The 72,089-nt window shown below is 39.4% G+C and overlaps 1 protein-coding gene across 1 annotated transcript; it reads right to left on the bottom strand.

Moving 5' to 3' along the window:
* Nucleotides 1-15,706: 15,706 nt before the first annotated feature.
* On the bottom strand, nucleotides 15,707-66,947 carry LOC126236456 (transmembrane protein 115-like). The gene is made up of 3 exons (XM_049945775.1): nucleotides 66,181-66,947; nucleotides 21,631-21,804; nucleotides 15,707-16,857 (listed from the first exon to the last, which is right to left on the bottom strand). The coding sequence occupies exons 1-3, from the start codon at nucleotides 66,903-66,905 to the stop codon at nucleotides 16,605-16,607; spliced, it is 1,152 nt and encodes a 383-aa protein (XP_049801732.1). The 5' UTR covers nucleotides 66,906-66,947; the 3' UTR covers nucleotides 15,707-16,604.
* Between the last annotated feature and the right edge of the window lie 5,142 nt (nucleotides 66,948-72,089).

Below are 72,089 nucleotides of genomic sequence, written 5' to 3'. Positions count from 1 at the left end.
AGATTTCTCGAGGGCGTAGGGGAATTGATTTCATTAAGTCGTCGACAGTGTAGCGTGATGGTTTACTTCCCACCATACGTTTTCTATATTCGTCCAAAGGTCGCTTGCATTTGTAGGGACACATGGCAATGACCTTGTTACCTCTGCCCACACATTCTCTACCTGGTTGATGTTCGGTGATCGTGGAACAACCGGCAACAGCTTTATCCTCTCTTGGCCCTGAAACCAATCTCGCACTGCTCTACTATGATGGATGGGTCTCTGCTCCTGTAAATAAACTGTTAGCTCGTTAGTTCATATATTTATATTTAAATAACGTATTTGTAATAAGCACATTGGATTATTATTTTCCACAGTGTTTACGAATTCAGGCCCTGTCATAGGTAAGTGATCTGGATTCAACAGTCCAATTAAGAATGTGGTTCACCCAGTCTATCGTATGATGAGAGTCGTAGTCGGATATCCACATCAAGACTGACTGACTGAATCCGATGAGGACGATCTTGTATCGAAATGAAATTACAGAAATCGGATAATTTGAACATCTGTATTGCAACAGTGCTGCGCACATAAATTCCTATGATGGAGTAACAGCTAGCAACTGTCTAAGAAAAAATGAGAAATATGTCTACTAGCAGCAATGTAACGTAATTATAACCCATATTTATGTGATGTAAATACTGAATCGAACAATACACATCTATTTCAGTGGAGGGAAGATACTCCATATCAGATTTGCTGATGACATAATAATAATAATAATCCCGTGTGGCGGATAGGGGGTACCCCCCCCATACGGGTGGTACCGAGGAAATCAAATACTTGGGGTGAACCAAATACTAACACAATCCTGAACGGCTACTCAATCCGTTGAACCCAAAATCCAGACACATCTGAGTGAAAATCACCGCTACTCTGGTCACCGTCTGTTAGCTCAATGAGCGTGGCTGAAAATATTTGCTTCCAAAGACTTCAACACCCTCTGGTCCTGTCCGGTCCTGGTATCACCCAGGCCAAACCAATGAAACACAAGAAAACATGAACTATGCAAGCAAAGGTAACTTTACCCCAGGTGGTACACAACCTGGCCACCGATAGGCACCAGTTGGATTTTCGCACTCTGGGGAGTCCAGGTTAGCACGGCAGAGAATATCGAAGATCTCTGGTAAATTTCCCTACAAGCAGAAAACATTCATTTGAAAACTAAACATCGATACATTGATCCAAACAAGAAACCTAAATAATCTCACAAAAGAAATCGTCCGCCAAAAAATTCTCATCCTTGCTCTTCAAGAACCACGATTAATTGACAATTAAAACTTGCATTACGGAAACCATGGCATCTTCAAGAGCAAAATACAACAAAAGGTAGCGAAAGGCGTACCAATCTTCAGAATTGCATTTCTCGAACACAGATCTGTCATCAACTCTGTCAAAGAAATCGTATCCATCAACAATCGACTTATGACTATGCTCATTCAGAGCCCCTATAAAAGATATACACTCGAAAATACTGTGAGCAAAATTCACCAAGATGACGTGAAAATACTAATGGGAGACTTCAACTCCCTATTTGGGACAGAAAAAACCCTTAGAAAAATCATTGGTACAAATTCAACACACCGGAACGCTTAGACCAACGGCACACGTCTGACTGACATTTGCCAACAATTCAACCACAAAAGAATGTCTTCCCACTTTAGGAAGTAGCCTGTTCCCAAGAAACATGTTTGGCTACCAGGTGCAAACTGCTTTCGTTCGCCTTTCGACACTCGCTGAAAGCCAGATTTTTAATTCTTTTGTAGCAGAGCTACAAGCAGGCAGATACAAACATAATAAGGGAATCGTAAGACAACGCTCGAGCAAAATGCGCCTTGCTACTTTCAGTAATCCTTAGTGTCAGAGCGAAAACCTTAAGGTACTGCCAAATTCATAATGGCGACATATTTTATGTTGTTGTGAATACATAATTTTATCTATGAAATGCCACATTTTCATAATAATTGCGAATGATACAGGAAATGAAGTAAATACAGATCTTTTCGAAGTCAAAAGTCGGTAATGTCCTACTAATTCGTGTTAAAATAGGCTCAATCGTCTTACAGATACTTAATGCTTTATTAAGATAGTCTGCCGTCGTGATGTTTCTGTAGTAAGCTGAATTTAATTGGTATTAGTACAGTGAATATCTTAATTGGATTTTCCATTAGTTTACTAAACGCAACAGTAATCATCAAAGAGAAATTAATCAGCAAAAGAATTTTCTTTCACGATATCTAAAACGATCTGACAATGCTAAAGTTGTTTACAAATTCTACGCCAGTAGAAACCTACTGGTTCCAACGATATCATTATACCAGAGTAGTTTTAAGAGTATTTTCGTGTAGAAATGAATTGCGTTGACGGTTGATCGATCCAGAGCGGGAAAGGTAAAACTTTACGAATATATGACGAGAGGGACAAGTGCTTGAGAGAGGACTTCTCTATCAATACAAGTCCCTGAGAGACGACTTTAATTTCAATCTCCTGGATAGTTTTGTTTCTCAAATCAAGAAGTGCGTTATCATGCAGTAGCACATGTGATGTAGTTGTGTTGCTCGATTTTCTTACGCTGAGACCGATAGGTGTCTCAGTTGTTGGCAACAAATTCCAGCTGTGTTGTACACAGCCCTTGGGGTAGAATTCGTAGCCCAAAACACACTTTTGGAGCTATCAGATGTAAAATATTATGTTCACACTACTCTTTGCTCGAGTTTATGTCTTTTGGAGGGGCTCAGCCTTTCATTTCTTCTTAGGAAGTTAACGATAAAGACATCATAACACGTCACCAGTAAGACTACTGCATGCGAATGCTCTATGAGCGACCTGATGTCGTTCAATAATAGTCACTCCGTTGATTTTTGTTGTTTCGAATTAGAGCATGCAGTACTCCTACACCAGAGTTCTGAACTTTGCCTGTTGAATGCAAATGTCGCATTATGGTAAAATGGTAATCTATCACATATATCAGTAGTCGAGACTTCCTTAATGTGGAAAATCATTCATGTCAGAACGATCTTTGTTGAAACAAGAATATCTTTTTCTGGCGTACTTTTCCCAAAAGCACTCGCTCCACACACAATTAAAATCTTTCTAGCTGCCTCCTCTGCATTCACCCCTCTGTTATACCAAAAGTAGACGTTGTGTTGCAGATGTTACACCTATTTCCACTTGCGACTCAATTTTACAATGCTTAACTGTAGTTCGTGATTTTCAAGTTTGCAAAATCCATTGCTTAACTGCCAGATAATAACTAGAACTTCAAATTCGAAAATGACAGTTGAGACACACACTGACAGCGTCGCGACGCGTTCACCTGGGCGGCGCCGGATTTCAGGCGGCGGGTGAGGTCTGCCCGGTGGCGCTGCAGCGCGAGGAAACGCTCGAGCGTAAGCTGTTATGATCGCGGCGCAGCCACGAGCTGCCCTGCGGAATTGTTTCTGGAATACTTGTTATTGCTGGTGGGTAGAATGTTAAGCGAATTATCTTCGATGTTCAGTCAGACTCATAACTTTAGACTGACTGTGGTTAAAAAAAAAAAAAAATACAGTTGGATGCGAACAGGGGACTATAAGTTCAGAACGCAGGACGCTTGCCACTAGACCACGGGCTCACATACTCCGACGACGTCTCGGAAGTAGATAACACTTCCTCCTGACATTTCCGCATCTTACAGTGTTGCCAGTTTGTGCAGATTGCCGGACTTTGAGTTGTCAGGGGCGGTCAGTTTTATTGGCCACCTTAAGTGAATGACTCGGACTTAGTCTCTGTGGCGGCCGGCCGGCGGTCAGTTTTATTGTCTAAGACTGTACATATGATATACTATGGGACTATCATTTTACAATAAGCAACATGTGACTATTTGTGCCACGACTTCATTTGGCTTCCCATTGCAGTGAAAACAATCCACAGAAAAATTCACAAAATCTAGTACAGTAATTATCACAGTATATTTTTTGTCAACCTTACAGAGAATATGGGAGGCCATGTAGTATCACAATGCCTGAATAATCACAAAGCCTGTGCATAAAATGTTAAAAATCAGGTATGAAAATTCTGCTCATCAAATGACTTTATACATAAATAAGGAACAAATACATTTTGTGCCACTCTTATATGCAAAAATGAATTTAAATTTGATCTGACTGTCACTGTAAATGTCCAGCCTTAATTCGCATCAAAGCCAAATGCAGATTTCAGCACACTAGAATTCCAGCCAGGCACAAGCCTTTCATCAGAACGGTAACGGTGATGGGTTAAATTGCTCTACAAAACTTTAATGTCTGTGGGTGCAGGAAAGGAACTGGCAGATGTAGATAATGGTCTTGTGGATGTGGATAGCAATTTTCTTATCTGCACTAACCTCTGCTTATAAAACGCTCATAGCTCATTGTCAGTTAAAAACATAAAACAAATTTCTTCGCTTGTACGATTGCACACTCATACAAATTCTCCTTTCAGCAGCTATAAGTGACCCACAAAATATTACATCATTCAGATGGAAAAATTGGTAGTTACTTCTACCTATATACACTAACATTTTGCATATTGTTGTTGTTGTTGTGGTCTTCAGTCCTGAGACTGGTTTCATGCAGCTCTCCATGCTACTCTATCCTGTGCAAGCTTCTTCATCTCCCAGTACCTACTGCAACCTACATCCTTCTGAATCTGCTTAGTGTATTCATCTCTTGGTTTCCCTTTACGATTTTTACCCTCCACGCTGCCCTCCAATGCTAAATTTGTGATCCCTTGATGTCTCAGAACATGTCCTACCAACCGATCCCTTCTTCTCATCAAGTTGTGCCACAAACTTCTCTTCTCCCCAATCCTATTCAATACCTCCTCATTAGTTACGTGATCTACCCACCTTATCTTCAGCATTTTTCTGTAGCACCACATTTCGAAAGCTTCTATTCTCTTCCTGTCCACACTAATTATCGTCCATGTATCACTTCCAAACATGGCTACACTCCATACAAATACTTTCAGAAACGACTTCCTGACACTTAAATCTATACTCGATGTTAACAAATTTCTCTCTTCAGAAACGATTTCCTTCCCAATTGCCAGTCTACATTTTATATCCTCTCTACTTCGACCATCATCAGTTATTTTGCTCCCTAAATAGCAAAACTCCTTTACTACTTTAAGTGTCTCATTTCCTAATCTAATTCCCTCAGCATCACCCAATTTAATTTGACTACATTCCATTATCCTCGTTTTGCTTTTGTTGATGTTCATCTTAAATCCTCCTTTCAAGACACTGTCCATTCCGTTCAACTGCTCTTCCAAGTCTTTTGCTGTCTCTGACAGAATTACAATGTCGTCGGCAAACCTCAAAGTTTTTACTTCTTCTCCATGAGTTTTAATGCCTACTCCGAATTTTTCTTTTATTTCCTTTACTGCTTGCTCAATATACAGATTGAATAACATCGGGGAGAGGCTACAGCCCTGTCTCACTCCTTTCCCAACCACTGCTTCCATTTCATGCCCCTCGACTCTTACAACTGCCATCTGGTTTCTGTACAAATTGTAAATAGCCTTACGCTCCCTGTATTTTACCCCTGCCACCTTCAGAATTTGAAAGAGAGTATTCCAGTTAACATTGTCAAAAGCTTTCTCTAAGTCTACAGATGCAAGAAACGTAGCTTTGCCTTTCCTTAATTCTCTTCTAAGATAAGTCGTAAGGTTAGCATTGCCTCACGTGTTCCAACATTTCTACGGAATCCAAACTGATCTTCCGAGAGGTCCGCTTCTACCAGTTTTTCCATTCATCTGTAAAGAATTCGCGTTAGTATTTTGCAGCTGTGACTTATTAAACTGATAGTTCGGTAATTTTCACATCTGTCAACACCTGCTTTCTTTGGGATTGGAATTATTATATTCTTCTTGAAGTCTGAGGGTATTTCGCCTGTCTCATACATCTTGCTCACCAGATGGTAGAGTTTTGTCAGGACTAGCTCTCCCAAGGCCATCAGTAGTTCTAATGGAATGTTGTCTACTCCTGGGGCCTTGTTTCGACTCAGGTCTTTCAGTGCTCGGTCAAACTCTTCACGCAGTATCTCATCTCCCATTTCATCTTCATTTACATCCTCTTCCATTTCCATAATATTGTCCTCAAGTACTTCGCCCTTGTAAAAACCCCCAATATACTCCTTCCACCTTTCTGCCTTCCCTTCTTTGCTTAGAACTGGGTTGCCATCTGAGCTCTTGATATTCATACAAGTGGTTCTCTTCTCTCCAAAGGTCTCTTTAATTTTCCTGTAGGCAGTATCTATCTTACCCCTAGTGAGACAAGCCTCTACATCCTTACATTTGTCCTCTAGCCATCCCTGCTTAGCCATTTTGCACTTCCTGACGATTTCATTTGCATATTAACCCACCAAAATGGTATCCTACTAGGGTGCTATCATTTGCCACATATCTGTTTCAAAATCTTATATCATTTATGAAATATGGCGGATGTTATGAATAATTAACTACAGCTGTATTGTTTGTACTACTGGATGTAGTGAATGTGATATGTAAAACCTATTTTCTTGAGACTAGGACAGATACGGATGTCCTCCAAAATCTAAAGAAAAATTCAATATGATAGCTACATTTCACATGGTGCAATGTGTGACCTAACATGCAGCAAACGCAATTTCTTAGTGACCCTTATTTTTCATTGCAAACTATTCAAATTTTGTGCTGTGGGTTAATTAATTTGGAAGCATCACAATAGCTATGACCATTAACAAGAAGATAAGCAGTTCACCATGAAGATGACATATAAGGCCATCAGTAATGAAAGAATCCAATTTTTTCTAAATATTTTCTGCAAAATGGTTCAAGAAAGAATGCACAGCAGCTGGCATATACGTGAGACACTGCTGGTGTTATAATACTGCTGCACCGACTGGTGGATCAACCAGCATTCTCAGTGTGTGCCTTTAGGTGTATATAAGTGCACTGGACAGTGCTGTCAGTCAGCACGCTGACTGCCAGCTTGAAGTGTTGCAGGTTGGCTTGGGCTGCATGGTGGTTTGTTACACTTCACCTCATGCAACAAACACTTAAAATAGTGCAATATATGCAATGAATGTTGCTTACTGAAAATTCAGTTGCCGTTTAATATGAATAATCAGGGTCCACCTAGTCTGTGCCCTGAATGTGTGTGCCTTCTTCTGCCAACTTGGCTCAGACTTTGCCTCCTTACAGGCTGCAGATAAAGCTGGTGAAAATTAATTTCTCTCTAATTCACTCCACCACATAAATAAGAAGTGAGATTCAGTTCACCTTCTTATATTATCTTCAACACTACAACTCAATGTATGATAAATGAGGACAGCTACCAACTCATATACTGCCTCTCTGTACTACATACATAACAGATCTGATATTCGACTTGATAATTAACTACAACAATACAGTTATTATCTTTGACATTTCGCATTCTTGGATTACATGGAGCTCTTTCTTCTGCACCGCCCTCTCCATGGAACTATCTCCACCTCAGCAGGTAGGGTCATCTGACTGCTACCCACTTCTGTATGGTCACTGGACCGTTAGCTTTGGTATCAGTACCTACAATTTAAAATACCTCCCAACAGTTAAGTGTTCACCACTTATCGACTACTCTCTGTCACAAACATCTTTTCTCTGACATTTATTTAAGGATGTGATAAATCTCATTCAAGGAATGAGATGTATCACTACAAGCTTGTTTTGTGTTCCTACACATACATAGAAGAGCTCCTGTGAAGTTAGAAAAATGAAAGTAAGGTATTTGCAGAATAGAAGTTCTGAGTATGGTTCACAAGTCGTGCCTATATAGAGTTCAGTTGCAAGCATTACCTATAAAGGACAACATTATTGATCTGTGTTTCAGGAGTTTTCAAGTAATGAGAAAGCAAAACCTAAGAGATTATAATTGGAAAATGGCAGTCAACAAGTTAGAAATAAGTGGAAAAATAGGAAAGAGAGATGCACCAAGATAGTGAACAAAGAAAGAGAACACAAATTATTTATTGAAAGAACAAAAACCAAACACATTAGAAAACATCAGTATTGTTTAATACTGGTAACTGGATGCTCAGTGTTTCGATGTGTAAATCATGAGGGAGGAATTAAAGGAGAAACACTCTTTTAAAGGTGTGTGTGTGTGTGTGTGTGTGTGTGTGTGAGAGAGAGAGAGAGAGAGAGAGAGAGGGAGGGAGGGAGGGAGGGAGAGAGAGAGAGAGAGAGAGAGAGAGAGAGAGAGAGAGAGGGGGGGTTGAGGAGGAGGAGGAGGAGGAGGAGGAGAATGATATATATTCTCTTGGTAATAGCAGCTTATATAAAGCTCTGTGCCAAGTTTATCAAAAGCTTTAACGCTTTAAGGTTTAAAAAGCTAGTTTTAATTTTATGCTGCATTATTAATTGAGATAGCGAATTAACAGGTTATATATGACAATATTCAATGTCCACACTATTTCAGGTGGTAACTCTAATGGAAATCCCCCATCATGGCTAATAGCACAAGCTGGTCTATGAGTTCTTTAAAGGCAGCACTACAATGCTAGCAGACCCCTGAACACCCAAGTATAAGACAATATGATCACCCCTAGGAACAAATAACAATAGGTTTCTCTTCTTAAAGGTTGGAAAATACGAAAAAAAAGTTAACAAATACAGAAGACATAACGGAGCAGAGGATCCCATGGCATTGCATGGAAGTGAGGATATAAGATTCGTTTTGGAAATACATGGCATGTAAGGGGGAGTCACTCCTACTACTCCACACAGTATTCATTGTAATTACAGATAAATGTGTTCTTGTCTAAGATTTGCAAGAAATTCAGAAAGATTCCTTTTTTTTAGGGTATGAAAAGACACACTTTAATCTGTATTAATTGATTAATCAAGAGATCACAAGAAGCCAAGCATTGTGAAAGTGTTTCGGGAATAGTTGGGACATCTGGGTTTTCAAAAGTCTTGATAATAACATGAAGTTCCCAACATGACTGTAACATACGGGTAAGGAGAGGAAGCAAATTCAAATATCCAGCATATAAATGCAAAAACAATGACAGCAAAGGTTTACTCAACAGCACATAAATTTTGCTCTCCAGATTTTGTTATCAAGATAACAGAAGCTGTGGAGCTCTTTCAATACAATCTGTAAAAGGAAGGAATGATGGCCAGAAGGAATATTAGAAATGAATGTCCTATAGACAGTGATATCACAAGCAGTACAGTACTAGCTCATATGGAAGAGGATGAAGGCAAAAAGTTGGTTGATTCAGGGGAGTGGACCAAACAGCAAGGTCATCAGTCCCATTGGAGTAGGGAAGGCTGGGAGATGAAGTCAGTTGTGCTCTTTCAAAGGAACCATCCCGGAATTTGCCCGAGGTGATTTAAGGAAATCATAGAGAACCTAAATCATAATGGCCGGACATGGGTTTGAACCTTCATTCTCCCAATGTGAGTCCACCGTGCTACCCAATGTGCCAACTCGCTCGGTCAGGCAAAAAGTAAGAGTTTAAGAATATATCACAATGTTTACTCAAAGAGAATTAAGAACACTATCTATTCGTCGAAGAACTCCAAACTGATTATATGGTCATCTCCATGTGAAAGAAGGAAGAAATTACAACAGAAGAAAACTTCCATTAGTACCTGATCAAAATAAAAGTATGTTGATCACGTCAAGAAAAGAAGAAGTCTCAAACAAATAAGACACAATATAATAAGACTGGCACAGAAGTAAAAGAATGATGCTGAGAAATCTGGTAATGGAAACTCCTGCTGTGCCCCACATAATTTAAGGAGTAGACATAACAACTCACCTAACAGCACAGGCATTCTTCTTCTTTCTTCTGGCCTTTATGCTGTATTTTCACAGTATAGGCATATTAATTTTTGGATGTAGCAATATTAGTAGAAGAGGGTGGCCAGATGCCCTTTGTGTCACTAACCACCCCCCCCCCCCCACCTCGATAGAACTGTGTAGCCCAACTCTCTGAATCTAGTGTTATCCCAGGTGGAAGAGTGTGAGCATTTTCTAAATGTTCACATATCATGTAACTGAGGTGGGATGTGGGTTCTAGCCCAGTACTTACCTAGTTGGATATAATAATCTGCCTAAAAACCACATCCAGGCTGACTGGCATGGTGACCCTCATCATTAATCTCTCAGGTGAATCTGATCATGGGCCAGCACCTCCCCAAATACTGTTCAGTGGCACAACAACACACACAGATTTCTGCTGGACACATTAACAGTGTAGGCAACACACACACACACACACACACACGAATGTGTTTTTTTCAGTGGTACTCAATAGTTAGAAAAAGGATTCACCCAAAATCTAGCAAAACCCTTAGTCTTATTTTGTGCCTTTTGATGGCTCAGTGCCTCTACTTTCGATGAATAGTTCCTTTAGTCCTTAAATTATATACTGAGAAATCTTTTAGGACTATTAGTGATAAGATCAAAGTCACAGCAGATAAAATGACTCTTAGTGAAAAAATAAAAGAGGCATGGGCAGTACATGAATAATAATAATGTGAGTGAGTGGTCATAGATGGTCAGATGTAGGATAGACTTAAACAAGAGGTGAAGCTCAAGCATACAGGGGCTAGGGTGCCTTACTATCCTTTAAAAAAAAAAAAAAAAAAAAAAAAAAAAAAAAAAAAAAAAAAAAAAAAAAAAAAAAAAAAAAAACCACTCCAGACTTTCCGATTATGGATAACACAATACGATACAGATCACTGAAACGAAATGGCAGAGAACTAAAATACAATTTCTATTGTAATTTACAGTCGTGATTAAAAGCATATCAGGTGCCTGAACTGTGTTTTAAGGATACAAAACTGAAGTTGTGGCTGACATCAACGAGGGCTGAGATATCTTTCATTATCACTTCAACAAATGAATGATATGTATTGGTACACAGAAAAGGTTAAAAATACAGTAAGCAGTGCCAAAAACTCCTGCCAATTATTAAACGAAACAAAAATCAACAAAAAATTGTGCCAAACACTATATGGCTGACATTATTCCCAAAATTAAACATGTCAAAATTTCAGCCGAAGATAAGAATGATGACGAGCTCCTCTAAATATGAAACAGCAAATCTGTGAATCTTTCACTTGAGTGAACACACCAAATGTCATTAATACAAACACTAACCAAATACAGCAAAGGATATAACACTATGGTGTGAGATCTTGTCAACAGAATAATAATTACACAATGATAAGAAAATATTTCATGCCTCATTTTGCTGAGTCACCTATCTAGGCACAACAAAGAGACTTTGGAAAGTGAGCCTTTGCCCAACAAGGCCTTTGTTGAAAACAGACAACATAAACACACCGCACACTCACGCAAATGCAACTCACACACAAATGACCAGTCTCTGGAAGCTGGGGCCAGATTTCGACCAGCAGTGCATGAAAGGAAAGGCAACTGAATGGGGGTGAGGAGCAGCCTGGGGCAGGAATGCGGAGGACAATAAGGTGCTGCTGGGAGCATGTAGGGACAAGGTGGAGACTAGGGCAGCTAGGTGCAGTCAGGAGGCTAGACGGAGGGTGAGGGAGAGAAGGGGGGCTAGCGGAAAAGGAGAGAAGTAAAAATACTGGGTGCAGTGGCGGAATAGGGGGCTGTGTAGTGCTGGAATGGAAACAGGGAAGGGGTTAGATGGGTAAGGACAATGACTAATGGAGCTTCAGGCCAAGACGGTTACAAAAATGTAGGGTATATTGTGGGGGAGAGTTCCCACCTGTGCAATTCAGAAAAGTTGGTGTTGCTGGGAAGGATCCAGGTGGCACAGGCTGTGAAGCAGTCACTGAAATGAGAAACATCATGTTGGGTGGCATGCTCAGCAACAGGGTGGTCCAGTTGATTCTTGGCCACAGTTTGTCGGTGTCCATTCATGCAGACAGGCTCTTGTTGGTTGTCATGCCCATATAGAATGCAGCACAGTGGTTGCAATTTAGCTTGTAGATCACACAGCTTGTTTCAAAGATATCCCTGCCTTTGATGGGGTAGGTGATGTTTGTGATCAGACTGGATTACATGGTGGTGGGAGGATGTATGGAACAGGTCTTGCATCTAGGTCTATTACAGGGATATGAGCCGCAAAATCCTACTGCTATGCAATCCCTAATTCCTGGATCCACAACACACAATGAAACTCTTGCCCTCCAGGAACTACAGCAACATGCAAAATGCCACCTTAAAAAACCGTCCACCCTACTCACTTCCAGCTCCCGCCTTGGACTACCACCATCCACCACCTTTACAACAATCTCCAAACCTCCCCCACGTCCCCTCATAGATGACAAACCCTGTCTCACAAACCTACTACATTTACCCCACCCTCCAAAACTCCCTCCCACCACCAAACAGAATCTAGAACCTAAACAGACCTAAAACACAGTCATGAACCTTTCCTCCAACAGCCTTAGCCCCACAAAAGTATCAGTACTTTACAAAGGTCTCACCTTTTTCCCCACTACCAAATTCAGTCACACAGGACTTGTTAAATAAGACCTTCTCTCCTTCCCCCGGTCCCTACAGTGGAAACACTAACTCTACCAATCAGATTCAACCAAAGACCAATGTTGAATCCTGTCTTGCTCAGTTCAATCCTCCATCCAACTGTGATCCACCCCCACTGCCCCCAAATCACCTCCTGTTAACTTTCCAGAATTTTTTAACCTCTAACCTTGCCTCACCATCATTCCTCAAATCCCTCAACATGCAAACCAACCCTACATCCACAGAAATAATCACAATCCACAACATAAAAACTGATCCCAACCCTGCAATCCTACTCGCAGACAAACCACCCAGGTGCACCATTTTGGGTGGTTACTGTGCCGCCGCCCCCCCCCCCCCCTCCCGAGAGTATCTCTGCTCTCGTAGACCAAAACCTTTAACCTATAAAGATACGACCATTCACTCCACTGACTCTCCACAGTTCCTGTTCCATCACCACACAGTGCCCTGCTCACCACTATCAATGCTACCTCCCTTTACACTAACTTCCATAATGCCCATGGCCTTACTGCTATTGAACACTACCTTTCCCCAATGCCTCACAGATTCCAAACCAATATCCTCCTTCCTAATCGTCATGACCAACTATGTCCTCACTAACAATTACTACCTACAAACAAATCCAGAGTATGTCTATGGGAATCTGCATGGCATCATCCTATGCCAACCTCTTCATTGGCCATCTAGAGAAATCCTTCCTAAATACCCAGAATCCCAAACCCCTCACCTGTTTCAGATTCATTGACAATATCTTTGTGATCTGGATCAAGGGCAAGGACACACTATCCACATTCCTCCACAACCTCAACACCCTCTTCTCCATTCGCTTCACTTGGTCCTACTCAACCCAACAAGCCATCTTCCTCTATGTTGACCACCTTAAAGATGGCTACATCAATACCTCTGTTGATATCAAACCTATCAACCAACAGTAATATCTCCACTTCGACAGCTGCCACCCATTGCCTACCAAGAAGTCTCTGCCACACAGCCCAGCCACCCATGGCCGTAGCATCTGTAGTGACAAGCGGTCCCTCTTGAAATACAGACAGGGTCTGACTGAGGCCTTTACCAATTGTAATTACCCTTCCAATCTTGTACAAAAATTAGGTCTCCCTTGCCTTACCTTTCAAGCCACCCATCACCTCCCAAAGTCCTACCATCCGGAAACAGAGGAGCACTTCCCTTGTGTTCCAGTACCACCCACAACTGGAACAAGTGAATTACATTCTCTCCCAGGGTTTCGATTACATCTTGTCATGCACTGAAATGAGAAATGTCCTACCTACTATCCTTCTCACCTCTCCCACAGTGGTATTCCATCTCCCACATAACATACACAATATCCTCATCCATCCCTACACAGCCCGTTTCCAACCTCTTGCCTCATATCCCTGTAATAGATCTAGGTGCAAGACCTGTCCCATACATCCTCCCACCACCACCTCACCACCACCTATTCCAGTCTGGTCACAAACATCACCTATCCCATCAAACGCAGGGCTACCTGTGAAACCACACACGTGATCTACAAGTTAAGCTGCAAACACCGTGATGCATTCTATTTGGGTGTGACAACCAACAAGCTGTCTGTCTGCAGGAATGGTCAGCAACAAACTGTGGCCAACAAACAACTGGACCACCTGTTGCTGAGCAAGTCGCCCAACCCGATGTACCTCATTTCAATGGCTGCTTCACAGCCTATGCCATCTGGATCCTTCCCAACAACACCAGCTTTTCTGAACTGCACAGCTGGGAACTCTCCCTGAAATATATCCTACATTCTTGTAACCATCTTGGCCTCAATCTCCGTTAGTCATTGTCCTTACCCATTTAACCCCTTCCCTGTTTCCATTCCAGCACTACACAGCCCTCTATCCCACCAACGCACAGTCTTTTCACTCTCTTCTTTTCCGCTACCCCCCCCCCCTTTTCTCTTTCTCTCCTCTGCCTCCATCTAACCCCAACTGCACCTAGCTGCCCTACTCTCCACCTCGTCCCTGCACACTCCTGGCAGCACTTTACTATCCCCCACCCCTAACCAGATATCCCTCCTCAGCTGTCTCCTTACCACACCCAGTTGCCTCTCCCATCACGCACTGCTCTCACAGTCTAGCTCCAGCTGCCAGAGACTGTGATCATGTGTGTGTGAGTTGTGTTTCCGCGCGCGCGCGCGTTTGTGTGTGTGTGTGTGTGTGTGTGTGTGTGTGTGTGTTGTCTATTTTTAACAAAATGCCTTGTTGGCCAAAAGCTCACTTTCTGACAGTCTTTTTGTCGTGCCTATCTGCGACTCAGCATCTCTGCTATTTGGTGAGTAGCAACTACCCTTTACATAACACTGTTTCGTAGAATAACTATTTACTCTATTTTGAAATTAATTTCTAACACCTGTAGTTGATAATGATCATTTATGACTACCAATTCTGAAACTCTTATGGCTTCAGCATCAGTTCCATGTGACAGTCAAATTGCAGCACATCAGCAAAGTATATATTTTCATACTCAAGCAATGCTATAAATTTACCTTGAACAAGTTTTGGTTAATGTTGTCAGTTAAATTGGGGCTACACATAAATTTGGCTTATCACTACCCATGGTAATCTGTGTTCAACTTGTCAGTTTGATTGATGTTACCAGGTAACATGAAGCTATACGTGATAGCATGGTCCAAATGATGAAGCCATCAGAGCTTTAAGGTCAGTCATAATAAATTATCGTCAAATACAGCTGTTTGGAATTAATTATAAAATAGAGAGAATAAACAATTATTCTATTAAATGAAAATTATAAGCAGAACTAGAGAACTAGTCACAGTCGTTTTAATGGCATCACCAAAGTTTTATCTAAATTGACTTAGAGAAGACACAGGCTAATTAAACAAAAATGACTGGGCAGAAATTTGAACTCCATAACTGCCAAATACGCAAATTTTTCTTAATCTTATTTTATCTTTTCCTTTCCCCTCCTTCTGCTTCTTGTTCTTTTTATGAATATAGTGGATTTGAGTCCAAAAGCCTTGCATTCCAAGATATAAACCTAGGTTCATTCGTTTTCTATGGAAGAAAGAGATTACAAAAATGAAACCAATGGAAAAAGGTTATCTGGGAAAGCTTCAGTAATTAGAAAATTTTATAGAAAAAATATGAAAAATATTTTGTTACACAAAATCAACAAAGTCTCTCTCTTTATATACATTCACTTCATAAGTATGCATGTACATAATAAACAGTGTGACTTTGCACAAACAAAAATAAAGTTATTCACTTTTGGCAACTCTCATTCACCTCTAAGGTTTCATTCTTTGTGACATAACAGTTATAAGGACTAGCACAGCACAAGGTGCAGAATAATTGCCATTTAACTCTTTTAACAGTAATAACCAATAACAATCAGTCTCTCAGTTGACACTGCTATTTTAAAGAGTCAGTACACATAAACACGATTTTTAGAAGACTTCTAAAAAGTTTACTTATAATATCTCTTCTTCTGATATCTTATTTTTATGTTTGAATATTTACATTCAAAAACATTTATCTATGCAGTACCAAAAATCATCATGTGAGGCTTTGTTACACTTCACACTGAATAAAGGAAAACTTTTAGAAAAATAAAGATTTTTTTCACTATGAGCAGGATTTTGTCATCTTCCTGGTGCCCACAATGGGTTGCATGCAGCCTTCCCAATGTGAATAGCAGTGACACAAAACCAGTGGCCTATAGTTACTGTCAGTTCAAACAATAAGAAATAATAAATACTATGAGTTCACAATTTTTGATCACTGCTGCAAAGTGCAATAACACAACTGCACTTTACAAAGCCACAACTCTGCAGATCAACATCATATGAACTACAGTTATTACTTCTGCAAAAATATTGACAGAATATTCCAGAGATGTGCCATACCACTTAAAAGTTTAATTTAAAAAAATCTGGAATCCCACGTACAGAAGTGTTTTGTATGTAACCACTTCTATGGACAGTATTCAGATAAGAAAATGAAGAGCGATTACTTTTGCCTCATGGAGGCACAGGTCACGTCTGTGGGGGTAAAGTCGATTGTGGTGGTTCTGTCGTTTTACTGTCACTTATGTTGATAGACACACTGGGGCTATCTGACACCACCTGTTGTTGCTGCTTCTGTTGGTCTTGTTGCTTCTGCTGTTGTTTCTGTTGTTGTTGTTGTTGTTGTTGCTGCTGCTGCTGCTGCTCCCATGCAGCAGAGGTAGGTGCAGGCAGAGGCTCCACTTTACTCAAACGCTCACTAAGAGCCTTTAGTGCTATTTGCCTGCAAAACATAAAAACATAATGAATTTATGTTTCTTAGGATCCCCCCCCCCCCCCCCGTCTCTCTCTCTCTCTCTCTCTCTCTCTCTCTCTCTCTCTCCCCCCCCCTCTCGGGCAGGCACACACACACACACACACACACACACAAAACTTCACTCCAAGATACACATTTCTTACTAGCAATACTATCATAAATAATTTTTCTAATTGGCAGGGGAGTGGAAAGTTTGATTTTTCACACATATTTAAATATGCTTCTTCACAAAAATTCAATAAAAAGGAAAAAATTATCACCTAATACTGCCGACTAGTATTTTTAAAACTTTCTGATAAGTTTTCAGTACAACAAAATTTACTAACACATAGTATACAAAAACACTTTGTGAGAAAACACTGGAGTTCAAAAAAGGAAATCACAAAATAATTTATATTTGTTTTGACAAAAGGTACATATGAACTTACATATAAAAATTATTACCATGGGAATATTTTGTAATTTGGCTAATCGTTTCAGCTGCCTGAATTTTGATACTATTGAGCAAAAGTAGAAATAATATGGAATAGATGACACAGTTGATCAATTTTCACCTTATCTAGCTGATGGCAAGCAGTTTCATTTCTATTAGACAGTGACAAACAGTCTGATTTTGTACCAATTTGGCACAGTTTGAAAAAGGGAAACAGTATCCATGTTTCATGACTGCTAATGCGTGTCCAATTGATTGGATTTTAAGGGATGTACAGAAATTTAAATAAACAAATAAAAATACAAGGTTGTATTAAATGCTTAATGCAAAAGGCCTCGGAAATGACTTCGTTTGCATTATCCCACACTATAACATTTATTGGTTATGTGGAAACGTAACTTGGATATTTCTTAACATGTTTGCCCTAAGATCTGTCATTTACAGCAAACAACCATGATGGCAAAATTTATTTAATGAGATATTTCTATTACAACATGTTCCTTAAAGGCAGTGGAAGGTTGTATAGGAGGAGATACAGGCTAGCATAAGTGGGACAGTCTACATATTTAAAACAAAATGTGGCAATAACATGATAAATTAATGATATTATCTTTATTATTATTGCAGCTATCCAAAAAGATAAAAAAAAAGTTTTTGGACATTTATTTAGACGCAACGGATCATAAAAATAAAAACAAGAACATTCTCTGGAGAAGATTCTCAGTGCAAAAGAGCATTCTGAAACAAAGTTCTCCGCTTCATAGGAATAAAAACTATGAAGCATATTCTCTGACCACAGAGTACTATCTCACTACCTCTCCTCCTCCATGAGTAACTTCTCAGGAAAGAGGTTAAAATCTGACATCTCTGGTTCTCAGTTTGTTTTTGTTTGTGTTCAAGAGAGAGAGAGAGAGAGAGAGAGAGAGAGAGAGAGAGAGAGAGATGCTGAGAAATGTTTATTGCATTATTTCTGTGCCGAAATGGAAGATTTATAATTAGCCTTTGTGAATACTGTAAAAGATTATTCTTCTGTTATTAGCAAATCACAAACTCCAGCCTCAAGGATTGAAAACACAGATAGTATGAAGGAAATTCAACACCATTACAGGGCAAATGTTGGGAAAGACATTTCAGATGAGCAGATGATGAAAGAACTTCACAACATGAAGTAACAAAGTGTAAGACTGATGTAAATAAGATGAGGAACATTGAGATCATTCTAAAAAGGTGAGAACATATGTCTTTGAAATTTTTAGATGGGGATAAATGCAACCTATGATCGCCAAAATACCTGGTAAATCCCCTTCTCTCCATTTTTTATGTTCTTAACATTGTGAAATTGTGAATTAGTAAAACATTTGTTTTTTTATTCTGTGAAACTGAAACAATTTTTGGCAAAATTTGTCTGATATTAGACCACTTTTCTGTAAAACTAGCACAGTGTAGCATGCATAAAATTGGACAAACCTCTCCCACATTTTCGTATAAACTGTCTTGCTACATATACTCACTTCAAAAAAGTGAGTCGTGACACACTCTAGGATTACTGCTTTTTAATTTGTTTTAGGAGCTTCTGCCATAGGAGGTTCCACCTGTGATAGTGTCCCTTCCTCAGGGGCTAGTTCAGAGTTCACCGATTCCAACTGTATTACCTTGAGCACAAGCAATTTTGCAAGAAATACAAATTGTAATAGAAACTCCCCATATCTGCTGGGTCCAGAAATAACAATACCTCATACTCACTCATTCTGGGGCCTGAGAGAGTGCCAAAATGACATAGATTAGGCATGGAGACAGATGAGACTATGAATTTCTCTAATGCCGAATTTCCTGAAGAGGAAGCAGCAGAAATTGGTAAGATAAAGATAGACTAAATTTTGTAATGTCACAGTATAACACTGTCTTTTTTAATTAATAATTATTTTTTAAATTGAATGTTCATTTACAACCTTCATTTTCCTAATGCCATATCATCTTAAAGAAATGATTCAGTATAAATTTCCTTTCAGTGAAATAATAAGAGTAACACATCCCAATCTGAAAAGTTAAAGGTTAAAAAATGTGTGCAATCATTTACTGTAGTATCTGACAAATACCTTCACTACAGCCTTGAAACAGTTATTTGGTAAAAGTAAAATAGATGAGAGCGCAGGAAGAAAAACACTAAATTGCATTTTGTGATGTGACAGCAGAGCACTACTTTTTATTTTCATCAAAATGGTATTTCATTATAACTGAAGAAGTAAAAATTGTAAAATTACAAACAAATGCAAGTTAGTTTATTTATAAAATATTATGAACAAAACCCACACATTACAGCTGATATTACATTTTAACAATTTCCCATCTGTTTGTACTACGTATACGTATGTCTGCTGGTACCTCTTCTCCCAATGCTGGAAGATTATAATCATCACTAGGTGCCTCAAAATCCTCATATCCTATTTGTTTTGCTAGATTGTACAAAATAAAACAGGCTATGATCACACTAGGGTTTTCGTTTGGGCAAGCCTTACTTTGTCTTGCAGAATTCGGAAATATCTTTTCACCTATCCCAAGCATCGTTCGATTATCAACCTTTCCTTACAGCAAGGTCAGCTGTATGTTCTCTCATCAGGTATTTCGGGATTTCGGAACGTTGTCATTAACCATGGTGCAATGCTATTTCCTTGATCTCCAAAAATTAAAGCACTGCACTGGTTCTCTTATAATATAGAGCATGCATATGAGTTCCTCCATATCCTAGCAACATGTACAGACACAGGCCATGAAGCATCAAAACTAGTGAAATTTTATTTTAATCACATGCTGCTTGCACATTTACAGAAGGAAAGCCCTTTTGATTAATATATATGTCTCCAAGCGCAGAAGGTACAATCGACGAATCCCAATGCACAAGGAAACCAATATCCTGACAGCCACAAACTTTTGCTGTTTCTAGTTCATTTATGTTTCTCAGAAACCTGTAGAAAAAACATATGAAAATGTCAGTGACATGACTGCCTGGTATATTCCTAAATCTTCTCCTGCACCACTAAATAGTGCAAAAATGTTTCCATTTTACATATTTTGGAAAGGGCGCGGCCTCTTCTTTCTTGATTTTCAGTAAGAAAATTATTTGCCAGCCAAATAAGGTTTTCACTGTTAAATCTATATAAACTTCTATTGTTTCTTTCTTCTGTGTTTTTCCACACTACATGAATCTTTTTTTGACTTTCAAGCACCATACATTCTGCCATTTTCACTAAAAGCACTTGGTAAAACTTAACCACAACAGAACATACTCCACTCAAAGTATGCTACAAAGCTCTCTTCAAAAAAACTGAGAATGTTCCCACCTTGTGAGAAACGTTTCTGGTTTTATTCACACAATATTGTACTCAGGGCTATGTTTTATTTGGATCAACTGAGTTATGTAAATGTTTGCAAAAATGACTAAGATACTTCACTCCATGTTACTGTAATATTGTAAGTATCAGCAATCCTTCTCACATGTTGTAATACAAGATTTTCCTAATATATGTTATACTTTATTCTTGACTCATGTATCTTACCTTGGATATAAATTATGATGTTCATTGTCCCCAGGCCGTCTTCTGAAGAAGATAGATTTATATCTATTGAAACCTAGGTAAAGATTACTTTATCCTTTGCAACTGGTCGGCTGTTTTTTAATCTTTTGAATATTGAAAAAAGTTCTTCGTTATGAGCAACATCTCCCACCCTTTTATTCATACTGCGAATATACTTGGATTAAGTATATTCTCCAACTTGCTATAATCATGTGAACCTGATAACGTTCTCCGAAATTCCGAGTACGAAGTATATTCTCCGTTTTATTCATACAAGCCAATAAGATCATCCTCATCACCATGAAATAAATAGGATTAAACATAAATAATTACAATCCTGCACAAATCTATATGCAAACAAATGAAAATAAATAATGTACAGTTAATGAGGAGGGGTAGGGGGACTGAAGGGGGGCGGAAAGTAAATCTCCAACAGTGCACATTGTTTAACTCAATTCACTATTTTGGAGGTATCGAAGAAGATCATAACATGTACATACAACAACTGATGTACACGTTGACATTATTCTTTAGGGGGAGAAACTAATATTATTCAAAACTTCCCTTCCTTCATAAACAAATTTCCATGTCTACTTAGGATTCAACCATTTTTCCTTATATTTCTTGTTATTGCAACTGTGCTGTTTATTACTGACTGAGATAATACACAACAGTTCCATCCTTGGATTTATTGAATTTCTAGGGGGTAGGACTTTCATAATTTATAACATTTACCTGCGTCTTTCCATATCCTGCGGGTCAATGCCAGGCAAGCTAATAGTGATACCTGCAGGAGCAGACATATCATACCGCCGTACCATTCGCCTGCATATTCCCATACGCACGAGAAATCCATGCACGGTGTTGCTCAGAACTGCAATGGGTGGTTGCAGTACATTTGGGAAGAAACTGCAAGAACAGATACAAAGCATTAAACACAATCATTAGATATACAGGGTGATTTACGAAGATACCAAATATTTTAATGTGTTATTCCACAAGAAAAACTAAAGTAAATAGTTGATATCAACATTCGTCTGCAAATGTTTAGTTACAGAGTTACTGCTAATAAAAGATTTTGCCTGAAATTTAGCAACTTCGCTACTATGAAGCCATTGCAAAACTGTACAAGGTTAAAGTAAAGCACAATTTCAATTTATTTTTTTGTTATTGGTCTGCTGAATCTAATAAAACATATCCCAAACGTGTATCTGCAGTAGTTTTCCAGAACATCCAGAGAAGCAAATATTATTATACAAATAAATTTGTTTATTTTCCATTAAGAATGGAGAAACATTTGTGTCATCGTTGGCAACCGTTAGTGAGTTGTTTCAGTCATTTCCTAACCTTGAAACGAGTTAGTTTTGTCTATGGGGACAAAGTTAATACACGTGAGGTATTACTTGCTCGCATTATGAATGCAGTAGACGAAATTAAGAACACCCCTGTGAAACTGAAAAGAACAACATAATCTGTTCATACACGTGCAGCTAAATGCATTGAACTTGGTGGAGACATTTTTGAACATTTATTGTGAACATATTGTGAAATTGTACATACACGTACAACTTCCTTAACACTGAGCTTTGTTTTTTTCCGGTTTAACATAAAAACAGATTATCTGACACATTCAAACAGTTTCTGTTAACGCTATTAGGATCATTTTTCCAAAATTAAAGTCTCTACGACTTCTGTTGAAAACTTTATGCAATTGTTTGGAATTTAGAAAAAAATTGGGCCAAGCAGTTAATAAATTAAAAATTTTATGAAATTACATCTTTGCTTCTCTGGATGTTCTGGAAAACTACTGCAGATACACATCCGGGATACACATCTGGGACATGTTTTATTAGATTCACCACATCAATAACAACAAAATAAATGGAAATCATGCTTTATTTTAATCTCTTACAGTTTTGTGATGGCTTCATATTAGCAAAGTTGCTAAATATCATACAAAATCTTTTATTAACCATAACTCCATAACCAAACATTTGCGGACCTGTGTTTATATGAACTTTTCTCTTTAGTTTTGCTTGTAGAATCACATATTAAATTATTTGCATATCTTTGTGAATCACCCTGTATGTATTTTCACTACATGGGTAACAATAAATAGTACCACTACTGTCATAAGTTAGTAACTTGTTGGAGAAATAAAGTTTTAATTGCACATCTATGGCAAACTGGAATCACATGGAAGCCACTGTTAGTAAAATCTGGGAAATTTAGATACAAAGAGATATGCATTAAGTGCAATATTCCACTGCAGTACAATAAATGCCACTGGCACACAACACTGGTGTTTTAGGAACCACAGAAAACCAAATAAGTTGGAAATTATAACATGAACTGAATAGACAAAGCAATGAGTAGATACAATTCAACTAATGTACATGCTGTCCCACAAGGAATGGTCAATATTCAGTGATATATCAAGAATGCTCATTTGAAGCAAAAAACTTCAAAACTTCATACGGATATATGCCCTACTCCGAATGGTTTTCAAGAAAGAGCACATTTTCTGTACATTTGGTTTTGGCTAGTGTTATGTACATGTGTGTCTCACACATTCAACCTCTATGACCTTTCATTCTAGCCCATACTAAATTTGTTTATTGGACATCTTGAGACCATGTCTTTGGCCACACGAACTGCGATGTACGTCCAGCATGACGAAGCCCCTCCACATTTTACCTGACATGTGAGGGAACACTTCAACCGCACTTACGATTATCGCTGGAATTGTAGTGGTAGTACAATTAACTGGTCACAAAGATTGCCACGCCTTATGCCTTTAGATTTTTGTTCATGGGGTTGGATGAAGTCAGAGGTGTACAAATGAAAGGTGAATTGTTTGGTCGCATCATGGACATTGCCGCCCTCATTAGGGAATGTGCAGAGGCACTCAGGCAAGGAACATAACATGTTCTTCGAAGTGCGCACAAACGCACTGAACCTGATGGTAGAATACTTGAACATTTATTGTGAGCTGTACAACAACTGTAATGTAAAATGTATGATGATCCTTAGAGGTGAATGCCTTTAAAATTCATATTTTTCAAATGATACTTTGCATAATACATGTTGTACAGTTTATTAATTGTTGTACATGTGTGAACTTACATTCAATAATACAGAAAAAAACAAAAATGTACATTAAACGTTTTCTATCTCAGAAACCACTCAAAATAGGGTGTATGTAAATGTGTTCTATCACACAAACCACTCAGAATAGAGTGTATGTCCACATGAAGTTTTTCGCTTCAAACGATTGTTCCAGTCATATCCCTCAATACGACCATTTCTCCTGAGACACCCTGTATAGCACTCATCTGATAAACCCCTACTCATCACAATAGTAGGAAGTAAATGCAAGATCTGTTAAGAGCATGAGAGTAGGGATGTCAGACACTATGAGCAATAAGTAAGGTCTGTATATGCTGCAGATGTCAGTTCAGCATGTCACAATCTCAACTTACTGCAATTAGTCCCACTTACTGAAAAATTTAAGCCTGCATGAAGTGTTCCGTGAGAAGAATTGTTGGTAATATATTGCTACTAGTGACTAACAAGAAAACAATACATAAGATAGCATAAAATATTTTAACTAGAAATGAAGGACATTTTACATACCTGAAACTGTGACAGTGGCCAAACTGATCACAGTGTCAGAGCTATTTTAAGAAATTATTAATTGCAACAAAAAAACTGTTTGTGAAAACAACACACAAACTGAAACTCAACATTTTTCATTACTAATTCTCATTTTTATTTGTGACTGGATTCTTTATGGTATAAGGAGTCACACCTGTCAGTTGTCTTGTTCCTGAAATTTGGCACACTGCTCTGCTGTCAATGTTTTTACTCGTTGTTCAGATGCTGCAGAAACTGCTTAAGGCAGATAATGTTCCTTTAGCTGACCCTTACAGAATTCGTGCATTTATTATGGAAAAATTAAATGCATGGTACAACATTTGTAGATCAACTGACCTATCCAATAAAGCTGCTTTACCATACATTCTCTAGCTATCTGGTCCAGTGTATCCATTCCATATTTCATTTTATTGTAATATTTAACAGCTTTTGGAAAACACTGAGAACAAGAACATTTTTACATTTCTTGCCTTAATAACCAGACAAGGCTGTATTTCCATGTGTAATAATACTAGTTTCATACAATGGTGCTTTTGATATTATTCTCTTTTCCTGGATTGTTCACTGTACCCAGTTGGCTTAACCCCTGCTCTTAAATATTTTGATCATCAGATGTAATGATTCGGAAAAATATTATCTGTGGTTACATTCCTTCCAATTCTAATGCACCATAAGTTCCGTGACACGTTATTCAAAAAGGGCTTGTTTCTCTGACTGATGTTCATTCTTTCCCAGCTGCATGTATATTTGATGAGCACATCCACCACTAACAAAATTTAAATGTCAAATTTATCTGATGTAACAGACATGTAGTGTATGACTATCTCATGTTATTGGAAAAGAACTGTTCATAACGCGTGATGTTTTGACCCTCCCTGTAAAGTGAGGAACAATCTTCAACAAACCGATTACAAACTTCTGACACAAGAAAATTGTCTGTTTTGAATCTTGTTCACTGATATTAAAGTCTAAAAATTACATATTCTCTTTAAATCTGTCTCTTGATGTTTTGCAAAAGAAATGTGATCCCAAGAAAGCCTCTGGCATACAAAACTGCAATTTATGCTCCTAGCTCACAAAGAGAAACATACTAATTGTTGTTTCCAAGTTGTCTGTGACATCCTGTCTCTACACACATTTTTAAACGTGTTAGCATTATGTCACCTGCAAACTATCAGCAGTATAAAGTTTGATGTTTCTCTCCACAAGTGGTGTTTGTCCTTCAGACTGGTGTAAAACATTTCTTTTATAGTCTTACAGTTGCATTCAAGACAATACGAACCTCCAACTCTGTCCTGTCTTTTCTGAATGGCACATAAAGCTGGTGAAGGTAACTGAAACTCTCTTGCCTTCCTTGTCTCCCTCTGCTGGTTAGAATATCTTCTCTTTCTGAATGATATGCTGGTTTTAATGATACTGTTTGTCTTGTTGCAGTAACATTCATTGGTGTAACTTCTCCAGACACATTGGAACAAAGCAGGTGAATGTTTTCCTCCACCCCCTTTTATGACGTGCACAGTACAAAAATCTTGAAAATTAACTGAAGGCTTTATTATCCATGCCCTTCCTTTTGTTAACTGGAACTAACAAGTGTAATCAATTTACCTAGAACCTGTACTAATTACAAATATCATTAATATAAAAATTTGTTATCATTTTCACACGTAAACATGTACCTGATAGCCAACTTTCTGATGATTTAGATGAAAAAGCCATGTAAAGGACAGCAGCATTTATACAGCTAACGTTGAAAATATGTTAGCAACTTCTAGTCGTATTTAGTTTCAGAGTAATTAGCATTGATACCTAAAACATCATTGCTGAAATAGAATATTGTATTTTGGCAAACTAGGCAGCATAATTCAATAGCAAATACTGTTTTGAGCGAATTTAGACTTTCTCTGTGAATCTCGATGATGATGTCTTCTCAGGTTATCAGTCAAGTCAAGGCATCATTCAGCGACAACATTTCAAGAAGTTTCCTACTTCTTATCTTCAGGCGAAGTCTTCTCAGATTATCAGCCAAGTCAAGGCATGTTCTGCAGCAACGTTTGAACAAGTTTCATACTTGTTATCTTCACATGAAGTCACTTTGCCTGAAGATGACAAATGGGAAACTTGTTGAAACATTGCCGCAGAACAACACCTTGACTTCGCTGATAATCCAAGAAGACTTCATAAATTAGTGTTTTATCTAAAGGTTCACATTCAGAAGAATCTTCCTCCACTGTTCAATTCAAGAACATAAATATTTAATTAAAATATGTAAAAAGCCAGTGAACAACAATAGATAAATGTAGTTCTAATTATTATGATTTTATAAAAGAGAGGCTGTTGGAAGCCTTTTTAGTCAGTATGCAGAAGGTCATGAAATTTGCAAGACTCATGTCCACCTTTAAGGGAAAATGTATTGCAGACAAGTTAGCACAAATTGCAATGACTACTGTGTGTTAAGTTTTATGTAAATTTCACATCCAGATCATTCTGCAATTTAGTGATTGTTTTCAATGAATGACTGGACAGGGAGCAAGTAATTATTATTATGGACAGTGCTAGACTTCAACAATGCTCCACGTGATAACAAGATCAGAATATGAACAGTGTTATCTCTAATAGCTGCTTATTGTTTGCATTGTTCATTGTATTAATATGACTGCTAGATTTTAAGGACAGCGATTTGAGAACTTTATTCAATGACTGGGTTAAAAATTTGTTTGCCACACATGAACTTTTGTGTCACTTCAGTGTTCGGTTACTGCACTCGAACAATCACATTATAGGACATCAAATGTGGCCAACCAATTATCTGTGCATCATAATAATTACTGACAAACCATAGGTTATTCAACATCAGAGTGCAGTTAAAGTGTCTGAACTGTAAACCTAATGTAAACCATATCATTTGAAATAGCTTACTTCTGGCAATTTTCAGCCAGATTTGACTGAGGCACAGCCAACGGAGGCACGTTAGCACATGTAAATAAGTTTATACTACAACATCACAACTATATTCATTTGATTCAGTACTGGTTACTACATAACAGTGGTTTCCAATCTTTCTGAGACCACCCTTAGTGCAATCAGATTTCAGATAGCAATCTCCCTGCCCCCCCCCCCCCCTTCTTCTTCCATCGTCTAACTAAACTTTAAATGAAAAAGAATTTTCTTTGAACGCTTATTTTTTAAATGACGAAAGATATATGATATTTCATTCAGGTGTTTCATTAAATCATGAACTAATGAATCAATGAGACAACTGGTTCTGTTTGTTTTTAACATAGTCTTCTCAGAAAAAAAAAGTTTGCTATCCATATTGAGGGTAGCCAGTTGTTACACAACATGTTTCCTCTGCATCACTCTTCTCTCCCAGCAACCCACAGTCTGCAACTCCATTTAAAATCAACCAAATTAAAAAGAAAACCTTAGGCCTATTGTTTGTAAATTACTAGATTGCTGGACTACTTACTTCAGAATGGCAAAAACTGGAAGACTTCAGGCTATCAATGGTCCTACAGGGAAAAGGTGAAATGACAGAATGCTCACAGTATCGACCAATTTGACTGCTCTGTCAAACCATGAAGATCTTTGAGTGGCTTATAGACACCAGGCTCCACGCAACTGTTTCTATCACCCCGAATCAATGTGGGTTTATCAAAGGAAGTAGAACCAAAGGTGCCATTCATGCTGCTCGGTTATTTATTGAGAAACGCTTTGAAAAGAACAAGTATATTCATATGTCATTCCTAGATCTGGTAAAGGCCTCTGAAATGTCCCACATCAGCTTATTTGGCATGCATTACGATCTCTCAAGCTTACATCCGATGGGTACAACTGCTATATCAAAATGTCTCCAGCAATGTCCAATGTGCTGTGAGAACATCATTCCCTTTTACTATAAATGTCAGAGTACATCCAGGTTCACCACTGTCTCATCTACTGTTCATCCTCCATATGGACACTGCAACATATGACCTACAGTCATCCCACCATTGGTCACTTCTATATGCTGACAATGTTTTACTGGCAAGCGAACACAGTGAAGACCTCCAGGAATCAATGAGTAGGTAAATTTGTCCTGCGACTGAATACCAAGAACGCAGAACACATGGAGTGTGGTATTCAAACCACTGGGGACCATCAAAGTCGGAGGGAGGAGATCTGAAGAACGTGGAGCAATTCAAATATCTTGGCTTACTCATATGCAGTGATGGTGAAAGTCTACTGGATGTCCATGGCCATGTTAACACAGGCTGGAAGAAATGATGCCAGGTGACCAGTGTCTTGTGTGATCACCATATGCCTCTATGTCTTAAGTGTAAGGTTTATAGGACTGTAGTATTCCTAGTTGCACTTTATGGGTTGGAGTGTTGGCCAATGATGACAAAGCACGAACAGGCTCTCCACATGATGGAAATGAGCATGCTTCAATGGTCCCTTGGGCTTAACCGATTTGACCACGCAACAAACGTCGATGCTCGATGGTGACTTGGACTTGCACCCATCTCACATAAACTATGGAAAGCAGGTTAAGATGCCATGGACACATCAAGTACAATAAAACAGACTCGATGGCAATAACAGCTATGCACCTGGACATAAATAGCCGACGACCTCGTGGCAGACCCAAAACATGATGTGTGGACCACATCAAGAAGGATACAGGATTAATCAATGCCACCTATGAAGATGCCCTTGATACACCCAAATGGAGCCAGATGTGTCGACAAGTAGACCCTGCTAACATTGAATAAACACTTAGAGGAAGAGTGTAGGAACTACAGCAGCGTAGCAGCCATTAGATAGTTACTGTTGTGGTGTGCTGTCAATTAGTTCTTTTATTGTTCCAAAGTGAATAATGAAGGAATTTATGGTCTACTGCGGGAACTACCTATAACCTGGAGGTCATTTTCATGAGATATTTAAGCATACATCATATGTGATGTAAATGTCTCAACTTTTCTGTCATAGAGGCATGGTACAAAGTATGTATGTAGTGGGTGGACTATGTGAGCAAGATGATTATCATGAATTCACATCACAAGCTGTAGCCTCTATCACATTGTGCCACACATTAACAGTAGTGTTCAAATAAAAAATGCAGTTATTGAACAACAGAAAATCCATGCAGGAATATCAACAATGCAGGAAAAAATAGATTGCTACTTACTGTAAATAAGACATGTTAATCTGCAGACAGCACAATTAAAAGAGACTTACACCAAGCTTTCGGCCACTGCTTTCATCAGCAATAGAGACACACACACCATTCATACACACATGTACGCACACCTCACACACACGACTGCCAACTGTTGGCAGCTGTGTGTGCGTGTGTGTGCGTGTGTGTGTGTGTGTTTCTCATTTGCAGTGTCTATTGTAAGTATCTGCAATTTAACATGTCTTCTTTATGATAAATGTAATCATTGGTAAATTATGCATTACACAACAGCAATATAGTAAACATCTTTTCAAAGTAATTTAGTTTCTTGACGGAAATACAACTGAGCCCTTTTGTTTTTACTCCTCTGAAAATGGCAATGAAGCATTGTACCCCTCAAGGAATAATTAGCTCCAGGTTGGAAACCACTGGTATACAATCATCTATTTGTTTTTTTAATTTAACTACCTTTTGACACTTACTCTGACACCCCCTGTAGATCTTCCAAATATCACTTTACTCGCTAGTGTAACAACTTATGGGCCCTGTTCAATATTTGCATCATGGTTTATCAACAACAAAGCACTTTAGGTACAGCGTCATTCGATATCAAGTGGATGAGTTTTAGGAATCATCCCCATCTGAACATCTCCAATTTTAATTAAATTTTGCAAAAATGTTCCCAGTTGAAATAAATTAAGTTCTGCAAAATCTGAGGTCAAGATATGAAAGTTTCAAGGTTTCAGGAGGCTTTCAGTTGATGGATGTATAATGTATTGCTAGCTCTACAACACTTTTGGTCAAATTTAAGAAGGCTTAAAATTGAAACTAGTACTACTAACACAGTGGAAATATTTGGATCAGAAAAACAACTTTTTATGCTCTTGACACTCTTAAAGAGCGACCTGGAGACACTGTAAGGTCTCAGACTGATTATATAATAGTAACCAGATTTCATATTGGGTCAAATCCATATGAAGTGGTTCAGTGATGGTTGTTTGACCATTTTTAAATATTTTAATTTTTTTTATGTGTGTTGGCCCTATATTTGAGAAGTTCCAAACAGTTTTTAAAAATAATTTATCTTGCACCTTTACTGGATGGCGGCCATTTTTATTTGTAGGCACGTGACAATTTTTCAGTCTGGAGACATCAGCAAAAATTTGAATATCTCTGCATTGGGTTAAGTAAAAACATTGCAATTGACATGACTGTTTTTAGAAAAATGTCCTCTACAACATTGTCTATTACACAAAATACCCTAAATTCAAAATTAACCAGTCAAAATGACCTCCAAAATTTATGAGAGAGTATTTTTTTCCTATACTTAGATATCATACACTACTGGCCTCATATAGAGCAAGAACACTTACAAATGTTTCCTTAATTTTTTTATGAATTTTTGAAATTTGAAAATTTTCATTTTTTGTAAAGTTTGGGGTTAATTATCTCAAGTGGGACTGAATATAAAAATATTATTTTTGCACAGTTTGTACACCTATATGATGGGAACATACTGTAAATATTTCAACATTGATATCTGACTGCGAACAAAGATCTGAATTTTTGAAAATGAGGAGATAATTCACATTACTCTACAACTGATCTTATGGCTGTTGCCTATCTAAATGGTTTATTATTTCATTGTAATAAAATTTAATTGTGACATATATTTAGTTAACACTATCACCCAATTTTAATTTAGTTTATTTTTAATAATGCAATATTAAACAATAGGGACTTTCACTTTTGTTCTATGTTAATAAAAATGCCCATTTATGTTTAGGTTTATTGCCAATAAAGAAGTATATTATTGCTGGGAGTGGCATTGTTGTAGTCAGTCTGTTCCGAGTCTGCTAGAGGGGATGTACATACTTCATCGAGAGTGTAGAATGTGTTATGTGCTTTGTTCTGTGTGTAATTTGTAATTAATTTTGAGAGATTAACTGGAATGCAATAACATGGATGAACAGTGCTCTGATTGACAGATAGTGGGTGAAGTGTGTCATAAAACAGTTTACGGATCAGTTTCAAAAAAGATGAAAAATTTCAATGACTTTGATGAAGTTAGACAAACTTTGTTTAAATTTCAAGTAAGTTCTTCTGTAACATCAGTGTGTGAGTATCATGAGAAAAAATATATTCTGAAGTACAATCACATTTTTGGAAGAAAGTGCTGTGATCCACTTTCCCAAGTTCATAAAAAGTCTATTACTAAAGAATTGAGGGAAATAAAACTTGAACATCTGTCCTTGTTATGCGAGAGTGAAACTACTTCCCAAGTGAAACGTAATGCGATTCCTGGAAATTCCCTGTGCCCAAATTGTTACTCAAAAATATTTGTTGTGAATCCAGAACCAGAATCATGTAACCTTGTTCCTAATGTGGAAGCAGTTAGTGTATTGAATTTTGCTTATTCTAAGTTAGATGTATCTCCTACTTCAAAAATAATAAAATTAAGTAACAGAAAAAGAAAAGCACCTACTGAAAATAAGGTACAACAAATTTCAGCCAAAATTAGAAAAGATGTGGAATCACACTTTAATAATACAGATACCAACATTATTTTTAAAGAAGAAGAAAACCTACCACAAGCATCATCTGACACTGAATATTTGAGCTTAATAGAGAAATTAAAAATTAAATGTTCAGTGACATCTAAAGAGGAAAAAGTTAAAATTTTAAGTTTGCTCCCTGACTCATGGTCAAGAGAAAAAAAAAAATAGTTCATGAATTCAACATTTCTCATCGTTTGTTTAAACTAACCCGAAAATTAGTGGAAGAGCAAGGCATTCATCCAGTTTTAGGGAAGAAGAAAGGAGTAGGTATAAGTGAAGAAACAATTAAAACGATCAAGCAGTTTTTTAAAGATGATGAAAACAGTAGAATGTGCCCAGGTTGCAAAGATAGCAAAAGAGTTGTTATAAATAAAGTAACAAAGCAGAAATGACTAGTGCTGTCAAGCTTAAATGAACTTTATGTAGCTTTAAAAAATTCTCATCCTGAATGCAAAATTGGAAGGTCAAAATTTTGTGACCTCCGCCCTAAGTGGTGTATTTTGGCTGGATCCTCATGGACACACTCCGTGTGTGTTTGTTTATATCATCAAAATGTAAGAATGATGATTGTGGGTGCAAAACTCAGTGATCTTAACTACAAAGTGTTACTAGAGTCAATGGTCTGTGACACTCACAGTTATGACTGCATAATGAGTTTGTGTAATAAATGCCCTGGTAAGGAAACCATTATCGAATTGTTTCACGAATATGATGAGGAAATGCCAGACAGTATTACCTTCAAAAAGTGGGTCACAACTGACAGGGCAGAAATGATAACAGTGGTTAAATCTCAGGAAGAGTACTTGGAATCTTTAATTGATGTTGTTGTTGTTGTCTTCGCTCCTGAGACTGGTTTGATGCAGCTCTCCATGCTAATCTATCCTGCGCAAGCTCCTTCATCTCCCAGTACCTACTGCAAGCTACATCCTTCTGAATCTGCTTAGTGTATTCATCTCTTGGTCTCTACGATTTTTACCCTCCACACTGCCCTCCAATGCTAAATTTGTGATCCCTTGATGCCTCAGGACATGTCCTACCAACCGATCCCTTCTTCTAGTCAAGTTGTGCCACAAATTTCTCTTCCCTCCAATTCTAGTCTATACCTCCTCATTAGTTATGTGATCTACCCATCTAATCTTCAGCATTCTTCTGTAGCACCACATTTCAAAAGCTTCTATTCTCTTCTTGTCTAAACTACTTAACATCCACGTTTCACTTCCATACATGGCTACACTCCATACAAATACTTTCAGAAACGACTTCCTGACACCTCAATCTATACTCGATGTTAACAAATTTCTCTTCTTCAGAAACGTTTTCCTTGCCATTGCCAGTCTACATTTTATATCCTTTCTACTTTGACCATCATCAGTTATTTTGCTCCCCAAATAGCAAAACACCTTTACTACTTTAAGTGTCTCATTTCCTAATCTAATTCCCTCAGCATCACCCGACTTAATTTGTCTACATTCCATTATCCTCGTTTTGCTTTTGTTGATGTTCATCTTATATCCCCGAGGTCGGCTTCTACCAGTTTTTCCATTCGTCTGTAAAGAATTCGTGTTAGTATTTCGCAGCTGTCACTTATTAAACTGATAGTTCGGTAATTTTCACATCTGTCAACACCTGCTTTCTTTGGGATTGGAATTATTATATTCTTCTTGAAGTCTGAGGGTATTTCGCCTGTCTCGTACATCTTGCTCACCAGATGGTAGAGTTTTGTCAGGACTGGCTCTCCCAAGGCCGTCAGTAGTTCTAATGGGATGTTGTCTACTCCTGGGGCCTTGTTTCGACTCAGGTCTTTCAGTGCTCTGTCAAACTCTTCACGCAGTATCTTATCTCCCATTTCATCTTCATCTATATCCTCTTCTATTTCCATAATATTGTCCTCAAGTACATTGCCCTTGTATAGACCCTCTATATACTCCTTCCACCTTTCTGCTTGCCCCTCTTTGCTTAGAACTGGGTTTCCATCTGAGCTCTTGATATTCATACAAGTGGCTCTCTTTTCTCCAAATGTCTCTTTAATCTTCCTGTAGGCTGAATCTATCTTACCCCTCTTACCCCTAGTGAGATAAGCCTCTACATCCTTACATTTGTCCTCTAGCCATGCCTGCTTAGCCATTTTGCACTTCCTGTCGATCTCATTTTTGAGACGTTTGTATTCCTTTTTGCCTGCTTCATTTACTGCATTTTTATATTTTCTCCTTTCATCGATTTAATTCAATATTTCTTCTGTTACCCAAGGATTTCTACTAGCCCTCGTCTTTTTACCTACTTGATCCTCTGCTGCCTTCACTACTTCATCCCTCAAAGCTACCCGTTCTTCTTCTACTGTATTTCTTTCCCCCATTCCTGTCAATTGTTCCCTTATGCTGTCCCTGAAGCTCTGTACAACCTCTGGTTTAGTCAGTTTATCCAGGTCCCATCTCCTTAAATTCCCACCTTTTTGGAATTTCTTCAGTTTTAATCCACAGTTCATAACCAATAGATTGTGGTCAGAGTCCACATCTGCCCCTGAAAATGTCCTACAATTTAAAACCTGGTTCCTAAATCTCTGTCTTACCATTATATAATCTATCTGATACCTTTTAGTATCTCCAGGATTCTTCCACATATACAACCTTCTTTTATGATTCTTGAACCAAGTGTTAGCTATGATTAAGTTATGCTCTGTGCAAAATTCTACCAGACGGCTTCCTCTTTCATTTCTTAGCCCCAATCCATATTCACCTACTATGTTTCCTTCTCTACCTTTTCCTACTGTCGAATTCCAGTCACCCATGACTATTAAATTTTCGTCTCCCTTCACTACCTGAATAATTTCTTTTATCTCATCATACATTTCTTCAATTTCTTCGTCATCTGCAGAGCTAGTTGGCATATAAACTTGTACTACTGTAGTAGGCATGGGCTTCGTGTCTATCTTGGCCACTATAATACGTTCACTATGCTGTTTGTAGTAGCTTACCCGCACTCCTATTTTTTTATTCTTTATTAAACCTACTCCTGCATTACCCCTATTTGATTTTGTATTTATAACCCTGCATTCACCTGACCAGAAGTCTTGTTCCTCCTGCCACCGAACTTCACTAATTCCCACTATATCTAACTTTAACCTATCCATTTCCCTTTTCAAATTTTCTAACCTACCTGCCCGATTAAGGGATCTGACATTCCACGCTCCGATCCGTAGAATGCCAGTTTTCTTTCTCCTGATAACGACGTCCTCTTGAGTAGTCCCCACCCGGAGATCCAAATGGGGGACTATTTTACCTCCGGAATATTTTACCCAAGAGGACGCCATCATCATTTAACCATACAGTAAAGCTGCATGCCCTCGGGAAAAATTACGGCTGTAGTTTCTCCTTGCTTTCAGTCGTTCGCAGTGCCAAAACAGCAAGGCCGTTTTGGTTAGTGTTACAAGGCCAGATCAGTCAATCTTCCAGACTGTTGCCCCTGCAATTACTGAAAAGGCTGCTGCCCCTCTTCAGGAACCACACGTTTGTCTGGCCTCTCAACAGATACCCCTCCATTGTGGTTGCACCTGCGGTACTGTTATCTGTATCGTTGAGGCACGCAAGCCTCCCCACCAACGGCAAGGTCCATGGTCCATGGTTCAAAAACTCAAAAGTCACTGCCACTATGTTCCTAAAATCCGAAGTAAGTTTTTGAAGGACAAAATAGCACAACTTCATGAAACTGAATACATAGTGCTGGCTGATTTTACAGAAAATTTTACATTTGTGATTCAGGATGCAATACAAGGGTACCACTGGGCCAATGACCATGCAGCAGTGCATCCATTTATTCTCTACTTTAAAAATGAGAAAGATGAAGTTTGCAGTTCTTCAATTTGAATTCTAAGTGACTACTTGGAGCACAACACTTTGGCTGTACATGTGTTTCAAAAATATGTAAGAAATTACATAAAAGAAAATTTTCCAACAGTTGAGATGCTGATATACTTTTCAGATGGAAGTGGTAGTCAGTATAAGAACAAAAATAATTTTTCAAATCTGTGCAACCACAAAGTAGACTTTGAGTTGGAGGCTGAATGGCACTTTTTTGCATCTTGCCGTGGTAAAAATGCATGTGATGGGGTAGGAGGTACAACAAAACGTGAAGTAAGTTAAGCCATGACAAAGACCAACCACAGACCAAATTCTCACAGTACAGGACATGTATGTCTTTTGCAAGGAACACCACTTCAAACCACATTTGAAAACTGTATAGCAATAGCAGGAATAAGGCATTTCCACAAATTCCTTGGCATTGCAGAAAAGTTAGTTTGATGCTATGCAACGTCAGAAACCGAAATTTATGAGGATCATTGTGTCAGTAAAATTACATCTCTGTCTTTAACAATGAATGGCATAGTGGCATGTGTGTATGATGGACAGTGGTGGCTTGCAGAGGTTGAAAGAATAAGTTTGGAAAACAATGATGTTTTTGCGCATTTTTACCACCCTGCTGGGCCAAGAACATAAACCAAGAAATCTACTAGTGACAAAGTTTGGATACCAATGAAAAATGTTTCAAAGAAACTTTCAGTGCTTAAACTTACCACAGCAACTGGGGGTCTTACTCCATATCACAGAAGCTGTCTGAAGAAATAAGTGTTCTTAACATTCACCACCAGGTTTAGGAACAGTCTCATCTTGACGGATGTTAACTGAAAATATCTATTTAAGTATGTCAAAATAATATAAATGTTAATTTCAGTAATGTTTCCACTTTGTATATAATTCAGTACCTTACTTCAATAATAACTGATTATATACCGCCGATATCACACATGAACAGGCAACAGCCATAAGATCAGCTGTAGAGTCATGTGAATTATCTTCTCGTTTTCAAAAATTCATATCTTTGTTCACAGTCAGATATCAACGTTGAAATTTTTACAGTAAGTTCCTATCATATAGGTGTACAAACTGTGCAAAAATAATATTTTTATATTCAGTCCCACCTGAGATAAGTAACCCCAAGTTTTCCAAAAATGAAAATTTTCAAATTTCAAAAATTCACAAAAAATTAAGGATCATTTGTAGGTGTTCTTGCTCTATATGAACCATAGACCTTGCCGTTGGTGGGGAGGCTTGCGTGCCTCAGCGATACAGATAGCCGTACCATAGGTGCAACCACAATGGAAGGGTATCTGTTAAGATGACAGACAACCGTGTGGTCCCTGAAGAGGGGCAGCAGCCTTTTCAGCAGTTGCAAGGGCAACAGTCTGGATGATTGACTGATCTGGCCTTGTAACACTAACCAAAACGGCCTTGCTGTGCTGGCACTGCGAACGGCTGAAAGCAAGGGGAAACTACAGCCGTAATTTTTCCCGAGGGCATGCAGCTTTACTGTATAGTTAAATGATGATGGTGTCCTCTTGGGTAAAATATTCCGGAGGTAAAATAGTCCCCCATTCGGATCACCGGGCGAGGACTACTCAAGAGGACGTCGTTATCAGGAGAAAGAAAACTGGTGTTCTATGGATCGGAGTGTGAAATGTCAGCTCCCTTAATTGGGCAGGTAGGTTAGAAAATTTAAAAATGGAAATGGATAGCTTAAGGTTAGATATAGTGGGAATTAGCAAAATTAGGTGGCAGGAGGAACAAGACTTTTGGTCAGGTGAATACAGGGTTATAAATACAAAATCAAATAGGGGTAATGCAGGAATAGGTTTAATAATGAATAAAAAAATAGGAATGCAGGTAAGCTACTACAAACAGCATAGTGAACGCATTATTGTGGCCAAGATAGACACAAAGCCAACGCCGACTACAGTAGTACAAGTTTACATGCCAACTAGCTCTGCAGATGATGAAGAAATTGATGAAATGTATGATGAGATAAAAGAAATTATTCAGATAGTGAAGGGAGACGAAAATTTAATAGTCATGGGTGACTGGAATTCGATAGTAGGAAAAGAAAGAGAAGGAAACGTAGCAGGTGAATATAGAATGAGGGTAAGGAGTGAAATAGGGAGCCACCTGGTAGAATTTGGCACAGAGCATAACTTAATCATAGCTAACACTTGGTTCAAGAATCATAAAAGAAGGTTGTATACATGGAAGAAGCCCGGAGATACTGACAGGTTTCAGATACGAGGGCCGTTCAGAAAGTAACCTCCGGTTGATTTAAAAAAATACACCAAGTTAAATAAAAATATTTTAATATATACATCTTACAACTACATCTTTGCACTATTTTTCTACATAGTCTCCATAGCGATTGAGGCACTTATCGTATCTCTTCACAAGCTTTGAAATTCCTTCTGCATAAAAATCACCCGCTTGTGCCTGGAGCCAGCCTGTGACCGCATCTTTGAGCTCTTCGTCGTCATCAAACCACTGTGACGCGAGCCATTTCTTCAAATGCATGAAGAGGTGATAATCACTTGGCGCCAGGTCTGGGCTGTAAGGTGGATGGTTGATAACGTCCCACTTGAAGGACTCAAGAAGGGCCGTTGTTCTGCGAGCAGAGTGAGGACGGTCGTTATCGTGCAAAAAAACAATACCGGAAGTCAGCATACCACGGCGTTTGTTCTGTATAGCCCGTCGTAACTTTTCTTATTGTTTCACAGTACACGTCTTGATTAATGGTCGTACCACGTTCCATGAATTCAACCAACAACACCCCTTTGGCATCCCAAAATAACCGTTGCCATCAGTTTTCTGGCAGAAAAATCTTGCGAGGCTTTTCTTGGTTTGGTAGGCGAATTTGAATGTGCCCACATCTTTGATTGTTCTTTTGTCTCAGGGTTCATGTACTTAATCCAGGTTTCGTCACCGGTCACGATTCTGTTTAACAATGGTTCTCCTTCGTCCTCATAACGTGACAGAAAGTCTAATGCAGAGGCCATTCTTTGAGTTTTGTGGTGGTCGGTAAGAATTTTGGGCACCCATCGTGCACAGAACTTACGGTAACCCAATCTTGCTGTCACTATCTCGTAGAAGAGAGTCTTAGAAATCTGTGGAAAACCAGTAGACAACTCCGACATTGAGAAACGTCGATTTTCACGAACTTTTGCATCAACTGTCTGAACGAGTTCGTCAGTCACCAGTGATGGTCTACCACTCCTCTCTTCATCATGAACGTTTTCTCGTCCACTTTTAAATAAACGTACCCATTCACGGACAACTCCTTCACTCATAACTCTTGGTCCGTACACAGCACAAAGCTCACGATGAATAGCTGCTGCAGAATTCCTTTGGCTGTAAAAAACCTTATGACAGCACGCACTTCACATTTGGCGGGGTTTTCTATTGCAGCACACATTTCAAACTGCCACAAAAACTAAACTAGCGCAGGTACGACGTTCACTCGACCACGGCTTGATGTCGACTGACCTGTTGAGTGCGTGAACGCACAGATGGCGTCGCTACTCCCCCCACAACCCGCACTGTGACCAATCGGAGGTTACTTTCTGAACCGCCCTCGTAGATTATATAATGGTGAGACAGAGATTTAGGAACCAGGTTTTAAATTGTAAGACGTTTCCAGGGGCAGATGTGGACTCTGACCACAATCTATTGGTTATGAACTGTAGATTAAAACTGAAGAAATTCCAAAAAGATGGGAATTTAAGGACCTGGATAAACTGACTAAACCAGAGGTTGTACAGAATTTCAGGGACAGCATAAGGGAACAATTGACAGGAATGGGGGAAAGAAATACAGTAGAAGAAGAACGGGTAGCTTTGAGGGATGAAGTAGTGAAGGCAGCAGAGGATCAAGTAGGTAAAAAGAGGAGAGCTAGTAGAAATACTTGGGTGACAGAAGAAATATTGAATTTCATTGATGAAAGGAGAAAATATAAAAATGCAGTAAATGAAGCAGGCAAAAAGGAATACAAACGTCTCAAAAATGAGATCGTCATGAAGTGCAAAATGGCTAAGCAGGCATGGCTAGAGGACAAATGTAAGGATGTAGAGGCTTATCTCACTAGGGGTAAGATAGATACAGCCTACAGGAAGATTAAAGAGACCTTTGGAGAAAAGAGAGCCACCTGCATGAATATCAAGAGCTCAGATGGAAACCCAGTTCTAAGCAAAGAAGGAAAAGCAGAAAGGTGGAAGGAGTATACAGAGGGTCTATACAAGGGCAAGGTACTTGAGGACAATATTATGGAAATGCAAGAGGATGTAGATGAAGATGAAATGGGAGATATGATACTGCATGAAGAGTTTGACAGAGCACTGAAAGACCTAAGTCGAAACAAAGCACCGGGAGTAGATAACATTTCATTAGAACTACTGACAGCCTTGGGAGAGCCAGTCCTGACAAAACTCTACCATCTGGTGAGCAATATGTATGAGACAGGCAAAATACCCTCAGACTTCAAGAAGAATATAATAATTCCAATCCCAAAGAAAGCAGGTGTTGACAGATGTAAAATTACCGAACTATCAGTTTAATAAGTCACAGCTGCAAAATACTAACTCGAATTCTTTACAGACGAATGGAAAAAGTGGCAGAAGCCGACCTCGGGGAAGATCAGTTTCGATTCCATAGAAATGTTGGAACACGTGAGGCAATACTGACCCTACGACTTATCTTAGAAGAAAGATTAAGGAAAGACAAACCTACGTTTCTAGCATTTGTAGACTTAGAGAAAGCTTTTGACAATGTTGACTGGAATACTCTCTTTCACATTCTGAAGGTGGCAGGGGTAAAATACAGGGAGCGAAAGGCTATTTACAATTTGTACAGAAATAAGATGGCGGTTATAAGAGTCGAGGGACATGAAAGGGAAGCAGTGGTTGGGAAGGGAGTGAGACAGGGTTGTAGCCTCTCCCCATTGTCATTCAATCTGTATATTGAGCAAGCAGTAAAGGAAACAAAAGAAAAATTCAGAGTAGGTATCAAAATCCATGGAGATGAAATAAAAACTTTAAGGTTCGCATATGACATTGTAATTCTGTCAGAGACAGCAAAGGACTTGGAACAGCAGTTGAATGGAATGAACAGTGTCTTGAAAAGAGCAAATAAGATAAACATCAACAAAAGCAAAACGAGGTTAATGGAATGTAGTTGAATTAAGTTGGGTGATGCTGAGGGAATTAGATTAGGAAATGAGACACTTAAAGTAGTAAAGGAGTTTTGCTATTTGGGGAGCAAAATAACTAATGATGGTCAAAGTAGAGAGGATACAAAATGTAGACTGGTAATGGCAAGGAAAACGTTTCTGAAGAAGAGAAATTTGTTAACATCGAGTATAGATTTAAGTGTCAGGAAGTCGTTTCTGAAAGTATTTGTATGGAGTGTAGCCATGTATGGAAGTGAAACATGGATGATAAATAGTTTGGACAAGAAGAGAATAGAAGCTTTTGAAATGTGGTGCTACAGAAGAATGCTGAAGATTAGATGGGTCGATCACATAACTAATGAGGAGGTATTGAATAGAATTGGGGAGCAGAGGAGTTTGTAGCACAACTTGACTAGAAGAAGGGATCGGTTGGTAGGACATATTCTGAGACATCAACAGATCACCAATTTAGTATTGGAGGGCAGCGTGGAGGGTAAAAATTGTAGAGGGAGACCAAGAGATGAATACACTAAACAGATTCAGAAGGATGTAGGCTGCAGTACGTACTGGGCACAGGATAGAGTAGCATGGAGAGCTGCATCGAACCAGTTTCAGGACTGAAGACTGCAACAACAACGAGGCTAGTAGTGTACGATATCTAACTATAAGGAAAAAAATAGACACTTATAAATCACTCCTTGTTTGTTATTTTTGGGCCTAAAAAGTGTATTTTTGAAAATTTGGATACCAAACTTTGGAGGCCATTTTGACTGGTTAATTTTGAATTTAGGGTATTTTGTGTAAGAGACAATGTTGTAGAGGACATTTTTCTAAAAACAATCATGTCAATTTCAATGTTGTAACTTAACCCAGTGCAGAGATATTCTTATTTTTGCTAACGTCAACATCGTCGTGCACTTACAAACGAAAATGGCCGCCATTTAGTAAAGGTGAAAGTTAAACTTTTTTAAAAAACTGCTTTGAACTTCTCAATTATAGGGTAATGACATATAAACAAATTAAAATATTTAAAAATGGTGAAGCAACTAACTTAATTTTTATTGGACCACTTCATTTAGATTGACCCTATTTTAAGACATTACCAGGGGCTGACATGGACTCCGACCACAAATTATTTGTTATGAACAGCAAATTAAAACTGATGAAATTGCTAAAAGGTAGAAAATTAAGGAGACAGGACATGGATTAGTTAAAACAACCAGAGATTGTTGAGAACTTCAGGGGGGAGCGTTAGGCAATGACTGACTGGAACGAGGGGAAAGAATACAGTAAAAGACGAATGGGTGGCTCTCAAAGACAAATAATGAAGGCAGCAGAGGATCAAATAGATAAAAATACAAAGTCTAGTAGAAAGCCTTGGCTAACACAGGAGACACTGAATTTAATTGTGAAAGGAGAAAATATAAAAACGTAGCAAATGAAGAAGGCAAAAGGGAATACAAACACCTAAAAAATGAGAGTGACAGGAACAGCAGAACGGCTAAGCAGGGATGGCTAGAGGACAAATGTAAGGATTTAAAGGCATATATCACTAGGGGAAAGTTAGATATCACCTACAGGAAAATTACAGAGGCCTAGAGAAAAGAGAAGCAGCTGTATGAATTTCAAGAGCTCAGATGGAAAACTAGACCTACTCAAAGAAGGGAAAACCGAAACGAGTATATAGTGTATCTATACAAGAGAGATGAACTTCAAGGCAATATTATAGAATGAAAGAAGACACAAATGAAAACGAGATGGGAGATATACTGCGAGAAGAATTTGACACAGCACTGAAAGACCAAAGTTGAAACCAAGCCCCAGTAGTAGACAACATTCTGTCAGAATACTGATAGTCATGGGATAGCAAGCAATGACAAAACTCTTTCATCTAGTGAGCAAGATGTATGAGACAGCGAAATACCCTCAGACTTCAAGAATAATATAATAATTCCAATCCCAAAGAAAGCAGGTGTTAAAATTACTGAGCTATCAGTTTAATAGTTACGGTTGCAAAATACTAACACGAATTCTTTACAGACGAATGGAAAAACTGTTGGAAGCCAATCTCGGTGAAGATCAGTTTGGATTCTGTAGAAATGTTGGAATACCAAAGGCAACTGACCCTATGACTTATCTTAGAAAATAGGTCAAGGAAAGGCAAACCTATGTTTATAGGATTCGTAGACTTACAGCAAGCTTTTGGCGATGTTGACTGGGATACTCTCTTTAAAATTCTGAAGGTAGTAGGGGTAAAATTACAGTGCAGTATCCACCAGAAAGATCATGGGAGGCGCACATCGGCACGGCGCGTCACGGACGGTAGTTGCCGCAAGTAGAGTCCCGTCCACCAGAGGGCATGCGAGAATTCGGACGCGACCTCTGCCGGCATAACAACAACAACAACAACTCCAGCACCACGGGCCGTGCCCAGTCAGTTAACATCGGGCATGCCTAGGACACAGTCCCGGTCTACGCTAAGTGAAGTGCGACGTAAACGTGAACAGTGTTACTACACAATTGGCGACGAGTAGGGTCGTTCTTTCCCGTGTTGCATCATTGTTCCGGTTTCGCAGTTTCTCCACAGCATGGAGGATTTAGTGCGGGTTTTGGTTGAGCAGCAGACTGAGCTCATGGCCACCATGAAACACGTGCTTCCGGCGTTGCTCTCCACGCCGTCTGCTCCAGCGCCGTTCCCTCCTCCCTTTCCCCCGTATGACAAGACGGCGGAGGATTGGGACGCATATGAACATCGCCTTCGGCAGCATTTCCAGGCGTTTCATGTTGCCGATGCAGAGGTATGTCGTGCTCTTTTCTTGTCTTGGATATCTCCCTCGCTGTATCAAGTTTTGCTGCAGCTAGCGCCATTGCAGGAACCCTCGTCCTTGTCTTTTGACGCATTGTGTTCATTGCTGTCTTCATATTATTGCCGCCGCACGCGGCTAGGGTCAAGTTCTATCAATGCAAGAAACAGCCCCATCAGTCTTACCGGGCGTGGGCCGCTACCCTGCACGGTCTTAGTCGCAAGTGTCATTTTGTCACGGAGCAGTCGCGAGAGTCGTATGCCCACGTTATGGTACGCGACGTCATTGTTCGTTCGGCCCCTGATAGGGAGGTCCGGCAAAGGGCCCTGCAGTTAGAAGACCCTTCCCTTGAGGAAGTCCTGTCCATTGCTCAATCGTACGAAGTCTCTCACGCCGCAGGTCAACAGCTGGAAGCGTGGTGCGACGTCGCAGCGGTTCAGGGCAGCGCGGCCGCGTCCACTGTGTCCAGGGTGGACGACGTGCGAGCGGTACAATCCGGCCATTACGGCCGCTCCCGCACGGCGCGTAAACAGAATTCCGGCCGCCGGCCCCTGTTGCCGTCCTGTGCGTCGTGCTATATACATCATGATCGGTCAGAGTGCCCCCAGCATTGGGCCGTTTTTCGCAAATGTAATAAAAAAGGTCACATTGCTAAAGTTTGCCGCTCAGCCTCAAAAGAATTGAAGGAAGCAGGTACAGAGGACATGGACGTTGACATTCAGGAAGTTTCCTCCGCCCTCAGGTAAAGGAAGAGCTAGACCGGCTGACAGCCCTATGAGTCGTTCTTCCCATTTCTTCTAGTGAGTGGGCTTCACCCCTCGTTATTGTAAGGAAGCCCTCGGGAAAATTACGTCTTTGTGGCGATTTCAAGGCCACCATTAATTCCCAATTGGTGGTGGACACCTATCCTTTGTCTCGTGCTGATGAATTGTTCTCCGCCGTGGCAGGAGGCCAATATTTTTCGAAAATCGATCTTTCAGAGGCTTATCATCAGATACCACTTGATGAGGACTCCAAACGGCTGGCGGTCGTCAACACCCCATTTGGCCTTTACCAATACCAGCGGTTGGCCTTCGGAATATCCAGTGCCCCGGCAATATTCCAGCGTTATCTTGAGCACGTCACGTCAACAATCCCTCATTGTATTAATTACCTGGATGACATAATTGTCACAGGCCGCAGCACGAAGGAACACTTGCACAACCTTCGCACCCTCTTTCTCAAATTCAGGTCTGTGGGCTTGCGTTGCAACCTGCGTAAGTCAAACTTCTTCCAACCGTCCATTGAGTATGTGGGCTACACCATCTCTCGGCACGGCATCCAGCCACTAGGAAGTTTGGTCCAAGGTATCGTCGACCTTCCTCGGCCCGCTTCGCTGAAAGAGTTACAAGCTTTTTTTAGGCAAGATAGCCTATTACCACCGGTTCATTCCCAGGGCTTCCACCATAGCCTGCCCCCTGTACTGCCTTCTGCGCAAGGGTGTTCCTTTTGATTGGTCGCCTGCATGCGAGCGAGCGTTCACCTCGTTGAAGGGCCTCCTCACAACAGCGCCTTGTTTGGCTACTTTTGATCCCCATAAGCCGTTGGTCCTGGCTACAGATGCTTCGTAGTATGGGGTGGGGGGCGGTCCTGGCCCATCGCCACACAGATGGTTCCGAGCAACCACTGGCGTTTGCGCCTAAAACTCTTAGTCCCACGCAGGCCCATTACTCACAGGTGGAAAAAGAGGCTTTGGCCATTGTCTACGCTGTTACCATGTTTCACCCTTTCTTGTATGGCACGAAGTTTCAGTTAATCACTGACCATAAGCCGTTAATATCGTTATTTGGCCCCGCCTCTCAGATTCCGGATAGGGCGGCCCACAGACTACAGCGCTGGGCTTTGTTCCTCTCTAAGTACCATTATGACATTCATTTTCGCCCTACCGGACAGCATGCCAACGCCGACGCTCTTTCCCGTCTTCCGGTGGGCCCAGATCCTACGTTCGATCGAGAGGAGATTATGTGTTTTCATTTGGATGTGGCGTCCCGCCAAGCGGTTGATGGCTTCCCGATCACTAGTTCTCGAGTCGCCAGGGAAACGGCAGCTGACACGGTTCTCCGGCAAGCAGTTCGCCTCAGTCATCAGGGGTGGTCATCCCGCCCTCTGGGCCGGGCCTCGGACCCTCTTCATAATTATTTTATTCTACGAGACCGCCTCTCGGTCTTGGAAGGAGTTCTCCTTCTGGCTACCGATGATACAACTCCTCGCATGGTTGTTCCTACAAGTTTACGAAGGGAGGTCCTCACGTTATTACATGCGGGGCGCTGGGGTGTTTCCCGTACTAAAACCTTGGCTCACAGACATGTGTACTGGCCCGGTATTGACAGAGAAATTGAGCACTTGGTGGCCGCCTGTTCCCAGTGTGCAAGACAACAGGCATCTCCCAGGGCAGCGTTCTCTTCATGGCCGCCGGCAACCCAAGCATGGGAACTTGTTCACATCGATTTTGCGGGCCCGTTTCTCAATGGCTTTTGGCTCATTGTCATTGATGCTTATTCCCGATTCCCATATGTGGTTCGCTGCTCCTCAACCACTTCAGAAGTTGCAATCCAGGCACTAGCAAAAATCTTTTCTGTGGAAGGCTTCCCCATTGCCGGCACCTGTGTTGGTTTCACAGGGGACGTTACCACCTCTCCCCGCTGTGACTCTGCTGCACTGCAATGGTTCTCAGCCTTGGCAGCCTCCAGTCGCTCCAGCACCGGCATCACCATCATTCGAGATGCCCCAGCGAGAGCCGGCCCCCCTCGCAGGCCCGGTTTCTCAGGAGGCTGGTTCACCTGTGGTCGTCCCTTCCCCATCGTCCCCGCCACTGGGTCTTGCCCCTCCCGAGGTGGAACAGGATCCGGAGTTCGACAGCTTGTAGCCCGCTCTGTCCCGGGCTCCGGTTGTGGGACGATGGGGGCCTCTTTGTGTGGGTCACTTCCAGCCGTATTCGAAGGTTCCGGCTCGAGGGTTGGCAGATCCCCTCGACTCCGGCCTTCCAATGGATGTGGAGGTCATCGCTCCTGCCCGACGCTCCACCTTCTGATGCAGTGGATCACAGTGGCTTCACCCTCCGAAGGAGGAGGAGTGCAGTAGCCACCAGAAAGATCGCGGGAGGCGCACATCGGCACGGCGCGTCACGGACGGTAGTTGCCGCAAGTAGAGTCCCGTCCACCAGAGGGCACGCGAGAATTCGGACGCGACCTCTGCCGGCATAACAACAACTCCGGCACCACGAGCCGTGCCCAATCAGTTAACATCGGGCATGCCTAGGACACAGTCCCTGTCTACGCTAAGTGAAGTGCGACGTAAATGTGAACAGTGTTACTACATACAGGGAGTGAAAGGCCATTTAAAACCTGTACAAAAACCAGACAGCCACTGTAAGAATCAAGGGGCATGGAAGGGAAGCAGTGATTGAGACGGAGGTGGGACAAGTTTGTAGACTATCCCCGATGTTATTCAATCTGTGCACTGAGCAAGCAGTAAAGAAAACCAATGAAAAATTTGGAGTAGGGATTAAAGTGCAGGGAGATGAAATAAAAACGTTGAGGTATGCCAATGACATTGTAATTCTGTCAGAGACAGCAAATGACTTGGAAGAGCAGCTGAACAGAATGGGCACTGTCTTGAAGGCAGGATACAGGAAAAACATCAACAAACGCAAAACAAAGATAATGGAATGTAGTCTAGTTAACTCAGGTGGTGCTGAGAGAATTAGATTAGGAAATGAGACACTTAAAGTAGTAGATGAGGTTTGCTATTTGCGTGGCAAAATAACTGACGATGGCCAAAGTAGGGAGGACAAAAAATATAGACTGGCAATGACAAGGAAAGTGTTCCTGAAGAAGAGAAATTTGTTAACATCAAATTTAGATTTAAGTGTTAGGAAGTCTTTTCCGAAAGTATTTGTATGGAATGTAGCCATATATGGAAGTGAAACATGGATGATAAACAGTTTCGATAAGACGAGATAGAAACTTTTGAAATGTGGTGCTACAGAAGAATGCTGAGGATTAGATGAGTAGATCATCTAACTAATGAAGAGGCACTGAACATAAATGGGTAGAGAAAAGAAACTTGTGACATAACCTGATTAGAAGACAGGATCAGTTGGTAGGACACATTCTGAGACATCAAGGGATCATCAATTTGTCAGTTTGTGTGCATACGTGGGGGGGAGGGGGGGGGGGAGTGTAAAAATCAGAGAGGGAGTCCAAGAGATGAATAGAGTATGCAGAAACAGAAGATTGTAAGTTGCAATAATTATTCAGAGATGATGAGGCTTACCACAGGATAGAGTAGCATGGAGAGCTCCATCAAACTAGTATTCAGACTGAATACCGTAACAACATATTTAAAATTTAAGGCTTTGTAATTCACTATTTTCGTACTACATGATGTCAGAGTTGCAGAAAATGTAGATCACAGAAATTTTTCAATCATGTTTTGCCTGTGACAATTTTTGAATAGATGACGTATGCAAAGTGCCCTTTAGTATCTTCACAGTTACTTGTTAGCCATTCTACTGAGCTACAGCATTTATCTGTGAGTATTTTGGAAGTAATTATTCTGTAAACATATCAGAATTTTTGAACCAAATTTGTGTAATACCCTGATGTTGTATTGCTACATATTATCACATCCTATTTTCTTTATTCTTATTTCATTTGAAAGAGCAGGTGGTTTTGTACTAGAATTGGCTTAGTTTTTACAGGATAAGGTTTAAAAGATAATAAGGTTTAAAAGATGAGCTTAAAACAGTTGTCAAACATTTGTTAACTGTTACTATATGTAATGTTTAATAAATTTGTATTATTATTAGGTGCTGCAATTTAGTATATTTGCCAATATTTTTGTATCTATATCTGAACATATTCAAGAAATCTACAATAATTGAAATCCACAATGGAATTAACTCAAATTGGAGAACAGGCTGCCACTCACTCATTTATGATCGTACAAATGAACGCCATCAAGTACTAGACACACATCCACGCACACGCGTTTCGTTTTGAAAATGAAAACCCAGCATGTTCATTAAAGTGATAATTGTTGGTGGCAGCTACCAAAAATTACAACATAATATGCATTTGCCATAATGTCTGGAAACAGCTGTATGTGGATGTGTCTAGTACCTGGAAAAGTACATTTGTACCTTCACCTATAGGTAAGTGGTAGCCTGTCCTTTATGAAATATAGCAATGAAACTAGTCACTTTTGAGTCCAAATATACACGGAGAAATTTGTTCTCAACTTAGCTGTCAAGCTAATTTGTAACTTAGGTCCACAGTCTGTTTTGTACAACAGTTTCAATGTTATACCATTAACAATCGTCTATAAACTTATCAGGAAAACATAATGAGAAGAGAACAGTAGCTTCAGCTGCAAACTTGGGAATCTGCTAACACATACATACTTACAAATAACTGGAGTCATGACATGGCACAGACACGAGTTACAAGCAATGATGCCCTTGTAGGACTGTACCCCTTTTTACAACTTGTTAAGGAATCACAGGTATTTATACTACACATAATGCCAAATTCAAACTGTATGCAAGCATGGAAGTTGTAACTGGAATAGCAGAGGTAATACTTACAATGGAGATAACACCAACAGAAGTAACATAATGGCTTCACTTGTGTTACTGTTCATGCATGTTACATGCATTGAACATGGCACCAATTATTTGTAAATAAATCACTGTACATAGTAACTGTCTGCACTATTGTTGTCTCCCCATTATCTTTTCCGTATACACATGTCTTATATGTTTGTAGGTGCTTCACAACAGCATAATGTCAGATTTTCAATAGCAAAATGAAAACTTCTGCTGCAATAAGCAGAATAAATTGAATTGTTTTGCTTACTAGATAGCTTTGCTTCAAGATCCTCTAGCAGAAGAGCGTCTACTTAAAATTATTTTGTGTAAAACAGATGGTTCCGGTTGTTGGTTACACAACTGAGGGTATCATCGAATCTTTTTAGTAACTGAAAGAAAGGACTCTAGTTGCCAGAATTTCAACCTGATCAATAAAGACTGCTGAGACTACTCTTTGGTTATGACACTGAATCTAATTCAGCTATCTACCTCTGTCAGGATTCTTTGCTTATCGCTCAGTCTGTGGCACAACATGCTGGATTTCAATGGCCGCTTCACTACCCATGCCATTTGGAGCCTCAACTCAACCATCAGTTTTCTGAACTTTGTAGATGGAAGTTATCCTTCAAAAACACTCTTCACTCCTGAAATTATCCCGGTCTCCACCCGCTCTCCACCCAACAGCTTCCACCCCCTATGTCCTACCACCTCCTCCCTATCCTCGTTTCCCACCCTCTTTGTTTGCCACCCACTGTCAATGCACCTGCCCGGCTCTTCTCCTTTTCTGCTTCTTTTCCCCCCTCTCCCCATCTCCCAGCCCCATAGCCTCCTGACACTGCACCTGTTGGCTGTCTAGTGCCTGGACACTCTGCCAGACAGTGCTCCTCTCTTCCCCCACCAGTACACCGCTATCCTTTCCCCCTCCCTGCCCCCTCCAGACTGCTGCTTCCATTCCACGTGACAGTTGCATTCTGGTCCGAGCTGCCAGAGATGGCAGTCATGTGTGCGTAAGGTGCGCTTACTTCTGTGAGTGAATGTGTGTATGTTTCTTTTTCTAATGAAGACTGTAGCTAAAAGCTAATGTGTAAGTTTTTAATTGTGCCTGTCTGCGGCTTAACTTGTAATCTTAACGGTAAGTAGCAGTCTATGTTTTCCTTACATTGTAGAAACTGAAACCAAACTAGTCTTTTATTTCTATGCCATAATGCTTTTGGTTACTGATTTGCATCTACATTCATCCTCTGCAAATTGCTGTGAAGTGAAATGCAGAGGTTATTTCCCAATGTACCACATATTATAATTTCTTCCCATTCCATTTGCAACCAAATCACTAGAAGAATGTGTGCTTAAATGCTTCTGTAAGTGCTGTAACTAGTCTATTCATATCTTTGTGACAATTTGTATGAGGAGGCTACAGTATATTCCCATATCCCTCACTTAATACTGGTTCATGAAATTTTGTAAGTAGGTTTCCATGGGATAGATGCTGTCTATATTCAAGTGTCTGCCAGTTCAGTTTTTTTGGCAGTTCCATGGCATTCTCCCATGGGTCAAACAAACAAACATTCATGCTGCCCTTCTTTGCGTATACTCAATATTCACAGTTAAACCTATTCGGTATGGTTCACAGTAGTGTGTTGTCAGCAATGTTCTTAATAGAGTGACATTTTCCCAGTATTCTACCAATGAACTGAAGGAGTCCACCTGCTTTACCTATGATTCAGATTATGTGATTGTTCCATTTCCTGGGCGTACAAATTCATACACCCAAGTGTGTGCAAGAATTGACTGATTCCAACTGTGACTCACTGATATTGTCAAGACATACTCACACTCAAGCCCAAAATTGAAAGCAGGGTCATCAATGAACTGAAGTTATTTATGTTAACACTGTATGTTCCAAATGCTGGGATTTATACAAACATCAGAAATTCTATAACAGGCCTGTTCAGGAGGCGGCTAGGTGACCACGACTGCTCACACTCGCTCACTGCCCGTGTCGTGAGCGTTCATGGTAGAATGTCACAGTCAGACGTCATAATGCATCACAGGGGAAGTGCAAACTGTACATTCTCTTGAGAGGAATAACTGTGTGTTAAGGTCACCATAGCCTTAGATTGTATTTATGCTGCATCCTAACTGCTAACACATAGCACCTCGCTGCCAGCCAGGTGCCTTGTTGCTTTTACACTGCAGCCACACTGCTCGCCGGGAGCAATTACTCTGTGCCATTTATCAAGCAGAGTCAAACATGGCACTGCTGAAGTGACCTTGAAGCAGCCAATTAATAGCTCAAGTTTCAGGACATTTGGTGACCGTCACAATGTGAAACACAAACAAACTTGATATCATCTCCTGGCATGGATCACAGTGAGCAGTGGTGGTGCACATTAAATGAACTGATAAGATGCAGTGGGTCTGATTCATCATCATCAGGCCGTGCCAGCAAGCAGCAAGGTGGCAGCATAAATACACCCTTAGATGAGGCACATATACTTACTGGCACAGTGCTTAAAGTGGTAAGTAGTTCTTTTTAAATCAATGAAAAGCAAGATTATGGCCGTGTCAGAAATTGCAATGTGAAGGTCAGACACACCAATATCAGTTTACACGATTTCAGTGCAAGATACATAGCTACAGTCAGACCTGCAGTGGTACAGGCAGTTGCATGATAAAGTTCATAATGAAATAAGTCTTGAAGACTTGTATAAAATTTCACTCAACAAAAATTTCCATGACATCACAGGTTCGCTGCTACGATTATGTCAACGTTTGGACCTACATACTTGTTTGGGCAACATTTTTCCACAGTGGAGAGAACAAAACATATCCACAGAAGCTCATTCACAAACAGTAACTTAAAAGCTCACCTGTGAATTAACAGTGCTTAGAAGGTGCTACTAGATATTGGTGTTTCAGTGAAAAGCAAAATAAATTGCGTTAACTGACATTGAGGGTATTTATGTTCAACATATGAATAAAATAATCACGAAATATTAATTTATGTAGGTATTAATTAGTCACCGTGAAGTGATACATCTCCACAGAACTATCATTAGTGAGCCAGTTTGCACAAGCATACTAGTTAATTGGCCTGTTCTAGTATAAACAAACATTACAAACATAAGATATTTTAAGAACCTTCCAGAAATGATAAATACTAAATAACAAATAATTGCTAGCAGTTGGGTTTGAAGTGGTTCCAGCACTGAAACTTCCTGGAAAATTAAAACTGTGTGCCAGACCGAGACTCAAACTCGGGACCTTTGCCTTTCGCGGGCAAGTGCTCTACCACGTGCACGCGAAAGGCAAAGGTCCCGAGTTCGAGTCTCGGTCTGGCACACAGTTTTAATCTGCCAGGAAGTTTCATATCAGTGCACACTCCGCTGCCGAGTGAAAATTTCATTCTGGTTCTAGCACTGCCCCCACATACTAGTGAAACTGTGACCCACTCTTTCAGAAGTTCTCACTGTAGCCGAAAACATCACCTTGGATTGAAATCTTCAGAAAGCACTGGCAGGTCCGCATATTCTGGTGTGGTGCTACATCCTCTTCACTATGGTAGCCCCTAATGTCGATGCTTCATGAGCAATGAGAGGGGGTGGGGGTCTTCAGCTTCCTTGAACCTCCCACGGCTGATCTGCACCTCTGGTTGTAACACAGCTTCATAAGAAGGACACAGTGACATCTCCGTGATTTTATCTTCTTGATGACGGATCATAATCCTTGACTTCATATGTGATGTCTAACAAGCAACAAAGGCTTCAATCCAGTCCAAAGTAGCACTCTAGTAACTTTTCTGATAGTCCCACTTTTTACACAGGTGTAAAAATCCATACCTAGTCTTCTAGGCTGTATGTGCTTGGTGTTATAGTACTCTCGCACTTCCTCCTGGGTGTTCAGTGCCATATACAAGGCATCTGTCTCGCTTCTTCAGTCCTGGTGGGGATGAGCTTCTGCAGTCATCCTGAGTATCATCTGCTTAAAATGAGAACACTGTATCTATTGACATTTCAGTCTCATAACTGTGGAGCAGAAATAATGGTGTACAGCCTGTAGCATCTTGCTTCGTCACGGAGTGTGCGAATGCCACTACAGGCAATACTGTATCCAAGTCTCTCCGTTCAACATTAACGCACATCAAGAGTATATCTGACACTATCTTATTAAGCACTCTGTGACGCCATTCTTCTGTGGATGGTAGCCAGTTGTCATCCTGTGGGTGATGTTGCAATGTGAAATTACCTCTGATGTACTAGGTTGATATTAATGGCCGCTATCTCTTGCTTACCTGGTCCAACAGCTCTGGTTGCCATAAAATGTTTTATCTCTTCTCGCACTGCCTGCCATATACGAAAGGCGAGGCCGTACTGATATCCCGCTATCTCTTGCTTACCTGGTCCAACAGCTCTGGTTGCCATAAAATGTTGTATCTCTTCTCGCACTGCCTGCCATATACGAAAGGCGAGGCCGTACTGATATCCCACAACTGCCAAAGGAATCATACTACTTGTTTCATCCAATTCTTTCTATTCCTTCTCCTCGATGCACTGGCACCACTTAACGATTTCCTCGGCCGTTGTGACATCTTTTACCAGAAAAGCTCCGTACATGTCTTCTGCACCTCCTTTCATAAAATGTGAGATTTTGTCAGCTTCTGTCATATTTGGATGCACAATGTGGCATAGGACTAAAGCCCTGTTCTATAACTGTTCTTCCATGAGCAGAATTGCTGCAGCTTGTTGCAAATATTTTCTTCAGTTCTCCCTGTAATTTATCCCCACTATTGAGCTTCTTTCATTTTTGCTGAATCAATACTGAGCTGTGCTGTCCAAGTAAAACTAAGCATTTGCCAGACACATCATATCATCCCACCTGTTATATCTGGCATCTTGGTTGAATCCTTTCAGCCATTTTGTTGGGTCGTGGTCAGTGTCTCTGTAAAAAATTGATGGATTCCTCATGTGCAGCTGACTTACTGCTGGCTTGGAATTCGTTGGTGCCTTGAATATACGGACTCTGGGAACAATGTACTGCTCGTATTCTGGTTGCTGTCCATTTAGGTGACAGCTTTTACATCGTCTAATTGGAGTCACAGTGCTGTTTTGAACTATCCAGCATCTCCACCAAATAATGTCATGTCATAATCACAATCAAGTCCAAATCCAAAAGCAGGGTCACTAGTAAAGTGATACTTTTCATGTCTGGTGCAAACTGATATCAAAAGTGCGCGAGAGTTTTTTTCTGGTCATGTGTTGTTTTTTTTTTTATCTTTGCCGCAAGACTATAGAGTCTCCTAGTTTTGTTACTTCTCTGTTATTTTTTTAGTTTCTTCTCATTGTGAGTTTTTGCGAATAAATATTTTTTCGTTAACACATTTTACCGGATGGCTATGCAATTATTTGTTGTTGGCAAGTTGACTACATAATTGGTAACCCAACACCAATATATAGATAGAACAGAACTCCCAAAAGAGTGTGCTGCTATTTATACGAACATCAAATACTGCAGAGTGCTGGTATTTATTCAAATACTCAACGTTGCAAAGTATCTCAAACATACGATATTTCAAGAACCTTCCACAAATGATAAATACTAAACAAAAATAACTGCTATTGGTTGGGTTTAACTGGCAATCCACAGTGTGGCAGCCAACGATGTTAATCTCTTCGCTACATTACATGTGCCACAGCTCATGGGTAACACTGTAATCATAGGATACTACTCTCAAATCTTGCCAAGGTATTTGTGGAGCTCATTTCAAATAGCACTACATAATTTGTAAAAAAAATCTGAGGTTACTATTAGTATTGCCTCCCACTCGTTACTATACAACATGAACAGCAAGGGCCTCAACGCACTTTCCTGTGGTGTGCCTGAAGTTACTTCTACACCTACCAATGCATCTCCATCCAAGATAACACACTGTGTCTTCCAAACAAGAAATCCTCAATCCAGTCACAAATTTCGTTTGATACCCCATAGGATCGTACTTTTGATAATAAGCTTAGGTGTGGTGCTGAGTCACATGCTTTTCAACAACTGAGTAATACTGCATCTCCCTGACTGTCTCCATCCATCGCTTTCAGGACGTCTTGTGATAAAAATGCAAGTTGGTTTCACACGATCCATGTTTTCAGAATTCATGCTGGTTGTCATGGAGGAGACCACTCTTTTGAGATACTCTATCACATTTGAGTTTAGAATATGTTCTAAGAGTCTACAACAATTTTCAAAGCGTCAGTGTCTGCAGCTGCGATGAATTTTTAAAAGATTGCATGATGCCTTCAGCTGCCATTCTCTTTATTTCATATACGATTGTACAATTTCAGCCTTAGGCCATTTTCAAGTATCTAAAACAGAAGCCTTACATATAAGAGCTTTGCAACAACTGCTCGAAAGTAATATGCTCCTAAAATAGTGTAAAACATCTCTAATTTATTCTATGAGCATAACATGGAGTCATCAGAGCAACGACATACATGGCATAATTTACTACTAAAAATCATCCATAAAGTAAGTTAAATGTGCCGAGTACATCTACAGATATTACTTGTTCCTATATCAAAATCACAAGTGTCACTAATGTATAATGCTTTCGTTTCAGATAATTGAAAATGGCCTAAGGCTGAAATTGTACAATCGAACTTGAAATAAAAAAAATGGCAGCTGAAGGCATCATGAAATCTTTTAAAAGAAAGTGTATAACGAATCGATGTCAAAGATATTGGATGGTAGTTTTGTCGATCACTTCTGCTATCTTTCTTGTAAAAGGGTGTGACGCATGATTTTTTTAAAATTTTTTTTATTTTTTTGCTTGAAGTATCTTGGTACTTCATGGTTGAAAAGGGGCCTAACTCAGTCACAAGATATAGAATCTGACACTGATTCCATTGGGTCCTAGGGCCTAGTTCAATTTTTGTGACGAGCTGTTTATCAACATTGCTGGTGCAGTAACACTCATCTTTGGAACAGAGTGAGAATTAAACAGAGACAAGATCCCGTATCTTCCTTCATAATAGAACACTTGAAAGCAAAATTCAGCACTTCTGCTTCTGCATAACTACCCTCAATTTCAGCTCCTCATTGTCCAAGAGTGTCTGGACACTAATTATGAAGACACTCACTTTCTTTATGTATGACTGGAATTTCCTTGGTTTTTGTGAGAGGTTTTTGATAAGATTTTGATATGGTAGTCACTGAAGGCTTCACACGTTGCCCTTCTGATTATCAAATGTGTTTAATTTAGAATCTATTAGATGGTTATACACTCCTATGAAGTAAAATGACAACTGCAAGAGGACCGCCTATCACATAATTAAAATGGAAGTTATAGTGAAAAGTAGGAGGTGATACAAATGAAAGGAGGTTACAAATTAATGTCCCCTTAATATCAATAGCACCCTGAAATGATGGCGAGGGGGGGTGGGGGGGGGGGGGGGGGCAGCCTGTGGTGCTATAGTGCCTATATGAGTTCAACAAAGGTGTTGTTTCGACACTTCACCAGAAGTTGATGGGACTGATAAGCACTGGCATGTCACATCTTTATGACGAACTCATTCAGCTGGAAACCAGAGAGATTTACATTAATTATCTAAGCACTTTAACTACCTAATAATTAGGTCAAAGTTCTCAGAATAAAGATTGCAATGACATCAATGAAATTTTGTTTTTACATTGTAAACAACATAAGCAATGTGTTAATGTTATATATATTTCCAAAGTAGTCGCATTGTGTGTTTTTTTTTTATTCTAATGGATTAGTATACCACAATAAATTTCTTTGTTGCAGATAGTCTACCACCAACAGCAACTAATTCAAAGCTTGTGGTAGACTATCCTAAACAAAGAAGTTTACCGTGGTATACTAATCCATAGGCACATCAAGAGTATGGTACATTTTACACATACAATTAACTAGAAAGGCTTCTGCAAGACATATGTCACATGTGTTGAATGCTAATCCACAGGAAATGTAAAAAAGATTCCCAACAATGGCTGCACCATTATGGAAAGAACCTAACAGATTTTATTACTGTATTTGTGATATGAGTACACCATGCCATGTCAGAAATGAAACGGCAATCAAAGCAGTGCATGAAAGCTGCTAGCCCTGCACAAAAATGATGAAAGTTGATTCATTTTCCAGGGAGGTTATGGCCACAGTATTCTGGAATGTACAAGGGATGATTTTTTGCTTTAACTGATAAGGTTCTGTTGACCTGCTGAATGGAATATCTATTTTCCTGAAGACTGAATTTTAATAGGAGAGCTGCTCAGTCACCTACTCAGAATCGGTAAATGTGTATGCTCCACATACAAGTGTCTTAAGTACACTTGTGGTTTGCGATGGACAATGAAATTTTAAAGACTATACACATAAATCTCTGTGAGTGAGCTTGCAGTAAACTGAATTAATTCCACAACTTGCTCTCAGTAAGCAGCAACCTGTCAGACATGGGAGGTTCGCAGCTGCAACATCAAGAGCGCTGTCTGCTGGAAGTGAGGTTGGTTTTATCATTAAGATCATAGCGCATGTGCTAAATGTGTAGGTGGCACTAATAAATGTGGATTACTGATATCAATCTTCAATGGCTCACCTGAAGATATCTTGCAGGTAGCCAAACGAAATACTGTGTGTGGTTGAGAACAATGACTGGCTGTACTCCAGAACCATCATCAAATAGGCATTACATAGCGAAAATTTCAAGATCCCACTCCTAGTTCTTGGAACTGATGTTTCCTTTGTGAAGGAGGGAAGAAGAATAGTTTTCAACAGACTGGGGAGGAGGGCAGACCACTCAAATCTCTGGATGTCTCATATGACATCCACAAAGGTCTTTTAGCAATGGTAAAACTACAAGCTACAGGATTTGAAAAGTGAATTTGTGGCTACAAAACATTCTGATCAAATAAGAAGTTATGACAGTAATAGATGGGTACCAATATTTTATATAGACTTTCCAGAATTGCACAACAGGGTAGGGATTTACTTGAAAATAATGAACAAAGTTCAGTGTTCAAAAATAAATTCATATGTTATGACAGAATAAAACTCAGTTTCACAGACAGGCTAGATCTTTTTCTTGTCTTTATTGGTATGGATATACATTGTTACTGCTTAGTAACCTGGTGACCAATATCTACAGTAGGTGTATTCATCTTTACATACAAAAAAAAGCACAGACACCTGGTGTTTGTCACACCTCACAGAGTTTGGTATAAAAAGAGCAGTCATAAGACAGATGTATCCAGTCATTAAAGGCTCATCTAACAAATGCACAGATGCTCCAACTTTTTCTGATAGACTATTTACTGTTTTATGACATTTTCTACTTCTGTGACAGTAGTATCCATCCATTATGCCCACAATTCTTTGATGGCTTTAGCTGATGAAAGTCTATAACACATCTACTTAAGCTGAGGCCACAGACATGAGGCTACATGTATTCATATTAGATTAGATTAGATTAGATTAATACTTGTTCCATAGATCATGAATACGACACTTCGTAATGATGTGGAACGTGTCAGGTTAATAAAAGATGTCTGTACAAGATATTACATTACACAAAATATTGCATGACACTAATGTTTAAGCTGGTTTTTTTCCCCCTCCCTTAATTTATATCTAAAAATTCAGCCAATGAGTAGAAGGAGTTGTCATCTAGAAATTCTTTTAATTTATTTTTAAATGTTGGTTGGCTATCTGTCAGGCTTTTGATGCTGTTTGGTAGGTGACCAAAGACTTTTGTGGCAGCATAATTTACCCCTTTCTGTGCCAAAGTCAGATTTAACCCTGCATAGTGAAGATCATCCTTTCTCCTGGTGTTATAGCTATGCACACTGCTATTACTTTTGAACTGGTTTGGATTATTAACAACAAATTTCATAAGTGAATATATATACTGTGAGGTTACTGTGAGGATCCCTAGATCCTTAAATAGATGTCTGCAGGATGACCGTGGGTGGGCACCAGCAATTATTCTGATTACACGTTTTTGAGCAATGAATACTTTTCTACTCAACGATGAATTACCCCAGAATATGATGCCATACAAAAGCAGTGAATGGAAGTAGGCATAGTAAGCTAATTTACTAGGATTCTTCTCACTAAAATTTGCAATAACCCTAATAGCATACGTAGCTGAACTCAGACGTTTCAGCAGACCATCAATGTGTTGCTTCCAGTTTAACCTCTCATCAATGGACACACCTAAAAATTTGGAAAATTCTAACTTGGCTACAGACTTCTGTTCAAAGTCTATATTTATTACTGGAGTTGTGCCATTTACTGTACGGAACTGTATATACTGTGTTTTATCAAAATTTAAAGAGAGTCCGTTTGCTGAGAACCACTAAATAATTTTGTGAAAAACATCATTTACAATTACATCACTTAGTTCTTGGTTTTTGGATGTTATTACTATACTTGTATCATCAGCAAAAAGAACTAACTTTGCATCTTCATCAATATGGAATGGTAGTCATTAATGTATATCAAGAACAGTGAAGGACCTAAGATCGAACCCTGTGGGACCCCATACCTGATAACCACCCAGTTTGAGGAATCAGCTGTTGTTTTAACATTACATGAACCACTTATTTCAACTTTCTGCATTCTTCCAGTTAAGTATGAATTAAACCATTTGTGCACTGCCCCACTCAAACCATAATGATTTAGCTTATCTAAAAGAATTCCATGATTTACACAATCAAAGGCCTTTGAGAGATCATAAAAAATACCAATGGGTGATGTCCGGTTATTCAGAGCATTTAATATTTGATCAGTGAAAGCGTATACAGCATTTTCTGTTGAAAAGCCTTTCTGAAAACCAAACTGACATTTTGTTAGTACTTTATTTTTACAAATATGGGAGGCTACTCTTGAATACATTACTTTCTCAAAAATTTTTGATAGAGCTGTCAGAAGAGAGATTGGGCGGTAGTTGTTGACATCCGACATATCCCCCATTTTATGCAATGGTTTTACAATGGCATATTTCAGTCTATCGGGGAAAACACCCTGCTCTAAAGAGCTATTACATACGTGGCTGAGAATCCTACTTATCTGTGGGGAACAAGCTTTAAGTACCTTGCTGGAAATGCCAGCAATTCCGTAAGAGATTTTACTTTTCAGTGAGTTTATTATTTTACTCATTTCAGAGGGAGAGGTTGATGGAAATACAGTTGTTTCAAACTGCACAGGTATGGTCTCTTCTATTAGTAGCCTTGCCTCTTCTAGTGAAGATCTAGATTCTATTTTCTCCACAACATTTAAAAAATGATTATTGAAAATATTTTCAATTTCTGATTGTTTGTTAGTACACTTGTCATTTAGTTTTATGGCACTAAAGTCTTCCTGTGCTCTTGGTTGCCCTGTTTCCCTTTCAATAATATTCCAAATTGCTATAATTTTATTATCAGAGTTACTGATCTCAGACATGATACACATGCTTCTGGACTTTTTAATAACTTTTCTTAGTACCGCACAATAGTTTTTATAATATTGAACAATTTCTGGGTCAGTACACCCTCTTGCTGTTAGATACAGTTCTCTTTTACGGTTGCAAGATATTCTTATTCCTTTAGTTAGCCAAGGTTTTTTATATGTTTTCTTGGAATTATGTTGCTGTTCTGAACAATGTTGCTATTTGTTGGTATGAGGCAGTCATTAAGATTGCCCAAATACAGATTTATCACTGCATTCAGTATATTGTAAGCCATAACAAGACTCTCTCACTTCTCTTTTTGTAACATTGTACTGGTTTTGGCACAATCAAATGGTTCAAATGGCTCTGAGCACTTTGGGACTTAACTGCTGTGGTCATAAGTCCCCTAGAACTTAGAACTACTTAAACGTAACTAACCTAAGGACATCACACACATCCATACCCGAGGCACAATCAAATGATGTTGCAATTCTCCATTTCAATTTTTTTAAAAAAAAAAGCCAATAGCGAGAACTTGCACATCAACTCTTTCAGCTCGCTCGGTATCAGTACACACTTACAATTTAGTGTTTTAAGTGTATCTTTGCTATGTTGATGAACTGTGATTTGCAGTAATTAGATATTAATGACCTGTAATGAATGTGAAAACCAATAGTTCGAATAAACATAAAAAGTGACAAAGACAATGTCTCTCTTTCTTCATTATACAGTATTCAAAGCAGTCACTATGACCTCAGACAAAACATCTTATGTCAGCCAATCACTGGATTATATATTAATGACATTGCAGTTCACTTAAGCAGAGCACCAATTGTCTCAGTAACCTTGATTCAGTTGTAAAGCAACCATGTCACAAAGCCTGCAAACTTTTCACCTCAACACCTATTAGTCCTTGTGCACTGGGTTTCAAGGGATGTCTATACATCAGAGTATGTGAAAATTGCTAGCTACATTCACAAAGAAGGCTGCTCAGAACAGTGTATCTGTAATTAGCAGTTCAGACTGCAGGGGAGGCAGTATAGATGTATGCCTAGCAGTACGCTTTCGCGTGTGACAGAAAAGGTCTGTGTTATATCAAACTCATTCAGCAATAAACTGTCAAAGGGAGTGAAAATGTGAAAGTCAGTGACAGTATAGCCTATACTTTGAGGTCAACAGACACAATATCAGCATACAAATGAATTCAAAGGAGCAGAATGATTACTCTCATGAAAACAGATGTCATGGTGTGGCATTTCAGCTAGTACTGAACAAGCTGCTACAACAGTGATAGGTTTTCAAAACCAATCACTTGAAGATAAACAAATGAAGCCACAAGCAATTATTGAATTGAGTAAAGTAATCATGGCATGGGACTGTCATCTTGACAATATGACCATAATAAACCATTCATATCTGATCACTGTATTGACTCCATTCTGCTCGTTAGTTGGAATGGTGTCAAGCATGATAAAGTGTCAGCTTTCATTGTCCATAAAGCCAAGAATGCAATGACCACGATCCCCATCCCTTGCATGCTTAGTGGCAAAATGTACTGCTGCTTAAGGAAATTGAAGTATGTTGTAGGTGTAACACTCAACCATGCTTTTCCTCACATCAACAAGCAAAATTTAAAAAATATAAAATTAAAATTTTAAAAGATTCGTATGAATTCTAGCATTCGGTACCACCTGTCAGCTTCGAGCCATAATACACTTAAGCACCAAGAAAACTGGTACAGGCATGCATATTCAAATACAGAGATATGTAAACAGGCAGAATACGGTGCTGCAGTCGGCAATGCCTATAGAAGACAAGTGTCTGGAGCAGTTGTTTGATCGATTACTGCTGCTAAAATGGCAGGTTATCAAGAATTAAGTGAGTTTGAATGTGGTGTTATAGTCAGCGCATGAGCAATGGAACACAGCATCTCCAATGCAGCAATGAAGTGGGGATTTTTCCATATGACCATTTCACAAGTGATATATCAGGGATCTGGTAAAACATCAAACTTCAACATCACTGTGGCCAGAAAAGATCCCACAAGAACGGACCCACAACAATTAAGAGAATCATTCAACATGAGAGAAGTGCAACCCTTCTGCAAATTGCTGCAGTTTTCAATGCTGGGCTATCAACAAGTGTCAGCATGCAAACAACTCAACGAAACATCATTGATTGGGCTTTCAGAGCTGAAGGCCCACTCGTGTACCCTTGATGACTGTACGACACAAAGCATTACGCCTTGCCAGGGCCTGTCAACACTGACATCAGACCGTTGATGACTGGAAATATGTTGCCTGGTTGGACGAGTCTCTCTTCAATTTGTATCAAGTGGATGGATGTGTATGGGAGTGGAGACAACCTCATGAATCCATGGACCCTGCATGTCAGCAAGGAATTGTTCAAGCTGGTGGAGGCTCTGTAATGGTGTAGAGCGTGTGCACGTGGGGTGATATGGGACCCCTGATGTGTCTAGACACGGCACTGACAGATGACATGTATGTAAAGCATCCTATTTGATCACCTGCATCCATTCATGTCCATTGTGCATTCCAACGGACTTGGGCAATTCCAGCAGGACAATATGATACCCCAAACGTCCAGAATTGCTACTGAGTGGCTCCAGGAACACTCTTCTGACTTCTTAAACACTTCCGATGGCCACCAAACTCTCCAAACATGAAAATTAGACAGATATGTGTCTAGCTCAACATCACTTTCAGTAGCTGAGAAACATTGATAAATGAGGATTGATAGTGGCAGTCTATGTTAGAATACACATCCCTACATTTTAGCTTTCTCTCTGTTTTGATCCTAAAATCATAAACATTTCTAATTTAGACTATAAATATAGCTACATAGTAGACTGGAATCTGTAAGCACTTCAAAATGATGTTTTGTTTGTAGTGCTTGGACTGCATGCCCAGACTCCCATTATTCTGAATAGATTTTATATACTCTGATTCTGAGCCTGCATCAGTTGGTACAAACGAAAGTGTTACGTGTTACTCATCAAATATATTACCTCACACATTAATGAAAGTCATTTGTTTTGCACTGGTTACACATTCATGCCAGACCTTTCTCTTCACTACGCCTCCACAACTACCCACAACCCCCTTATGGTGAGATGTAACAAGCACATTCCATTCACAACCCACTTTAAAATACTTCTTCAGAAAACATTATCTTTCTTCAGAAAACATAATACAGACAGTTAATATCTATTCCTGAGATTTCCAGCACATCCAACTGAGAAAAAGCAAATAGTTTCTATGCCTGGAAATATTTTCATTGTGTCATTGATCAGGACGTTAAAATATGTTCAGACAGATACTTGTCATGTGACAGATAGTCGCTTACAATAACATATGATGGTAGTGCAGTTTGTCTTTCCCCAAATATCTTCTTCCATTTTCAAAATATACAGCCATATAAAAACAATGCAATTTAAATAAAAGTAACTGTTTCTAAACTTCTCTCAATAAATTTGAAACACAGTTGTGTGTTACAAATTGCTTTATGTGCTTACCAACTTCCATGCATTGCTCCACATTGATATTTTTCACTTATCATTATCTTCATGATTTATTCTGCAGAACACATCATTTACACATTTATTACACTGTCCTATGACACACTGTTCATCTTAAGTATTGTAACATATTTTATTTACTAGAGCTCAAGGATTTTTTGACAATTATTCATAATATAGCAGTTAGCAGAACTTCCTAAGAAATTGAAACTGGCATGATGTCAGTAGATGTAAACCTTATAATGCATATGTGATAAGGGAAGGATTTGAGGTGGACAAACTTCACCAAAAATTCTGAAATTTGTATGTTTATGTCGGCATTTTCTGAAATTCACTTTATGCCCTGTCATAATCAAGTGAGACTCCTATAACACCATTCTGTTCCATGTCTTTGGTCCTTTAATTCCCAGGTGCTTTCCAACTTGTGTCATCTCTCAAATACAATTCTTTAACCTACAGTTGTAATTCTTCACTTCTCATTTCACATGTTCTTGAATTTTTTATTGTAAAAGAATATCTCTTACATGTATCCAAGTACAAGCCCTAATGCATTTAATCACATAAAATGAAAATCAAGAGAGATGAAATGCTAGAATATGACTTGTTTACTTGTCTCTGTAGGGAGAACAAATATATAAAGTTACATTCAACTCTAAGATGATAGGTGAGATGGCTTGGTTGACTTGACATGGAATGTGTATCCTCAATGCAATTTACTTTTCAAGCATAAGGCCCAGTCACAGGTCAATTGACCCTACTGATATTGGGCATCCGCTTTGTCCTGTACATAATGATGGTATTGTTTGTGACGACGTACATGCAAAAACAGTAAGAGAACAGAGTACTAGCTATATTTCTTTTGCTTCTCTTTATTAATTTTTGGAATGAAGGTGGGTGTGACAGATTGATCTATGGCTTATTCCAAGGTAAAGGTTGGGATGAAAAGTGACAGTTTGCTTATAACTTGGCAAAGTGATATCGAACACTTAATAGCACCATACATGGTGTCACGTAGAACCACACACAAATTTCCACATATGATCCACAAGAAAAATTTCCCACCACCAGTTATATTTTTTAACAGAGTTTTAAAATTTCCACTTAACAACAGGCAAATTATCCACTGACTGGATGCTAAGTGCATGGCCCAAAAAAAGACCAAAATGCCCTATCTCACAATTTGTAGAATGACACTTCTCATGGAAGAAATAAAAATTTGTGTACATCTAGTTCAGGAAAAAACCACCTCAGTGCTAGTCTCTAGCATGAAGTGAGTGGTGCCAAGACTTCTATCTAGATGTCTCAGTTAAATCAGTTTGTTTACAAGTAAGCTCACTGCATGTTCACGATATTCAGGCTACAATGTGCTCTCAACTATTGCCACCTACTTATATTAACTTTTTTATGTATTCCATCAAGTTAAATAAGTCATTACAGTATCTGCAGAATCAAAATAACAGATACGCCACAGATGCTTACCTTGCAAAGGTGAAATTGTCAGCAATATCTCCTCTCGTTCCATTGGTGTGATACTGGTAAAACCTTAGGTATGTCCAGCTTACTAGCAAACCAGACATAAACATAGTCGGATATGTGCCTTCCAGTAGTCCAATTAACCACAAAACTAGTGACATGAATAAAACACTGAGAGGAACGTTCCTGTTCGTTAGTTTTCCTAGTGGTGTCTTAAGAATAATGTGATCAGGCATTATTTGCTTTACGGCTACTGACACACCAGCAATGTAACCAGCCAAACCATGTATATGGACGGTAAACAACAGGTCTGGATTAAATGTACACATATAAAGTATTAAATAAAACAGAGCACTTAACAAGGCAACACCAATATTTGTAATTGCAAAAAATGTCATCATCTCAAACGCGCCCCATAACGGTTCAATTAGTTTTCCACACAACCCTACTGTGATAATATCAACACACACTTCCCAGAAATGAAGTTCAAGGAAACAATACGTAAATGCTGTCCATATCCAGAACACAGGTGGCAGGAGGTAGCCTGGTGTCACACTTAGTACACGAACAGCTTCTTCCGAAAAAGAGAAAAAGTAACAACACAAAACCACCACACATATAAACTTAACAGACAGACTCGTATTTCCCAAAAGAGCGACAAATTGCTGACGTATAAACGGAATATTTTTCGTGAAGCCTCTGACAGAAGCCATTTTTAACCAACATGGCATGACATTAAAATCTCTGATGCAAATATTCAGCAAAGATGGGACATCCTATGTTTATGTTTATCTATAGCTGCTACGAAGTTCAGAGATATTGCTTCTTTTTCTTTTTTTAATGTAAATTTGATCCTGCAACTGAGAATATAAATAATATCGATACAAAATCATCATTCCATGGCCAAGTCACTGCTTTTTCAATCCCTATTGTATTGCGTACTTAAAGTCGAGTCAAACTGGACGTTACGGAACGAAACGGGAGGTGAAAATATTCTACAAATCAGAGCCTACACCGCACAAGCCGGAGCAATCAATATAACAACACCATGCCGCTCTCAAATAAGGGGGCCGGACCCGCAGAATGGATGTCTCAGCTATCACTGTACGTTAAAAAATTATGCTGTTTTACTCTCTAATACATGCAAAAGTGCATTTAACACATGCACAAAACAAAGAAGCACTGATAAAACTTTTAACAGGTCTCGGATATTGTGAAACACGAAACCGGAGCATTGTGCACAACGCAGAAATCAAATATAGTGTATAACAGAACATGTCATATGTTCATACACAAATAGCTACAATGCTATGATTAACAAATGTGCACAAGAATCAGTAATACTGTATTATTCCCACTTAAATGGGCATAATAGAATTTTAAATATGATCACGAAAACTAAACACTGTACAGCTATTAAGTATATTGCAAAATGTGTGATATACACTAACGCAACACGTCAAAAACTTTCTTTCCATGGTAATAAATGTAAAAGATTATGTAAATTTTTAACATGTATTAATACTAAAATTCGCAAAGTGGTTAGTATGTTATAATACAACTGCTTAATTCAGTGGAATTTCGTTATCACCTTTCTAAGTGTAAACAGTAAGATGCAGTGAAGTGTCTGATTTGACAAACTATACCCTCCTGAAGCGCTATTTTGGAAAATTCATTCTAGGTGTTTGTATATCCAGTAGCAGTTATTCAAAGTGAAATCTAAAAACTTATGGGAAACGTGCACAATTTCCATTTACAAACTGTTTTAAATATTTTGTTGTAGGATAAGGTCTCATGTGATATTTTTTTGAAATTTGTAGGGCAGATACATATAGTTCACTTTATGCTGTTTTATTGCCTCAGCTTCTTCATCAGAAGCACCAATAGGTAAAAATTAGATTAAGATACATGAAAACAAGTAATACTTATTTTTAACTGAACTGATTTGAATCTTTACACTAGTTAGACGTTTTGGAATTCCTACAACTGATAACCCACGGAAACATAATGAATCATTTATTACAGTTGGTACAAGTTGTCACTTGTACATCCACCTTTATACATCGCAAACTATCGTGATGAGCATGGCAAAGAGTAGGCCCCATTGTACCAGTTATTAGGGTTTCTTCCTATTTCATTTACGCATGGAGTGAGGGAATAATGATTGTTTGAATGCCTCTGCGTGTGCAGTAATTATTCTAATCTTATCCTCATGACCCCTATGTGAGTGATATGCAGTGGGCTGTATTCCTAGAGTAATCATTTAAAGCCAGTTCTTGATACTTCATTAATAGGCTTTCTCAGGAAAGTTTACATTTATCATCAAGAGTCTTCCAAATCAGTTCCTTCAATATTTCTGTGAACTCTCCCACAGATTAAACAAACCTGTGACCATTCGTGGTCCCCTTCACTGTATGCATTCAATATCCCTGTTAGTCCTATCTGGTATGGTTCCCGCACACTTGAGCAATATTCTAGAACCGGTTGCACAAGTGATTTGTGAGAATCTCCTAATGGCACTTCTCCAGTATTCTGCCAATAAACCAAAGTGTACCACCTGCTTTATCCACGGCTCAGAATGTATTCTAAGATTCTACAACAAATCGATGTCAAGGATATTCAATGGTAGTTTCGTGTATCACTTCTACTACCCTTATTGCAGATGAGTGTGACCTTTGCCTTTTTCCAAGTACTGGACTCAATTTTTTGTTCCAGGGATCTATGACAGATGACAGTTAGAATAGGGGCTAACTCAGCCACAAATTCAGTAGTATGATGATGAGGTCCCATACTCCGAGGAGCATAGGGGACGATGTGGGAGACCCACACCACCGTACGTGGCAAGGTCCTAGCGGAGGTGGTTTGCCATTGCCTTCCTCCAACCATAATGAGGATGAATGATGATGATGAAGACGACACAATAACACCCAGTCATATCGAGGCAGTAAAAAACCCTGACCTCGGCGGATATCGAACGCAGGACCCCATGCGCGGCAAGCAAGAACGCTACTGCAAGACCATGAGCTGCGGACAGAATCTGACAAAGATTCCATTGGGGCCTGTAGCTTTGTTCGATTTCAATGATATCACCGACAGTAATACTTATTTCATACATCTTTTCAGTGGTATAAGGATTATTTATGCTTGGTTTTCCTTTATAAAGGAACTTTTGAAAATGGGATTAAGCATTTCAGCTTTTGCTTTGACCAGAATTTCTATGGGTTCTATGAAAGAGCACTTGACAATATCTTGCTACAGTAGTCACTGAAGATATCTCACATTGCTCTCTTGACAGCCAATCGCATTTCATTCAGTGACTCTCTATCTATAGCCCCAAGCTTTGTTTTGCACCTATTATGCAGTAATCTCTATATCCTTAGAAGTTTCTTTATAGTGACTCTGTATACTATGGAGGTTCCCTCCCATTATGAACTGTTCTATTGGGTACATATCCATCCAGCGCATGATCAACTATTCTTTTAAACTTAAGACAGAGTTCCTCTACAAGCTTCTGCCCTGTGATGAAAGTTTCAAATTCCTCATTGAGATATGACATTACTGATTTTTATATCTAGTTTACTGAACATGTATATCTTTCTGTTTGTTTTAGTTGCCCTTTGTAGTTTCGTTATCATTGTTGCCACTATAGTATCATGATACTGATACCAGTTCATGATACCAGTTTCGATGTGGATATCTTCAGAGAGGTCAGGTCTACCTGCTGTCATTAGATCCAATACATTTCCGTCATAAGTGGGGTTCCTAACTATCTGTTCTAGACAGTCTTCAGAGAAGGCATTTAATAAAGTTTCGCATTATGTCTTATCACACCCACTACTAACAAAATTGTAATTTTTCCAGTTAACTGTTGTATGATTAAAGTTTCCACCGATGATTCTGGTATGATTGGGGAACTTTTGTATAAGAGACCTGAGGTTTTCTTTAAAGTTCTGTTACATCAGTAGATGAGTCTGGAGGGTGATAGAAGGATGCAGTTATCATTTTATGCCCATCCCTGATACTGAGTCCTGGCCAGACAATCTCACATGTAGCTTTAATTTCTATCTCAGTGGATTTGAGTTTCTTGTCTACTACGACAAATACACCAGCTCCATTTCCCATTTGCCTATCCTTTCGATATACACTTTAATGTTCCCTGAGAATGTCACTGCTTTCAGTTTCAGGTTTCAACCAGATTTCTATACCTAGTAGTATGGGAACTTCATTGTTTTCATAAGCACATCAAACTCTGACACTTTGTTGCAAATGCTTTGGCAGCTTACAATTAGGGTTTTAATACTCTCACCCATGGAAGGCATTTCTTTCAATCCTACTCTGATACTTCTGGGTTTCCTACAGCTATTGGTATCAGGATTGGATGGAGAGTCGCCTAATATAAAAAAGCCTTGTGTGCACCCCACACACAGTCAGCTTCCTGAGTAGCAGCCTCTAATGTGTCGTGAACAACTGACATATTTAGGTGGCCCTTACAGTTCTCAACCCTATGGCGCAAGTCCAGGAAGTTGCAGTCTAGCTTCTCACAGAACCTTTGAAGTCTCTACTTCAGTTCTTCCATTCATTTCAGAACCGAAGGGCCACGAACAGTTCTGCTGCAAATCGTGAGATTTGTTGAATCTTCATGCATAACGCTGGTCTTCTCAACTTTCTCTGCCAGTCTTTGGAATGACCCATGAATGACCTTGGAGCCCAGACGACAGGCATCGTTTGTTCGAACATGTACCATAATCTGAAATTGGTTGCACCTTGTTCCCTCAATAGTTGCCGGAATAGTCTCTTCAACATGTTGACTGAGGCACTGAGACATACACTGAGAGCACATGGTGTCCTTTCCTGTCTCTTGCTGCTATTTCCCTAAGGGGTACCAACTAACATTCGCTGTATGTTAGAACTGTCAACGATTAATAGACCCCTACCCTTTTGCATTTGCTTCCTCCTGACACCAGACAAAACAGGTTTCTCCAAAACAGATGAATTGAGTCCCACTGACTCAGTTTCAATTTCAGTGAAATACAACACCTTTGTTGGCTACGAGGACTGGTACAACATCTTGTATCATCCCTGGTCCCCATCCACCCTGCAAAGGACGCCTAGACCTGCCATTGACACGTCACATGCAGTCAAGTGTCACTTTCTACAATCTTACATACGTCTACATTTTCATACACTTCATTAAAGCTTTTAATCACATTGCTGCAGGCCACTTTCACAGAGCTCATGAATATATCCAGCTTTTCCATGGAATTGCTCTGTGCGCATCTAGCTCTGTTGAGAAACAAATTGTTACAGAGTAGCTTTTACCGCCACTGTAACAACTATTTGCATATCCTGGTTCAAGATATTTGTACGACATCTGATAAGTGTTATTTGATTAATAGTAATAGGCATTTACTATAAGTAACATTGCTTTTTACTAAATGTTACATCTATGTACCTCTTCATACAACACAACTAAGCTCTCTAACCTCTTCGAGCTCACAATGGAGCATACCCAGTGCTTTGTCTTCTGTGCTTAAGCCACATCATACTGACATTGGCACCACACAAGTTCCACAATCTGCTGCTCACATGTGTTTCAAACTAGATCCCATTGCTCAATATGGTACAAGGGCATTTCATACTTCGTTGTCGGACTCCAGTGGACAGTGGAACAGTGAACTGTTTCGCTCATCATTCTTCACAAGAGACTGTACACCCTCTGATCATGTATTCTATGCAGTTTGCATTACTGGCTGTCACAGCCACAGCTGTTCCATCTGTGATGGTCGACGACACTTCCAGGTCTCTTAAGTCATGATACGGATATGGATATGGATAGTGCATCACACAGTGTGCTCACTAAGTTCGTACGCACTTCATGGCCACAACTAGTGGCATTGTTCGTCTCAACAGCGCCG

This window comes from Schistocerca nitens, chromosome 2 (assembly GCF_023898315.1).
Source record: "Schistocerca nitens isolate TAMUIC-IGC-003100 chromosome 2, iqSchNite1.1, whole genome shotgun sequence".
Classification (NCBI taxonomy): Eukaryota; Metazoa; Arthropoda; class Insecta; order Orthoptera; family Acrididae; genus Schistocerca; species Schistocerca nitens.
This window is presented reverse-complemented; position numbering and strand designations above follow the sequence as displayed.

Coding starts and splice junctions, on each gene's coding strand:
- LOC126236456 (XM_049945775.1), bottom strand. CDS start 66,905: ATGCCATGTTGGTTAAAAATGGCTTCTGTCAGAGGCTTCACGAAAAAT. Junction 21,805..66,180: donor GACAATTTCACCTTTGCAAG/GTAAGCATCTGT, acceptor CTGTTCTTGCAG/TTTCTTCCCAAATGTACTGC. Junction 16,858..21,630: donor CAGGATATGGAAAGACGCAG/GTAAATGTTATA, acceptor TATGTTTTGCAG/GCAAATAGCACTAAAGGCTC.